The 61,013-nt window shown below is 55.8% G+C and overlaps 5 protein-coding genes across 8 annotated transcripts; 1 reads left to right on the plus strand and 4 right to left on the minus strand.

Annotated features, from left to right (window-relative positions):
* Window positions 1–3,158: 3,158 nt before the first annotated feature.
* PDXP (pyridoxal phosphatase) lies at window positions 3,159–5,752 on the minus strand. Its single transcript, XM_080609573.1, has 2 exons — window positions 5,134–5,752; window positions 3,159–4,907 (listed from the first exon to the last, which is right to left on the minus strand). Exons 1-2 carry the CDS (start codon window positions 5,717–5,719, stop codon window positions 4,582–4,584), a joined length of 912 nt encoding a protein of 303 aa, XP_080465699.1. The 5' UTR covers window positions 5,720–5,752; the 3' UTR covers window positions 3,159–4,581.
* A 645-nt stretch (window positions 5,753–6,397) lies between these two features.
* On the minus strand, window positions 6,398–15,410 carry SH3BP1 (SH3 domain binding protein 1; the record flags this gene model as incomplete). Its single annotated transcript, XM_080624730.1, has 18 exons — window positions 6,398–7,038; window positions 7,478–7,584; window positions 7,701–7,833; window positions 8,023–8,120; window positions 8,506–8,622; window positions 8,721–8,801; window positions 9,474–9,555; window positions 9,650–9,761; window positions 9,850–9,992; window positions 10,256–10,346; window positions 10,726–10,794; window positions 11,443–11,578; window positions 12,007–12,083; window positions 12,181–12,292; window positions 12,551–12,627; window positions 13,100–13,204; window positions 13,577–13,619; window positions 15,349–15,410. The coding sequence occupies 18 exons, from the start codon at window positions 15,408–15,410 to the stop codon at window positions 6,698–6,700; spliced, it is 1,986 nt and encodes a 661-aa protein (XP_080480856.1). The 3' UTR covers window positions 6,398–6,697.
* A 1,931-nt stretch (window positions 15,411–17,341) lies between these two features.
* Window positions 17,342–27,864, minus strand: GGA1 (golgi associated, gamma adaptin ear containing, ARF binding protein 1). 4 transcript variants are annotated; one of them, XM_080638890.1, is made up of 17 exons: window positions 27,666–27,864; window positions 27,113–27,197; window positions 26,752–26,827; window positions 26,071–26,169; window positions 24,693–24,816; window positions 24,115–24,215; window positions 23,129–23,209; window positions 22,586–22,723; window positions 22,370–22,451; window positions 21,903–22,010; window positions 21,479–21,646; window positions 20,678–20,742; window positions 20,358–20,536; window positions 19,965–20,248; window positions 19,585–19,754; window positions 19,239–19,349; window positions 17,342–19,068 (listed from the first exon to the last, which is right to left on the minus strand). In XM_080638890.1, exons 4-17 carry the CDS (start codon window positions 26,152–26,154, stop codon window positions 18,958–18,960), a joined length of 1,806 nt encoding a protein of 601 aa, XP_080495016.1. In that variant the 5' UTR covers window positions 26,155–26,169; window positions 26,752–26,827; window positions 27,113–27,197; window positions 27,666–27,864; the 3' UTR covers window positions 17,342–18,957. The 4 variants fall into 4 exon arrangements, with proteins under 4 accessions (XP_080495016.1, XP_080495015.1, XP_080495014.1 ...); XM_080638889.1 differs by having other exon boundaries at window positions 21,479–21,634; window positions 27,511–27,864; XM_080638888.1 differs by having other exon boundaries at window positions 27,511–27,864.
* Window positions 27,865–30,138: 2,274 nt separating this feature from the next.
* Window positions 30,139–45,006, plus strand: LGALS2 (galectin 2; the record flags this gene model as incomplete). The annotated part of the gene is made up of 6 exons (XM_080639639.1): window positions 30,139–30,278; window positions 30,378–30,459; window positions 31,338–31,382; window positions 42,470–42,552; window positions 42,834–42,993; window positions 44,860–45,006. The coding sequence occupies 6 exons, from the start codon at window positions 30,139–30,141 to the stop codon at window positions 45,004–45,006; spliced, it is 657 nt and encodes a 218-aa protein (XP_080495765.1).
* Window positions 45,007–47,894: 2,888 nt separating this feature from the next.
* CDC42EP1 (CDC42 effector protein 1) lies at window positions 47,895–50,264 on the minus strand (the record flags this gene model as incomplete). The annotated part of the gene is made up of 2 exons (XM_080634867.1): window positions 49,672–50,264; window positions 47,895–48,676 (listed from the first exon to the last, which is right to left on the minus strand). The coding sequence occupies exons 1-2, from the start codon at window positions 50,108–50,110 to the stop codon at window positions 47,895–47,897; spliced, it is 1,221 nt and encodes a 406-aa protein (XP_080490993.1). The 5' UTR covers window positions 50,111–50,264.
* Between the last annotated feature and the right edge of the window lie 10,749 nt (window positions 50,265–61,013).

Consider the following 61,013-nt stretch of genomic DNA (forward strand, 5'->3'; position numbering starts at 1 on the left):
AGGGAAGAAAGTGGAATGCTTGAGAAGGAACGCAGGAAGCACCTGTTAATATGCTGACCCAGGAACATAGCAGCATGATGAACGTTTCAGACTAAGGATGGCTGGAGTCTGGGAGGCAAGATGTACTTGCCTGTCCACCAGGCAGGGGAGCACAGGCATGCCGAGCCTCTCCCAGGCCTTGCCCATAGCCAGCAATGCTCGGCAGGTTGCTGCTTTACATCATCCAGCCAGCGGTTGCCACAGTAACTGCACTCACAGATGAAGGATGCGAGGCTCCTAGGGTAGTGGAATGACTGGCACCGGCTGGGTGTTGTCTCTATTGCACAGCAGGAAAGGAAGATGCGGTTTTCTGAACGTGAGAAAATAAACACCCTTCCCTATGCTACACCAAGCTGGGCTTCCCACCTGCATTCTGCTGCAGGTCCCCTCTTCCCAGCCCTGTGCTCCCTGGCAACTGCACTCGTTTCTTGAAACACTCAGCCCAAGAAGAGAAACTGCTTTAGACAACAAGAAATCAGCCTACCCAGGCAGGAAGCATCACTTCAGTTTCAACAGCCCCATCAGACCCATCCCAGAGGAAACCAAGGCCTGACCTCCATGAGGATCACAGACCCCTTAGTGTCAGTGGCTGAAGGGCTTGGATGGAAACTCGCTGTCCCTCAGGGATCCTTCTCATCTTGTTTTCTAATAAGATCTGCTCACACTCACCTTTATTACATGCAGGATCAATAGCAGAGGGAAGCCACACAAAACCAAACCCTGGCAGACCTGATGGATCCCTACAGTGCTGCTTTCATCCCCATGCAAAGCAAGAACAACCTCATAACTCAAAACAACACTTCTCTCCCCTCCCCTCTCCCCTCCCCTCCCCTCCCCTCCCCTCCCCTCCCCTCCCCTCCCCTCCCCTCCCCTCCCCTCCCCTCCCCTCCCCTCCCCTCCCCTCCCCTCCCCTCCCCTCCCCTCCCCTCCCCTCCCCTCCCCTCCCCTCCCCTCCCCTCCCCTCCCCTCCCCTCCCCTCCCCTCCCCTCCCCTCCCCTCTCCTCTCCTCTCCTCTCCTCTCCTCTCCTCTCCTCTCCTCTCCTCTCCTCTCCTCTCCTCTCCTCTCCTCTCCTCTCCTCTCCTCTCCTCTCCTCTCCTCTCCTCTCCTCTCCTCTCCTCTCCTCTCCTCTCCTCTCCTCTCCTCTCCTCTCCCCCCACTTCCATTGCTGGTGGGTGGAAGCATTTATAGGACACAGGTGCCTGGTGCCATCAGCTACATGACGAACCAAAGGAAGGCCAGGTGAAGCCTATTCCCCTTCTCTTCCAAGTACACCTTTGCTTCATAGCAAAGCCTTCAGGGAGAAGTTCACCGGATGAGAAGTCCCATGATAGTCCAACGCAGGGCGACAAAGATGATTAAGGGAGTGGAGCATCTCCCTTATGAGGAAAGGCTGAGGGAGCTGGGTCTCTTTAGTTTGGAAAAGAGGAGACTGAGGGGTGACCTCATCAATGTTTACAAATATATAAAGGGGGAGTGTCACGAGGATGGAGCCAGGCTCTTCTCGGTGACAACCAATGGTAGGACAAGGGTTAGTGGACTCAAACTGGAGCACAAGAGGTTCCACTTAAACTTGAGAAGAAACTTCTTCTCAGTGAGGGTGACAGAACACTGGAACAGGCTGCCCAGGGGGGTTGTGGAGTCTCCTTCTCTGGAGACATTCAAAACCCGCCTGGACACATTCCTGTGTAACTTTATCTAGGTATTCCTGCTCTGGCAGGGGGATTGGACTAGATGATCTTTTGAGGTCCCTTCCAATTCCTAATATTCTGTGATTCTGTGATAACAAGACAGATCAACACTGCCTCTGCTGAGTTCTGTTTTCAGCAGCAGCCACATGTAAAAGAAAACCTACTTGGCTGCCTCACCGTTTGGGATCCAAAGGATGAACTGCAAAATCTCTTCTGAACACGGGCTGTAACACTCAGATTAGCTTCTGGATTCCTTTCTGTTTCTGGTGTGCCAGCCTGGGAGACCACAGCCTCGAACCTCCTGTCTGCTGGCTGGGAGAGCTGGAAAGGATGGAGCATTCACGGTCAAGCACCTTAGGAAAAAGAGGGAATCTCCTGGGGATGCTCTTGCTGTGCACTGTCTCCTCTGTACACACTTGCTTAACCAACTCAGTCTATCCTGAGCCGTACTGAGCATTCCCATCTGTGGCCACAAGTCACAACAACAGCGCTCTGAGTTTGAGCCTGATATGAGATCTGAGAGCTCTGAAAAATAAATCAGGGTCTGGGTTCCTCTAGATCAGCAGCCAGAGTTAGCAGATACATTAGGTCTCAATCTTGCTCTGGATGATGATGCAAGTGTTGGTCAGACACTCTTTAAGACAGCACCAGTCCTCTGGTTGTCTGATTGAAGATGGGACAGACAGAAAGGAGAGAAAGTTGCACATGAAGGGACTGATTCAGATAAAGGGCAGTCTCCCAAGAGCTTTTTGGGTCAGCTTTTGTTTTAGAGGGCTGTTTCCTAAGTTACTGGGGAGTTTTGGGGGAAAGACTCTCAGTAGCTGGAATTTTCCTAGGGCCAGTAAGTAGCATCTAATTCTACCATGAGCTACCACAGCAGTAACGTACACTGAGATCAGTTCTTGAGCTGAAGAACTGATCTCTCAAGGAGATGTGATGCTTGATCACCATCAATAGCTGTTAAAGGGGTCTGACAGACAAAGCGAAGGATTTGGCTCCCATATGAGGAAGGGAGGCAAAATACATTCCCAAGCTGTTTTCTCCTTCCTGCCTGGGATCACAGCCAAACCCAGGGTGAGGACACAAAGGAGGGCAAGCTACAGCCCAGTAAGGGTCACCTGCAGGGGTACAGCAACACCCACATCTCCTTCTTTCAAAGCTTAGTGTACCTGAGAAGGGCCACAGCAAGACCTGATTTGTACAGTTCTCAGCCTTCTGCAAGCTACATGACAGAGGTGGCACCTAAACCCTGCTCTAGCAGAGCTGGACACCACTGTGCAGGGCCACATGGGGTCCTCCTAACTAGCAGTGGGCAGACTTGAGGCACAGCACAAGAACTCACCATTCCGCAGCAAGCAATCACCCATGCTGTGAATTGGGTGGCAAAGATCACCTCACTCGCTGCTCCAATTCGCCTGACCAGACCCCATGCCCTACCCCATAGCCCCACCAGCCACCTCCACCCTCCACTCCAGTTCCAGACCCCAGTAAGAGACAGCGGCAAACAGCAGCTTGAAGATGCTGTTCACAAGACAGGGTCCTCCTCTCTCTTGCCTACTCAGCAGCACCCCCTTGAGTGAGTCTTGCCACATCCTCATTTCCGAAGGCTCAAAGATACCTAAAGCTATTATCACCTTGATGAGACCACAAACGAATACAGGAGATTATTTCCAGCCCACGCTCACACTTTATTATATACAGAGACACGGTGAGTGTAAGAACATCAACATGGGACATGGACAGTAAGGGAGGCCCAAAGGCACTGCCCTCCTGTCCCCCTGGTGCAATCAGTCAGCATACTTTATACAAATAATACAATATTTGAACAATAAATAAGTTTAATAAATAAGACCAACAAATAAATTAAAAAAAAAAAAAAGGAAAAAGACAAAGCAGCAAGGAATGGATTTGAGGGCTGTGACACATCCACAGCAGTGATCTCACCTGCACACCAGCAGCTGCTGCACAGACCCCCAGCAGCCCTTTTCTCTCACTGTGCTACAGCAAAATCCAACTGAGGAGAGAAAACTGGGTACAGTCCAATATTTCTGTGCTGTTGTGGTCTAGGAGCCCTCTCTCCTTCACAAGCCCCTTCAGTAAAGGTGCTTGGAAACAAGGTACAACCGCAGCCCCGCTGTGCACAATCACAGCTTGTCTGTTTGGCACAAAAAAATCCTTCAACCAGTCTCTTCCCTCCCCATAGTCCCTCAGACAGACACTGGCACAGTTATTAACTGAGTTGGGGCAGGGGGATAATGGAGGAAACATCTCTAAGGAACAGGGGAGAGAAGAGATGAGGCAATGCTCCCTTTCACTCATGGGAAGCACAGATGCTCTCATTCATTGCTCCAGCACACTCCTTTCACATGCCCTGGCACTGACAGAGACCTGGTGGGTGACATCCCTGGGGAAGAAGGGCTAACTACAAGGACCTCAAGGATGCAGCTCAGAAGTTAGTTATGAGCAAAGGGACAGCAGTAAAAGGCCGCCACTGGTTACCTAAAAGAAAAACAGTAAGACACCCAGTCCCTAACCCCTGCATGGAGTGAGGCCACACAGACACACTGATGTGACCCCCATGTTGGGCTCAAGGCCTCCAGCTCTCTCCCAGAGACACTGGCAGTTGGCATATAAGGGAGAGAAAGACTCTGTTCATCATGGATAGCTCTCAGCAGAAAGAAGACAACTTGAACCCTGGTCCCTCCTGCCAACCCCCCCATTTTGCCCCCAGAGAAGGGCATTGGAATGTGAAGAAACCAGGAACTGAGGAAATAGGGCAGTGAGAGAGAAATGGGAACAGCTGGAGATCTGGGATGCAGAACCTGACCTGTCTGCCCTCACATGTACAGACTGCTACTCATCCAGACCTGGTATCAAGTCTGCAATGCTGTCCACATAGTAATTGGGCACCATATCCTTGGCAGCGGCGCTGTCACTGGCCATGTAGGCCTGCGCCTCTTCCAGGCGAGAGACACCCGTCAGGGTGAGGATGGTGGAGAGGCCGCAGTTCTTGCCAAAGAGGATATCCGTCTCCAGACGGTCTCCCACCATGAGGGTGCGGGACGGGTCGACGCCGAAACGCTCCACGATGCAATCAAACATGTACGTGTTCGGTTTCCCCACCACTAATGCCTTGCGGCCTGAAGCCGTTTCCACTGCGGCTGTGAGGCTGCCAGTCCCTGGAGAGAAGAGGGAGGAGAAAAAGACATAGCCACGGGCTAACCGGCTGCTGGATGCTCAGCACCCAGGGTCCCACCAGGGACAGGGATGCTGACAGGGATGGATGTGAGCATCCTGATGCTCAGAGAACCTCCTCGCCCGTGCCTGGGACGGTGAACCCCAACCCAGGCCAACCCCGCACCCCCCCCGGGGCAGCAAGGGAGGGAGAGGGGCCCGAGGGCTCACCGGGGGTGCGCTGCCCGTCGCTGAGCGGGTGCCAGGGGTCGGGGTCGGTGGCCACCAGGAGGCACTGCGGGTCGCGCAGGTAGCCGCAGGCCTGCGCCAGCTTGGCGAAGGTGAACTGGTCGTCGTAGCCTACCAGCACGGCCCGCACCGGCTCGGCGGGCGCCGCCTCGCCCTCTCCCGCCAGGCGCAGGCCGGCGTCGCGCACCTCGCCGCGCAACCCTTCTCCGCCCAGCACGAAGACGCGGCCGCCCGAGTCCCCGTTCCCCACGCCGCCGCCGCCGCCGAGGAGGCGCTGGCGGAGGAAGAGCGCGGAGCAGAGCGCGGAGCTGAAGACATGCTCGGCGCGGACGCCGCGGAAGCCGAGGCGGCTGAAGCGCCGCTCCAGCTCGGCCACGGAGCGGCGGCTGTTGTTGCTGACGAAGAGGGCGGCCTTGCCGCTGCGCCGCAGCCGCTCCAGCAGCTCGGGGGCGCCGGGCACGGCGCGCTCGCCCGCCCACAGCACGCCATCGCAGTCGAAGAGCAGCCCCTGCGCCGGGCCCAGCACCTCCCGCAGCCCCGCGCCGCTCAGCCGCCGGCAGCTCGCCATAGCGCCGCCGCACCGCCAACCGCCCGCCGGCCCGCCGGCCGCTCGCAGCCTCCCGCCCCGCCCCGCGGGCCCGCCAATCACCGCCCCCCGGCCGCCGCCGACACCAATGGCAGGCGGGGAGCGCGCTTAGCGGCAGCCGCGCTGCCCTGTCGCTCTCGAGGGGAAGCGGCGAGGCCGAAGTGACAGCCACGAAGCCCTATCAACTGCCGAGGGAGGCGGTGGGGAGGCGGGACAAAGCCTGAGCGCGCTTGCCGATTGGTTAAAGCCACACGCCTCAGCCACCTCCTCCCGGGAGGGCCTCGGGGCGGCAGCGCACCCTCTGCTGTTCGGCAGTGCCGGGGGGCGGTGGAGCCGCCATTTCCGGTTGGCTGTGTGTCTCCTCCGGTTGAGGGATCCGGCCGCCGACCCGCTCGGGACCGAGCCGCCTCTCTCCGCCTTGGCGTCCCTGCAGAACTCCCCTTCCCTCCTCCCGTCTGCAGCCTGCGGGTGCACAGCCTCCAGCACCTCACACTGCTGAGCCCGGCTCATACCTGCCTGTGACTTGTGACGCCAGATCCCTAAATAACCTGGTTGCAAAATATACATATATATTTATATATATCTCTCTCTGTCTGTGTGTCCCTGAGGCAACGCATTTTACAGCACAATGGGGCAGAAGGGGCTGAGTGCTGTGTACCTGCAGAAGAACCTGCCCACGCCAACCCCAGAACTGCCTCCCCGCCATCCATCTCCTGCCCTCCCAGGTCCCCATGGAGACCTGGGCGGGACCCTGGGTCCCTCAGCAATGGCTGGGCCCAGCAGGGACATGGTGGTGCGGGGAAGGAGGCTGTGGAGATGAGAGAGTAAGGGGAGGGAGGTGATAGGCAAGATGGAGAAGCTGTAGAGGCATGCCATCCGTCAGGCCACCCCGGTGTTTCCACAGTGCCTGCTGGGTCCCAGGGGGGGAGCTGCACCCCATCTCCCCATCCTGCTCACTGCTCAGTTCTGCATGGGCGATGTGGCCAGGGAGCTCCTAGCCTCAGGCAGCGGCTGCCCCTCATCCACGGTTCCCGGCGCACAGTCCATGGTGATCACTGCATCGGCCTCGCTGGCCGCAGGCCTGGGGGACGGCGATGGGGCATCGTGGCTGTGGCGGCGTGCTGGCTGTGGTGGGAGTGGCGGTGGGACGGAGGGGGCTCGGCTGGGTGCCCCGGCCATCCGTCGCGGCAGGGCTTTGGGGCTGCCTGCGTGCTTGGGGCCTGCCAGGGCAGGGGCTGTGCTGCGGGGCTGGGCCACAGGTGGTGGAGCCATCATGGGGCGGACTGGAGCCGGGCGCTTGCCTGGAAAGAAAGCTGAGGTGGGATGGGGTCTTCTCTGCTGGGGTCTCTTCCCGGGGCAGAGGGGGCTGTAGTGTCAGATGTTGGTTACAGAGGAGCTGTGGGAGAAACTGCCCCTTGCCCAGCTCCCATACTGGAGACCCAACAGCTTTTGAGGGCTTTTTCCATCCTCTTTTCTTCACAAGAGGCTATGAGCTTTGATCCGTCTTACATGGGTCACTGGAGGACTTACCATGCCCATCCCACAGTCCCACCTTGTCTGGGGCTGGAGCACACAATGAGGGGCTGGATCCTGACCATGCTGCCCCAACCAGATGCCTTAACTCTCCTTTGGTGGTAGGGACATTCCCAGCACCCTCTCATGCAGGATGAAGGCAAAGCAGAGGAGGTAGCATTGCAGGGTGTCATTTCCCAAGCACTGTGCCATCAAGGGCACCCTAACCTTTGCACGCAGTGTCGTCAGTCAGCGTTGGCGCTGGTGGCCCTGCAGCTTCAGGAGATGGACTGGTCACTGCTGGGGCTGACCTGGGCTCAGGATCCCTCGAGGTGCTGTGCAGAGAATGGGGCAAGTCAGGCTTTGGCTGGGCATGGTGGGCCTGGTATGGGGTGGGATGAGGGAGGACGTGGGGAGAGCTGGGACAACCCCCACCTCCCACCAGACTTACACCTCTCCATCTGGGAGAGTGGGGGTGCTGGCTGGAGGGACATCAAGGGTCAGCTCTTCCACTGGTGTGGTGGCCTTGCTAAGTCTGCTGTTTGCAGGTGGCATGAACATACCCGAGACGTTGAAATCTACCTCTGGGTGGACAGAAAAGAGGAGATGCCATGAGGAGGGGCTTGCTGCCCAGAGCTTCCCCTGATGACCCCATGGCAGGGGACTGGTGCAGCCCCCCTGCTTCCCTCCCCCTGGGGAAGGAGAAATGTCCCCTTCTCTTCCTCCTCCCTTCACCCTGGGCTGTCACCCCCCAGGTGAGGCCCTGGCCCTACCTCCAGGGAAGAGGGTATCTGCGTTCTGGATGAGGGCTTCAACCACGCTGACCACCTGGATAGAGGAGACTGAGGCCAAGTCCAGTTGCATTGGGTCTCTGAGAGACAGAGGTGGGGGGAGGCATCAGAAAAAGGATCTTGGGCCATTAACGCTTCTGGTGTTCATTCCTGAGGGGGGTGGTAGGGAAGTAGGGGGGCCTTGTTTCCTGTCCTGGAATCCCTGGAATAGGTGTTGAAGGCCATCCATGTCATAGGTTCTCCAGGTCTCAGCCACTCCCTGTGCTACTTTGTGGTGTAGAGGACACGTGCTTGGTGAAGGGACATGCCAGTCAGGGACCATGGGGACAAGGGACAGGACTTGAGGATGGGGGTGCTTTAGACCAGCCTGAAGGCTGCTGGATCAGCCTTTCCCATGGTGTTTGCTCTCAAGGCACCCCAGCTGGAGCCGGGGCACTGCCTCCCACCCTCCAAGCAAGGTCTTACCCTGTGCTCTGCTGTGACCACAGCAGGTTGGGGCCCAGCACGATGGCGATATTGCTGGGGGTCATTTTGTTCACCTCCTGGTGTTCAGCCAGCTTGGCTAAGAACTTGATCAGATACCTGTGGGTAAAAGGAGGTCAGGCGGGTGGTATGTATGGGTTTGGGGAAGGAAGAGCTGCCCCAGTGGTTGCTGAAGGAGCCCTGTCCCCGCAAAACACCTCAGGTTGTTGTAGCTCTCATGGGGCAGGCGACTGCAGGTGTCCCGCAGGCTCTGTATGCGGCTCTCATCGTCCTTTAAGCTGCAAGAGAGGAGTGGAGAGCTCAGCTTGCTCCATATGGCAAAGAGGGACAGTGTGCAAGCGAAGACGGTCAGTGTCAGCCACCCTGTGCGAGCTGTGGCCCTGGGGACGGGGATGCCCTCCTGCTGCCTTTACTGGGCAGCTAAGCAGGCATTCAGAGAGAACAAAATCACACCCCAAAGGCTCAGAGGGTTTCATATGATACAAACATAGCTTGTGGGTGGGCCCAGGGGCGAGCATCCTATTTCACCATGACTATGGGGCTCATTGGCATGGAGCTGATCCCTTCAGAAAGACACTCTTCCCTTTTCCCTGGCTTTTTGCTGTGCTTCCTTCACCACCTCTTTCATCTCAAAAGCAAGAGGCCAAACTGGGCACTGGCCATGGGGCTCACACTGTTGAGGTCAAGTAGGTCTTCACACAATATACTGTTTCTACAATATGAAAGGTTGCAGCCTTTCTCCTCCCGCTGACTTGTTTTTTATTGCTGTTCCCCAGGATTTTGGGCTATGTGGATTTCTGCTGAGCATGGGACAGACCAGGTGCTGTGTCTCTTCCTACACGGCAGAGAAGGCTGAGCAGCCCTGCTCTGAGTGCTGAGAGGGATGGAGAGGGGTGAGTTGGGTTTATTTGAGCCCTGACAGGCTTTTCTGCCCCAAATCCTGCACCTACCTGGCCACTTGGAGCCACTCGTCATAGAGCTCGAAGGTCATTAAAGGCTGGGGCAGCTCCCGCAGGTAGGACTTCAGTACACCTGAGAGAGGAGGGGGAGCAAGGGGGGTGATGGTGCTGGGGGACAGCAGGGGCTGCCCAGTCATGTCCTCCAGTGCTGCATCGCTGGCACTCACCGGCCACGGCGTGGGGGTCTGAGTAAAACTCTTCCAGCGCATTGGAGCCACTGGCCAGGCTGCTCTTCAGCTTCCTCAGCACTGAGGCACCAGCTGCCAGCCGGAAGAGTCCCTGGAGATGGGGTGAAGAGGGAAGGGATGTGAGGGGGCTGCATTCAGGGAGGGAGGGAGGGCGGTGGGAGGTCAGGAGTGCTGCCTACCTCCTCCCTCATGCCAGAGGCCAGCAGCATCATGACACAGGCTTCGATGGGCAGTGCGATCTCCCGGCCCAAGCTTTTGAGGTGTGTCTCTAGGGGCACACCATAGTACCCCACCACTGGGGTGTCTGCAGTGAAGGAGGGCTCTGGAAGAGAGAGTTGAATGTCAGGAGGGATGGTGGCCTCTGGGGCCATCTGGCATCCAGCCACAGTGACATCTCGCTCTGATTGAGAGTGGAGGCAGAGGCAGCATCCCCATGGTGTGGTTCCCAACCCACCAACCCGATGTAGGAGGCAGCAGCAGGCACAGGGAGGGAAAACCTGCCTTTCCCAGCCTCACAAGCCACATTTGCGTCCCCCTGGGCTCTGCTGGTGTCCTCCCTGGGCTGCATGGAGAGCCAGTGGGTACCTGTCTGGCTGTGGCTTTCCTTCAGCTCTGCCAGAGCCGAGTCCAGAGATCCGAGGGACTGCCGGTGGTACTGAGCTTGGATTTCCAGCAGCTGCCAGACATGGGACAGGCAAACAGTGTTTTTTTTGGCATCAGCCCCTCTCAGAGAGACCCCCCACCAGGAATTGTGCCCACATGCAGACAGGGCAAAGGAGGAGCTTCAAGGGGACCCCCCTTGTGGTCACGGGACCATGTCTGTAGTGATGGGTAGAGGGCAAATTGGAGAGGGAGGGTCATCAGGACAAGCAGCTGGTGCTAGTGGTGGCATTAACCTGCAGTGCATGGAGCAAGGATAGCTTTAGGCATTTGCTGGTGCCTGGGGCTGTCCCTTGCCCTAAGTGGAGGACTTAGTGTGGATGAGGACAAGGCATAGCTCAGACATACTCCAAGAGACATTCACATGCTGAGGAGGAGTGTGAAAGAGGACTTACTTTGATGAAGTAGCTGGCGTAGCTGTCCTCTTTGGTGGAGAAGTGGTAGAGGTCAGCCATGTACTCATCCTGGGAAGGGAGACAGAGAGAAGAGCAATCTTCCACCCGCTCCCTGGCACCTGAGGAAGAGGGGACACCTTCACAAAACCCTCTCGTCCAGGCTGTGAGCTGTCCACACGGGGTTTCCGGGTGCAGTGGGGAGGCAGGCTGGGACCATGGGGGCATTTCTCCTTGCCTTCATTGCTTGCATTTGGATAGTGGCAGTGACCTCTCCTACAATGAGGGTACTCACACAAGTGTCTCAGGACAAGAGGTCCCTGCACCTCCAGCTCCAATGAGCCCACGGCTCTGCCAGACAAGGCACTGGGCTTTTCAGAGAAACATGGAGAAAGTTGATGTGGAAGTCCCCGGCCACCCAGCACAGATCCCAGCTCAGCTGGTTCCTAGGCCAAGGGGACCCCATAAGCTCCCTGCTGTAGCCCCTGGAGCCTCCTCTCTGCAGAAGCTTGTGCTTTGAACCCTTAACTCCAGTTATTCCCTAGGATTGGGGCATCCCCCTGTTTCTGCTCCTTGAGGGACTGGTTTGCTTGTGGAGGGCAGGACATACTGGCTGGCTGCATCCATCTCAGCATAGGGTCACTTTGGATGGAATCAGTGAAGGGAAACAAGTCTGCAGCCGTGGAGGTGCCCTGTGAGGGAGAGCAAGTGACATCTCACCTTGCACTGCTCCACCTTCCTCTTCACCTCCTCTTCCTCCTCCTTCAAGATCTCCAGTTTGTTGGCAGCAGAAGATGCCCCTGGGCCAGCACCAGTGCCAGCACTGTTACTGGAGCTCTTGGCAGCTTGGTTCAGCCTTTGGAGTGGGAGAGAAGAGTCACACCTACAGCCTCAGTGCCAGGGACATGGGGTGGGATAGGTGTGCAGAAGGGGTATGGGGATCATGAGGAGGACAGCAAGTCCAGGTACTGCCCTGCAGTGCTTTCCCTAGGCCAGTACCTCTCATTTCCCTCACCCAGAAGATGGTGCTGCACAAAAGGGTGAGACCTGGTTAAGTTGGGGGGCATTCAGCAAGGCTGACTGAAACACCCAGGGCCTGCAGGACCCTTCCCAAGCCCCATTCCTGAGGTGAGCCATCATGACTCATGATGTGGAAATGACCGATGGCTGTGCTGCTCTTCCAGAGAAACCCAGCATGGCACTTGGAAATTTGCTTCCCAGAGCGTTGTCTCCCATCCTGGGTGCCTGGATGCCCTAGCCCCCTGGCCACAGTGTGCCCCATACCGGCTCTTGATTGTGTTCCAGTCAGAAATCAGCTTCTGGAGGGTCTTCTTGCGCTTCAGGATGATGGGAAGCTCCTCCTGGGGAGAGAGGGCACAGAGTGAGTGGGGAAGGCTTGGGGATGTGGGAAGGGGTGATGGGATGGGAGAACAGAGTCAGGAGGGCATCCAGGCCTACCTCACTGAGCTTGCTGAGTGGCTGCAGCACATCACGCTCCAGGGTGATCTCAAACTCGGCCAGGATTTTGGCCAGCGAGCTCTCTATGCAGCAGCCCATCTCCAGGGCTTTCCTGCGTAGGAAAGACTGCGAGCTGGAGCCATGCCACTCTCTGATCCAACACCCCCCTCCATACCAGTACTCCTGTGGGACCCTGAGCCAGCCCCTGGCTGAAGGTGCTGTCTGTCCCCTCTCCCACTCCAGCGCCAGTATTTTCTCTGAGGACAGGGTTTGACAGCTCAGTTTGGCCATGGGAGCCCCTGAGTCAAAACAATGGCACTGACAGCATGTTTTGGGGTCACCCCTGGTAGTTTCTCCCATTGGCACTTACCCAAGGCTGGACTCTGTGTCCAGTTCCTTGAAGCTCTCAGCCATCGCCATGGACAGAGCCATCAAGGGCAGCTTCTTCTGCACAGAGACAGGGTTTTGGGAAAGGGATGGTGAGCTGGCACGTGGCAGCTCTCTCCCCATGAAGCATGCCACCATGGCATGACAGCAAGTGGCTGAACCCTTCACTGGATCCCCACATCTTCCCTTGGCCCACCCATCCCCACCAACTCTGGGGCCTGAGGAAGGGCCCTTTGGATGCTCCTTCATCCAAAGCCAGGATTTAGTTGGCTGAACAATGCATCAAAGCTCTATAGTTGCTTAGAAAACCTCCAGCTTTCTCTCAAATAGACCCATGTAGAAGACTGTGACACTGATGGAGGCCCTCACCAAGCACAGCCCACTCTGCCATGGCTTCAAATGCAGGAAGCAGTTTAATCGCCAAGAATAATTAAGCCAAGCTGGCACTTGTCAGATTGCCAAGAAGAGTGGAGCTCACAGAATCATGGGGGGGCTAAGGAAAGTGCGGGCTGAGGTGGAGGATGCTACTCACCACTCGCTTGTCCATCTCGGAGCCGCACTGCCCCTGCAGGCAGGCTTGGAGCCTCTTGGACACGCTGTGAGCTGCTCGCTTGGCTGGCTCAATCCTCTGCTCGATCTGAGGGCAGAAAGGTGGGAATGGGGAGGCTCTTTTACCAACCGTGGGCTGGGCTTCCCAAGGCCATCTCTTCCCCAACACCCAGCTCTGGTGTGAGTGGCCCACACAGCATCCTGCTGCAGCGCAGATCATCCCTGGTCCAGCAAAAAGGGAGTACGGCTCCTGGTCAGGATTCATCCCTCTGTGAGCGGCTGGGGAAGCCCTTTCCCGTAGCAGGAGCCTGCTGTGGTCCTGGAGCTGCCCTCTGGCACATGGGCAGATCCCAGCCCCACTACTTGGATGTGCTGGCAGGACAAACCGCAGGCAGGAGTGGGGCAGGTCCCACACCCAAGCACAAGCAGGCACACGCCTGCCGGCCCTGCCGCACCTCACCTGCAGCAGATCTGCTGGCAGCAGCTCCGTCGCTTCTTGGGCTCTGCCGAGGAAGCAGAAAGAGCCATCAGCAGATGGGGTGACCTTCACCAGCCACTCTTTGGGAGCAGGAGACACTGGCTATGGCCTGGACCATTGTACACAAGGCTATGCGTGGAATGAACCCAGGGGGATGCAGCCGGAACAGGATGCAGGCAACCTTGCTGGCTAGTGGACACCCATCCGACACAGCTTCTAGGTCAGAGCACCATAGTCAAAATGTCCAGATGGAGACAGCGGTAGTGGGGCCATGGCAGGGGTGAGATGTTTGATGGTAAAGTCTTCTACCCCTGACCACTCCTCTGAAGCCAAATCCAGGGCAGTGCTCTGGAGCCTGCACACATATTTGCAGGCCATGGTAGCCACCGGCTGTGGGTCCACCAGTGCCGGAACAAGTCTATCTTCATGACCAAGCTGTGGCCTGAGACCAACAGAAGCCCCTCCAGTAATGCCTACATGAAACCAGCTTTCTGCTTGGTTTTGCAGCAGGTATTGGGGAGTGAAATTTATGGTTCGCAGCAAATTCTGCTCAAAACCAGATTCAAATTCCACCAGCTGCCATCACTGCCAAACCTCCTTGTAGAGGAAACCTCACTTCACAGCCTGCTGCCATTGCCGTGCCCCAGGAAGCCCGTTTGCTTTCCCTCTGCTGCTGCTTTTTCCCCAGTTCATGTTTCTCTCTTTTTACCGCCCGATGGGGGATGAGGCTGTGGAGCTGCAGGAAACGGGGGTGGCTTGGTTAAAGGCAAGCAAAATCACGTGAGACCGCAGCCTGCAAAGGAGAGGCTCTGTGGCGGGTGAAGAACTTGCTTTAGGACAGGACAGGCTGCTTGAGACCTCCTGCCTGCCTGGCACTACCGAAAAGGAGGTGCATCTAACATGGAGATGAGACATCTTGAGCGAGGAGGGATGGGAAAGGGGATCGCGGTCCCCTATGGGAAATGCAAGAAGAGCAAGAGGCCACCAGGATGTAGAAGCTGCTTCCCTGTGGCTGGTCTGCTGGGCTGGCTGAAGGACCAGTGCAGTGGTGCAGGGGACATGGTTGGTCCCGCTCAGCCTCCCGGTGCTGGGGAACCTGTGGAGGTGGCTGTAGGAAAGGAGCAGTGAGGGGGCTGGGAAGGGAGGGCCCAGCCCTGTAATTTCAGTTCTGGGTTTTGCAAGGGGAGAGCTTTGGAAAGGCAAATTGAAAAATAAGGAAGAGGCAGAGGCAGGATGGGGCCAGAGGGATTCATGTGAAGTTGTAAGATCCCCGGCCCTCTCCTCAAAGGGCAGGCCAGGAAGCCCATGCTGCCGGGCTTGCTAGAACTATGCAGAGCATCTAGTGCCTGTGGGGATTCAGCAGGGAAGGCAGGGCCCAGTTCCTAACACCCTCCTGGTCACTACGCAGCCAAGGGCATTTGGCTAGAAGGTCCTTCCCTGTTGCCCTCACATCCTGAGGAAGCCAAGCTTGGGAAAGGCCTGTTTCCAGGTGGATATAGCACCTGTAAGTAGCTGGTCTTGGGGATCACATCACTGCTGTGCTGAGCAGCATCAGTGCAGCCTTCCCATTGCCCCACAGGCACCAGGAAGCCACAGCTCCTCAGCTTATGCTGAAGATGCTCTAAACCCATGGTCATTCCCTCTTCCCCTTTTCCCTGGTCATGAAAGGTCAGTCCAGCCACAGTGCAAGCCCTCCAGGACCCGCATCCCACTCCCTCCCAGCCCTCCACTGCAGGTAGCACAGAAGTCCTTACCGGCCGGTGATGTTGGGATGGGACAGCTGCTGCCGCATCCAATTGAACTGCTTTTTCATCATCTTGAGCGCTGGGAGGGGACCACAAGAGCCGCTCCACTTGGCTGTACCCACTCAGCACCCTTCGGCAATGCTTGGCATCAGACGCTGGTGGCCCCTCAGCTCCCCAGAGCTGTTCTCCCCTTGCTTTTCCCTGAGGACCTCTCCTTCCCCTGTTCCCCCTGTTTCTGTTTGTCCGGCTGGCACCCTCCCTCGTCCCTCCCCGGGGGTGCCCTGCCTGCTTTCTCTTCCCCTCCCTTGGACTCCCTTCTCTGGCTCCCTCTCTTCTTCTGAGCTTCCTTCCTCTCTGTCTGCCCCTGCTCTGCAGAGCAGGTAAGAGCAGCTCAGGGCTCCTGCTCTACTCTGTGTTCCTGTCACCACCCCGCAAGTATAAATAACTTCAGCCCAGCCTTAAAGGGGAAATATTATTACAGCAAACACATAACAAGGCAGGACAAGCACATGCGCTGCCAAGCCTGAGCAAGGGCCCACGCTCTGTTTCTTGCTCTGTCTCAACTCGGCTGCTGTTTTTCCCCCTCTTGCCTTGCCCACCACTAGCCCATGTCCATGCCAGCTAGCTGTGCAGTGCATACGGAGTGCCTGATGTACATCCTGCCCTACCTGGTCACCCAGCCTCTGCTCCATGCTCACGGGTACAGCTCCACTCTCTTCCCTCTGCCACGTATCCCTTTTGTCATGACAAATGCAGGAGGTCGAGCAGCAAAGCCACCCCTGCAGCCCCTTCTGTGCCCCCCAGCCTGCTTCCCATCACCAATGCTCTCTAGAACAACCACAAAGCCACTGCCCTGTGCCCTGGGGAGGCCCCTTTCTCCCTGTTCTCCCACCGCTGGCAGAGCTCCTCGGGGCTGAGCACAGCGCAGCAGCACCCGCACGCAGTCACACAGGAACCACAAACTCCCCGTTCCCAGGCTCGGGTGCTGCCCGCTCGCTGCAGAGCTGCTCCGGAACTCAGCTGCTCCGTGTTTGTGTAGAAGCACCCCCGTTCACACCAGCACCACCTCCTTTGCTCCTGGCTCTGGGAGATGTAAACCTTGCCTTGTTCCTGGCTACCTGCAGCTGGGACTTTCCTCCATCTGCGGTTTGCTCTCGGCTGGCTTAACGGTGGCAAAGGAACGAGCACGAGCACAGGCAGGAAGTGGTCAGCTTGTGGCCAGAGACAAGCGGCAAAGGAAGAAGAGGCGGAAGGGCCACTCCACCTGTGCCCTCAAGCCTGAAGGGATACAGTTAGGGGGGGTACTGGGCTCTGCTCTGCAGTGGGGGAGCAAAGGCTCCGGTGAGGGCATAGCAAAGCAGTGCTGGCAGCTGGGATGGAGCAAGGGAGCACACCTTTCCCTGCCTGAAACACCAGGTTGCTCTAAACCTGTGGCTCAAGCACGTCTGGTACCCCAGCCATGAGCCCTGGGGGTGCTCCCAACAGGCAGTGTAGTTACTGAAGGGCTTCAGGTCTAAGGGGTTCAAAGCTTCTCTTGCTAAGATGCCAAAAAGCCCCCTCAAGACCCTTGTCAGAGCAGATATCCATCTTTGCCCCCCCCCCCCGCACTAAAACTGCCCTGGGCAATAGGAGGAAGTGCTGCTACAGGCAGTGGTGAAGTTGCTCACTCCTGTGCCCCACAGGACTGTTTGCTCAAGCCCTGTTCCTCATGGGATGCAGGGCACTGACCCCTGTCCACTAACTCTCCCTAGGGAGAGAAGGAAGCAGGCAGCACCCAGCTTGCAGCCTCTCAAACAGGAATTGAGAGCAGCTGGGGGACTTCCACCAACCTCTCCCCCTGGTCATGGGAGTGGGGAAACCATGGTGGCAAGGCCGCAGGTGACTGGGGGATGACTTTAGAGGATTACAGGGGCAGGATGAGCTGGAAATGACGCCTTGCGCAGTGGAAGTCAGAGAAGGCGAGGGGAAAAGGCATTCCTTCAGTCAAAAGGCAGGGACAGGATCAGGAAAGAACTATTTATTTCCCATAAATACAGCAGACTGTTCGCGCCGGGCGTTTTGTTTTCAATCTGTTTGTTTGTTTTCTTCCATTTACAGAATTCTGCACTGAAAATATATACATGTCTGTTCAACCAAACAAGATCTGCAAAGAAAAACCCCATACAAAACCCTGAAAAGAGACCAGAAAGGGAAGTAAGACACAGCAGAACCCCAGCATAAAGACCTTGCTTGCCTCTCTCCTCTACCACTTGCTGCACCCAGCCCCAACACCTCACCTTCGCTGCCTCTCAAGCCATGAGCGCGAGGCACCCCACTCACCTCCATCTTGCCCAGGCCTCCTTCTACCTCTGGCAAGCCTATTGCAGGGCGCAGCTTGTTCCTACTTTTCAAGATCAGGCCCTCTTAAAACAAGTTTAGGGATGGGAAGTGGCTCCTGCGGTCACAAGTCCCATGGGGATGTGCCACCCGCCAGTCCCCTCCGTGCCTGCAGATCCCCGCTCTAGTGTCACAGTGATCAGGCGGCTGCGGTGGGCCCCCTCCCCGCGCAGGGAGCCAGGCAAAGGTGCGCAAGGCACAGCTGAACCCCCCCCAGAGCAGAGCTTAGTGGTGGCCCCTGGTGATGGGCAGCCCTCCAGCCTCTCCATGACTCCCAGTCCATCACCCACCCCAATGCGAGAAGACAGAGAAAGCCCCCCTGCCTCACCAAGCCCTCCAGCCCAGCCAGGAGGGAGGAAGACTGTGCTGCTTCCTCTCTCTGTCTGGCAGGAGGCTGCAGGGAGACTCACCCCCACTTCTCCCAGCACACCCCCCTTGGGGGTGGCATGCAGGACAAAGTCCCCAAAGCTCGCTGTGGCAGATAAAGCACGTGGCGAGGGTGTTGTCTTCCTCGCTATGGGGGTTCAGTGCCTAGGTGAAGAGGATGGCAAGGCACAGAACAAGCCCTGCCCAGCCCCTGGGGTCCCACCTCCCACTAACAGTTCCATAATCAGCTCGAAGGACGGAGATAAGGGGAGATGACTCCTCCTGACCCCCTCAAAGCAAGGGCAGCTGCCTGCTTGGAGAATGCTGGAGAAACATGTAGTCTCCATCCAGCCTCGCACCGCAGCGGCTCCAGTGGGATCCCATCAGACAGGGAACCACCAGGGCACAGTTCCAAAGAGGGGGCAAGGGAGACAAGCACCACAGAGCACGAAGCAGCTGAAGGGCTGGGAAGCGCAGAGGGGACAGACAAGGAAAAGGATCTTCCTTTGCTAGGCCTTGCCCCAGGCTGAGGCTGTTAAAGCTCCCCTTCCTTGTTCCCCACTGCCCCTAGAGGGGGAAAGCAGGATTAGAAGAGAAGCTGGACAGACTGGGGAGGGAGTGTCGCCTTCGGAAGAGCAGGGAAGGCAACTGCTCACACACACGAGGCTCTCCACTCCACGTCTTGTGTGGTGAACATCTCCCGGTGTCTCTGCTCTCCTTCTCCAGGCACGCTCCCTCTGGCCCTCGCCCGGCCATCTGGAGAATAGAGCGTGAGCAGCAGCCCCCCACCCGCCCTCCCCATCTCCTCGGGCTACTCCAGCCCCTGAGGGCTGGCTTCCCAAGGACTCTTCGGTGTAGTGCCTGCAACGTGCAGCCCTAGAGGTTTCCCCAGGACTCGGGTGGGGGGAACTGGTCTACATCCCCCATTTCATTGTAGGTTTGCTCTCCCATAGTGAAGGTCAGCTTGTACCGTAGCCTCACTTTCTCCTGTAGATGAGGGAGAAAGAATAAAGTCAGAAGAGGGTGAAAGAAAGGCATGAGGCACAAACTCCATGGGTCTCTTGGAAGCTGAGGAGAGCAAACAGAGATAGGGTAGGCAGGTTTTGCCCAGGAAGCAAGAGGAGCCCCTGCTCATGCCCCAGCAACAGTGCTGTTACCTTCTGTGGGTTAGCAAGCAGCAGGACTTGTGTGATGGCACTGGGGTGGACAATGGGGTTGAATGCCGGCAGCTCCGTGCCTGAGGGAGGCTGCAGCTTTACCTTCATCACCTATGGAGAGAGAAGAGCAGCCCACATTCCCAAAAGGGACATGGCAGCCAGAGGCCCTGCTCCAGTATTTGGGGAGCCTCTACAGTCTAGTCAAAGAGCTGGTTCCTGCTAATCTGAAGGCAACACAACTCATTCTCAGCCCCGCAGAGCTCCCTCCACCCAGCCTGCCCTTCCTGCAGAAGTAGAATTGCACTTTGGCCAGGTCTGGGGACCTCAGCCCCATCAGTTGCCTTACCTTGGGGACAGCAGACTGAAAGACAATGTTGCGGATGGGCTGTGGGGCCGTGCTAAGCATGGAAATCACCACCACAAGCACATCGGGCCTCTCAGGCAGAGCATCCTTAGCAAAGTGGAAGAGGACACGGAAGCCGTGCTGATCATAAACCGTCACAGGGAGGATGCTGCCTGTGGGAAAGGCAGGGACAGGCAGCAGTCAGCACGAGGGAATTGGTCCTGCAGCAACCTTTGCCCGTCACCCAAACTCCATACAAGTGACAGAGACACTACTCCTCCTCCACAAAATCCAACCAGCAAGAAGTTTCCTCATACTCTTCCCTTCCCCGTGCATATGGTTTGTTCCCCCCAAGCTTGCTCCCCTCTTCCTCCCTGGCTCACTGGGTTTGATTGACTCCAGAGGCACAGTGATGTTGGCCAGCGAGATCTCCTGGGGCAGCGTGGTGGCAGGAGGCCGTGGTGGGGCTGCAGAACTTCCTGCTGGTGTGATAGCAGCTTTTGGGAGTGCAGCAGGGGCAGGCGGCTCCGAGGCCAGGGGCAGCGTGGGGTTAGGGGAAACACTCTGGAGCATGGGCAGAGTGCTGGGATTGTGGGCTGTGGTGCCAGAGCTGCTCCTGTTCTGGAGATCCCTCAGGGTGAGCCGGGGGGGTGGCTGCTGCTTCTCCCTGTAGGAAGAGAGAGAGCAAGGAGTGGAACATGGCACTGAAGTGGCACCTTCAGCACCCCAGAAATGGACACGATGGGGAGATGAGAGATCGCACTATCCCTGCTTACCATCGCACTTGCTGAGACTCTGGAGGCAAAGACTGTTGCAGCAGAGTCTTGCCCAGGAGGTCCAGGTCATCCAGGCCACTGGTGGAAGGAGAAGGTTTGGGGGAGGATGCGCCAGCATCTGCTTTGACTGGTGGTGCTGCTGCGATAGGGGTGATGTTGAGTTCACTGCTATCTGATGACTGCAAAAAGAGTGCACAGGAGACCCCCCAGGCAGGGTTGCACATCAGCACTAACCATCAGATGTGGGACATTTCCCTACCTACTCCCTCTGTTGCTTTCACCACCACCCCCGCCTTCTGCCTTGGCTCCCAGCATGTTACCTGGAAGCTGTTCCAGCCACTGTTGTCACCAGCCTGGGCAGGATGAGGCGCTGGGTCATTCAGGCCTGCCGGGGATAAAAGCAAACATGATGCTTAGCTATCAAGCGGGTAAGAGCATTATATGTGGCCTGAGTAAGACACAGAAGCAGCAGGGCAGAACACCAATCTGGTCTCCATCTCTGGCTCCTATCCTTGCATGGGGGAGAGTCAGGAGGGTGGCAGTGTTTTTTCTGCCCAGAGATCCTCAGTTACAATCCAGTTCTCACTTCAGTTGGCAGAGAAATGAATACTACTGTGCTGACAAGCCCAACTGACCACACTGTCTACTCCATGCTGTGCTACTCAAAGCACCTATCTTAGGAAACACATACTTGGTTGGGAAAAGAAGGACTCTAGAGCCTCCTAGGACTGGCACTTCACAAGAATTCCATGTGAGTAATTCTGGAAGTCCCATGCATCTGCTGTCAGCTTGTGACTTCAGCTGCAAGGAGTAAACATGAGGAGCTGGGGGGGATCCACCCTTGTGATCCCATCTGGGGATGGCCATTGCATCACTCTTGATTTACCTGCCAGGTCAGTTCTCCCAGAGCAAACCAGAGGGCACATCCCTGCAGGCTCTGACTAGCCAGGAAAAGACCATCGGACTGAAGTTCCGAATCATAGCAGGGTCTTTCCCTCCTTCTCCTTCATACTAAGGACACTTCTTGGGTCTTCCATTATTATTCATGTTTCTGCCACAAGGAGAACCATCCATGCAGACTGTCAAGGAGAGAATAAAGAAATTTTCTCCAGATTTCTCACCTAAAGACATGAGTTCATCATCCAGCAAGGAGACAGAGCCACCTTGGTCAGGCACAGGGACTGCTGAGCCACCTGACAGGGTGGGCAAGGCTGGGTAGGAAGGGCCTGTTGCTGGGAGATCCAGGCCTGACAGATCCAGCAGAGCTGAGGTGCTGCCTGCAAAGAAGGCTGAGAGACAGAAACCTTCTCCAGTGTGCTACCCTTCCTCACCCCTGGGAAAGGAAACTCTCCTTCTGCTTTCCCTTTCAATTCCCTCTCTTCGTGCATCAGTCATCTCTACAAGCCATTTCCTCATCTCACCAGCCCCACTCAGACCTGCAGGTTTCACCTTTCCACTTCTCTCAATCGTCTCTAACACTGCAGGAAACCATCAGTAGGGTTCCTCTGCTTGACCTTCTTGTCCCCATTCCCCAAGTCTCCTCACCTCGAATGGGACCGGCCACTGTCTCCCCATTGATCTCTTCTCCCCGTACAAGCTGCTTATAGAGATTGATCACCTGTGTCAGATTGTCATTGGCTTGCAGGATCTCCGCTGAAATTGAATAGGTGGGAAGTTTGAAAGTTGTGATGAAACAAGAGTGCCTTTTATACTCCAGCTCTGTCTATTCCTTCAAAGCAAGGCCTGAGAAACTGATAGAGCCCACTGCAGATAGCATTTTCACAGCTGCTCCTGCACAGGGTATACTGACACAGCAGGACAAGATACAGTGAAGTGGAGGAAGCCTGTAACACTGCCGATTGCTGCCACGTGCTCATGATTAGTGCCAAGCCACAGACTAACTAACCTACAGCAAGCAACACCCCAAACAGACTGGCAGCTGCCAAGCACAGGCTCCCTGAAATAAGATGGAGGGAGAAGGGGACAGAACAAGAAAGGCCAGATATGCTTACCCAGAGCTTCATCATTGTCTTCTGTGTCACTGGCGAGCCGGAAAAGCATGGGCCTCATGCGCTCGCAGCGCTGATACAGCTCCTGAGGGAAGAGGACAAAGGGATTCTGAGACAAGAAGCAGGATGCTCAGCTGGGGGTGCAAAACAGGCAGGAGGAACTTCAGGGGATAAGGGTCACCTCAGCCCAGGGAGAATGCTGGAATGGCCTTTCCTCACCTTCATTAGGTCCTCATTGCTTTCTGTTGTCTCCCCCTTGCTGTAGTTTGTCACCATCTCTGTCAGTAGTTTCACATTGTTGTTCACCTCCTCAATGGCATTCACCCTCTTGGAGATCTTCTCCATGCGCTTCTGGTCCTAGAGGGAAGCACATGGGGAAGAATGTCCTTGCTCTTGTCTGCAACTTGGAATGGAAGAAGGCTGGCCTGGCAAACACACCAACTCCCTGGGCTAAGGCACAGCAACACTGCCCTCAAAACAGCTCCCACTCCAGATCATCTCTGGGCCAGCACTTGCCAAACATGGAATTACCACAGATCTAGGGCTGCAGTGGGGTTGGGCCACAGAAAGTGCCCAGAGCCATTCCTCCAAGTAGCCAAAGGATGGCAAAAAATCACACAAGGACTCTTTAGCAGCTGCTGTTGCTGCAAAATTTGAGGCAGAAGCTCTGTACATCTCACAAGGACAGAGCTACTGCTCCCTTGGTGTCAATCATTGCCATGCAGACCATGACTCCCCAGCTCCCGTCTTCCCCAGCCGCACCTCCTGAACCATCTCCTTGATGAGCTTGTTGGCAGCTCGGAGATCCTCAGGATGGGAACTCTTCAGGAGACGAGCCAGGACCTGTAAATACAGAAGGTACCTCTGAGCCCAAGCTGAGAAGTGGCAGCCAGGGGCACTTCTGAAACACTAAAGCCAGTTACCTCTGTCCTAAACCTGTATCTGACAGAGGGAGCTGACACTGCCAGCCCTTTGCAAGCCCAGCCACAAGAGCTTGTGGGCTGTCAGAGACCAGGGAAAGAAGTAGTACAACTGCACTTCCTTTTCGCATTGTGGCTGTGGTCTTTCCCTGAAGATCTCCTGCATTTAAAACCTGCTCCTGGCTCCTGACTACCCATGATGCACCATGGAGACCCTGGAGCACAGCAGCACTAGTACTGAGGAAGAGAGAAAGCCTGCACATGTGCCCTGCAGCAAACTGGCATCACACCTCTGCTGCAGAACTACACTCAGAGGAGGTCAATACTTGCTTAAATGTATCAGCACTGATAGTGCAGAGGCTTGTCTGAGTGGTGACATAATTCTGATGGAAACATGATGTAGAATGGGTCCAGGAGGGGCTAAGTAGTTGGGCAATTAGAAGACTGCAATGCTGGGGTTGGGGAAGAGATAACAGCAACAGCATCTAGGGCTAGGATTTAAACCTCGTGACCAGATAGCTCAGAAGCCTGGAGAGAACACAGCAGCAAACATCCCAGAACTTGCTTGGCTAATGTCAGTGCTTCACCCTTTGCACCATCCTGCAGCTAAGTGCTCCAAAGGTCAAACTGAGCCACGTGCCCCACCTCTGGCTGTTTCCTTTGTCATGATTTTGGAGTGGGCCCTCAGCATTCCTGTGATGTGTCTTCTGAAGGACAGCATGTGGAGGAGGGGCCTTGACTCTTTCTGGATCTCCACCTCAGTGGACAGGAGATGCTGGGGCAAGGAAGATGTTGCCTGCTCACATTCTCCTTGTACAGAGCCCTTACCTTGGATTTCTCTTCATCATCAAAGATGATGTTCTTGGGCCGAGGGGGAGGAGGTGGAAAAGGAGCATCATCAGGCAGCTTTGGGTCACATTTCACAATCCCTGCAGTAGACACCAATGGAGGGAGGTCAGGAGGATTCACCCACTGGGGAATGGCACTGCCACTTAGGGCTTTTCTTCCCTAACAGCCCACTAAACCCAGCTGGGACTCAGGGTGTGTAGGTTTGCTCCTATTACCCATGATCCCAGGCTGTGTTTTCATGGAAGAACTGCCCTCCACTCCCCAAAAATATCCTCTTAGAAAAACCCAGCATCAACTGCAAAAGCAATCACAGCCCTTCAGCCCCTGACCTTCTCAGTGCCCCATTCCCTATAAAAGCAAGCAGATGTCCCCTCTGACCCATCAAACAACAAAGACCACCAGCAACTCCCTCTGCCAAGCTAGGAGCCTCAAGGCACCTGCCTCTGGTGCTGAGCCAGACTGAGGGATGTGCTGGGTGTAGGCACAGGAAAGGGAGAATGGTTTAGATTCTGCCCAAACCATCCTTCCACCTTCCTCTTCCAGACTCTGCCTCTCACCTTGTTTCTTGAGCATCTGGTAGGCTTCTGAGATCTTCACCTCGTGAGGCAGCCCCAATGTCCAGCTGTACATCAGCTCCAGGATCTTTGACTTCACTTTTTCTGATGTCCGGCTGCCAAGATACTAGAGAAAGAGAGAAGACGTGGCTTGAAGCTGATCTGAGCCGTTGCAAGCCTGGTCTGTTCCTCTCCTCCCCTCCCCCAAAAGTGAGCCCGTTCCCAACTGCACAAAGACGAGGAAAGAGGAAGCAAGCAGGAAGGCTCACAAGACCCTTGCAACATGCCCTATGCTGTGCTTGGTTTCCACCACAGGAAACACAAGAGGTGGGAGCCCCTCAGTGACATGCAGGGACAAGTGGGAAGACTCAGGCAAGTCTCTGTCATCTTGTGAAAGAAAGGATACAGCTAACAGAGGCTGCTCAGCAAGGAAGTCCTTCGGCAATGAGGGGACAGCAGGGCTGGGAGGGGAAGGACTGTGGGTAACGGTCCCTGGAGGAGGGCCCAGTCTCACTCTCCAGCACAACTGTGTGGCACCTTTTAGAGCCTGGTGAGCCCCAGATGACCAGCACCCGGCTGCGAGATGTCCAAGCATTACAGCTCTCCCCTTGCCATCTGTCACAATTCTCCCATGGGTCTCCTGGAGGCACTGGTGCCACAAACACTGCATATGTCACCCGGGGCCAGTGGCTTAAGGTAGAGAACATTCTCTAGGGTGCCTAACAAGAGGACTTTAGGATACTGCTGTCACTGTCCCTGGCTATTCATCATCACAAGCTGTGACTGGCAGATGAAGGTTTTCCTTAGTCATATTTAGTCAGTGTTCCCGTAACTCTGTATTTGCTGGTCTTAACTGTCTTGACTGAATAGGAGAGCATGCACAGCTTGTTCTGCTGCAGGAACAGCAGCATCAGCACCTATCTGACTTGAGCCTTCAGATGGACTCGCCAGAGCATCACTGACCAGGCCTGGACTTGCCCTCTGGCAGAGTCTCAACCAGACTGGGACACCCCAGAGACATGGTCACGATGTCAAAGCTGGGGGACGTTCCTGAGCACAAACAGTCCAAAAGAGATGCAGGGAAGGTGACTACAGGCACGCACATAAACCCAGTAGTCTCACAAGCACTGGTTACATCATGTCTAGCTGGCCTGCATCTAGCTTCCTGCATCAAGAATCAGCCTGGAGCAGAAGGCTGAAAGCTCACCTTCCCATTAGAAAATTCACCAGGAACAAGGACTAAACTTCCTACTAGCAGTGTATTGTCTCCCCCTCATCCCAGCGGGTGTCTGACTTTTCTGCTCAGACACTGCTTCTTCCCACAGCCCTCCTGCCGCCAGGCTCCAGTCCCCTTCATACAGCGCAATGCTCTAAGACCCACCTTGGGTGACACCACTTTGATGAGCTCATTGAGGAAGCGGAATTTGCCCACCTCATCATGGAAACGTTTGCCACAGCTCTTCATGCAGGACTCCAGCACCTGGGGAGAGGGGCCAGGTGAGCCCCAGGATGGGGTCAGCAGCAGCTTCAGAAGCCAGATCCCCGCTGGGGCTGTGGCTATCCTCACAGCAGAGGACATCCCCTTTCCCTCCCAGGTGGCCAGGCACTCTCCCAAAGGGAAGCAAGAAGAGTTTCCTCCTTGGGGTCAGTGTTTGCAGAGGTGGCTCAATAACCCATGGAAGGCTCTGTTAGAGAGCTCACAAACACTGGTGGGGTTTCACACTGTGGGTCCATAAAACAATTAAGCGTCAGATAAACATTTAGGTTGGAAAAGATCATAGAGTCCAACCATTAATACTGCCAAATCCACCACAAGAAAAAAACCAATAAGCTTTCTATCAACTTCAACAGGCTGTCTGATCATTCCTAGGAACAAGACCTTTCCTACCAGTCATCCCTCCAGTCTTGTAGAACCATCTTCTCCCTTCTCCCGCCCATGGGCCCAGGCGCTACAGGGTTTTCTCAGAGGTAATTCGAAGCTTCTTGTGTCCCTCCAGCCAAATTGGAGCAACCTCACATGCTAGCCCTCCTTCCAGTTCTACCAGCCCACAGATGCCCTTACCGTGAGGGCCTGGATAGCTTCCCATTCCTGTGGAGACTGGATCTTGTGGGCAAGAAGTCTGGTAGCAAGTGGAGGACTGGAAGGAGTGAAGGGAAAAAAAGACTAGCTGGTTATTGATGGAAAGTCTGGCGCCTGTGTGTCTATCTGAGAATCCAGGGTTGAAAAGCATGTTGCAAGTTTAAGGCACCAAGACACCTCAAAACCCTGTGGGAACCGTCTGTCAGAGGACCAGGACCCACCCCCACTTTGAGGGGCTTTGTGCCTATTCAGCTCTCAGAACAGCCACACTGAATTTTACCAGGTGGAATCACAACCCAGGCCTGTGACCCAGAGCACATTGTGGAAAGGACACAGCACTTACCCCTCTAGGTCCTTATTGAGTTGCTCACAGAAAGCATTGATACCATCCCAGTCCAGGTCCTTGTTCAGGGGGTTTGTCGCTTTGTCTAAGGGTGGGAGAAGGGGACAGTGAACAAGATCTCCCCATGGGGAAGTGAGGGTCAATAGTGCTCCCGCTCCCTCAACGACACCTCAAAATCTGCGGCCTCAACACCCCTATCTGCTCCAGGCCGTCCCCTCTACACACCACCAGGCCCGCCCTGACACACCGCTAGGTACGACCCCACCGTGAGCGCCGCTCTTCCCCTCACACCCCGGTGCCCCCGCTTCGCCATCCACCGCTCCCGCCGGGGCCCAAGGCCGGCCGGGCCGCGCCGGGTCAAGGAGAGGGAGGGGAGGTCTGCTCGCAGCCGCACTCACTGATGCGCGCCTCCAGCGTCTCGGGCTCCATGTTGGAGGGCCCCGGCCACCCTCCCGCCGCCTCCTCAGCGGGGCCCGTGCGCCCGCCCGCCGCGGCGCCGCGGGGCCATCGGGAGCGCACCCAACCCTGTACAGCGGCGCTGCCGCGGCCTCACCATAGAGCGCCGGAAGTGGGGCAGGGCGCCCCCTGACGCAGCGCACCCGCCCCTCCCGGATCCACCATAGAGTTCACCGGAACGGCGCGAGGCGGGGGGGAAGTGGAAGGCTTTCGGGAAGAGGACACAACCAGTGGGAAGCGGAGCTGGCCGGAAACAGCCCCGCAACCCTGGCCGGAAAAGCCCTGCTACGGGCGGGTGAAGCCGCTTCCGGCACGGAGCCCAGACGCTTCCGCCCGACGGCGGAGGAAGCCGTGTGTCCTTTAAAAGGACACGAGCGCGGCGGCCCCGGCGCATGCGTGATGTGAGCCCGCGCGGACCTGAAGGGAAGGGTGTGCACCCTCGCTGTGTGTCATTGGGGCTCCGCGAGAAGGTTTTTTGGGGGGAGCGGATGTTATAAGAGGTATTATAGGTGCTAGGGCTGTGCCAGGGACCCCTGGCAATAAGTAAGGGTTCCAGGAATATAAGCTTCGATTATCCTTATTGAGGGTAGTGAGGCCCTGGCACAGGCTATCCAAGGAAGCTGTGGCTGCCCCATCCCTGGCAGTGTTCAAGGCCAGGTTGGATGGGGCTTGGAGCAACCTGGCCTAGTGGAAGGTGTCCCTGCCCGTGGCAGGGGGTTGGAACTGGATGAGCTTTAAGGTCCCTCCCAACCCAAACCAGTCTGTGGTTCTTTTTCTCTTGAGGCTCTGGTAACCCAGGCCAGCCCTATGTGCGATGCTTAATACCTCTTGTTTTGTCCGTGCTCCTGTGGTCTTGGAAGGAACAGAGTGTCTGAGCGCCTTCTCCCTGTGATGGGTTATTGCTTTTGTTGTTTGCTTTTCTTCTTTCTCAATAACACTGATGAAAGGTGCCAATTCAAAGACGTTTGGGGAGCACAGCCCTCCTGTTTGCAGAGTCCTCGGTGCATCGCTGCTCCAGAGTTTGCCCTGCTGGAGCCTCTGCGATGAGAGCGCGATACAGCCTATTCAGCTTTAAAGCATCTAATCCGGAAGATAGACGTCTGATTCAGAGCGGTCCTGTGTAGAGTTACTCATTTACAGTGCTAATCCCCCAGATGGCAGCCGAGGGAGCTGCCCTGAGGTCACGCCTAATGTCTTTTCCTTATGGATAGCCATTGTTTGGAGGCGGAATTTTTGGCTATTAAGAAGTACTTTCTGGCGCTTGACTGTAGTTCTTTTTTTAGCTGTTACTAACTTGCATCACAAAGCGCTTTTTAAGCGCCTTCCATAGAAAATGGTCACATCCTTCCCTCTGCTGTGCTCAGGCACGTTTTACATGGGTTATTTTATGAGTCAGCCTTGCCTGTCACTACTACCTCTTTGATTTTCCTGAGAATCCTTAAGTCACCTTTAGGAGACCGAGGCCTAGATACTGCTCTTCTAGGTCATGTATGATGTGTGCAGCAGGCATGCATCTCCTCTGCAGCCCACAAAGCAGTGCCTCTGAAGGAGTGTTTTTGCAGTCTGGTGTTTCACAGCCCCCTTTTGCCCAGGTTTCGGTCTGTCTGAGTCTCGAGGTTGTTTGTTTGCCTCTCTTTGGCAACACCCAGTGGTTAGCAAGGCTGAGGGGAATGGAAGGCTGCACCTCTTTTCAGCTGGTTGCAAACAATGGCAAGTGAACTCATGCCTAATGGTTCTGTCAGCAGTGGCCTTTCAAACCTTGCTTTTGTTTCTGATAGATTCAGGAGTCTCTGCTTTAGTTACATCCGCTTTCCATATAGCGAGGACCTTAAGTGCAGTGAAAAGAGACCCAAGTCTGAATTTTGCTCCCTGTAAGAGTGGCTGGGTGACATGTGAGGAAAAACCTGTTTCCTCTGGGGCCCCCAACACAAGAGCGATATGGACCTCCTCCAGCCGTCCAGAGGAGGCCACGGAGATGCTCCGAGGGCTGGAGCAGCTCTGCTCTGGAGACAGGCTGAGAGAGCTGGGCTTGTCCAGCCTGGACAAGAGAAGGCTTCAGGGAGACCTTAGAGCAGCTTCCAGTGCCTAAAGGGGCCAACAAGAAATATGGAGAGAGACTTTTTACAGAGGGAGGTAGGGATAGGACCAAGGGGGAATGGATTTAAACTGAAAGAGAGTAGATTTAGATTAGGTATTAGGTAGAAATTCTTCCCTGTGAGGGTGGTGAGGCCCTGGCACAGGTTGCTCAGGGAAGCTGTGGCTGCCCCATCCCTGACAGTGTTCAAGGCCAGGTTGGATGGGGCTTGAAGCAACCTGATCTAGTGGAAGGTGTCTCTGTCCGTGGCAGGGGGTTGGAACTGGATGAGCTTTAAGGTCCCTTCCAACCCAATGCAGTCTGGGATTCCTGCCCCTCGATTTATTTTTTACTGACAGCTGGAATCCCAACTTAGGTTTCGATGGAGTGAGACACTGTGTTGTAATTAACACCACGCCGAACGAAAGTACTGCAGCTATAATTAGCTCTTAGCCAGTTGCAGAGGAAAGTGATGACAGAGGCATGGGTAGTTGACATGCTGGTGGAAGGGCAGCTGGTGCTGGATCCCAAGTCGGGCAGGTCCTGCAGCAGGCTGTCCCGCAGAGGGCAGCAGCAGGCAGGAGAGCTCCTGTCTGACCGACATGGGCTCAGCGGCTGCAGCCTTGATTTGTCGAGGTGAACCGTAGAAAAGGCACGGTGCCGCTCGGTCGGGAAGGGCAGGCGGCCTTGCAGGAGCGGCTGGGTGGCCTGGGACAGGGGTGTTCCGCCCACCAGATCGTCTTCAGGCAGCCAGAACGGCGCAGTCGCCCTCGCCCTGTCCCCGGGTTTGTTTGGTTTCTCTGTCTTGTGTGTTTATGTGAACCCTGCGATGTTTTTCAGATGTGCTTCTGTGCAGCAGTGAGAGCTTTGGTGCGCTTCCTGCCGGGTTGTCAGCTTTGGCCTGTGACGTGAGGTTCCCTTTCCCGTGTCGCGTTCCTCTTGCCTTGGCAAGGCATTTTGCCCCGGAGACCTTTCACTTTCCTGAAGCTCGGTACTGCAGTCTTCTGTGCCCTTTTCTTGTCTCCCTGCTCTGGCTGACTGCAGTAGCCAGTTCCTGGGGTTTTGGTTCAGTTTTACCTTTGCTGCTTTCAGCAAACAGGGCTGGCGGCACCTCTCTGACATCACCTCGGACCATGCACCCCTTACGCAATCCCCTGGATTTGCAGCCCTGCTATTCCCTTCTTTGGCTAATCTCCTTCCTTTTGCAATACTTCTAAGCACCTTTCCCAGCGGAGGGTTGCAATTAGAGAGGCAAGTATAGGGTTGCATACTTCTCTAGAGGGAGAGAGCAGGTTTAAGTTCCTTTAATCTAATAGGAAATGTCTCCTTCCCTTTCATATGCAGCACTTTCTTGTGGTATGCATTCATCCACCAGGATTGCTCCATTCCATTTCTTTCAGCGTTTCCCTTTTTGCTGTAGGAAGACCTGTCCCTGGTGATCAAAGGCATCCTAAACTAGAGGGGCAGAATGAGGAAACAGGATGCTGAATAAGGGATCAGAAAACTTGCTGGCTACATCTCTGCAATTAAGCATGTCTCAGAGCAAGACTTGAGGAAATGCACAAGCTCTTCTCGCTGCCTCAGTTTCCCTGGTTGTTAGCGTGGGGATAATTGCACTTGATTCCTTTAGGGAATTCCCTGACCTCTGTGTACTAAATTTCCTTTCCATGTTGGTTCTGTCATTAGAGCAACTAGCTCAACGAGACAAGCAATCAAGAGGGGCAAATACCAGAGTTAGAGGTGAGATGTGCTTCTTCCTCATGTTCAGGCCCCACTTCCAGACTGGGCACTGTCTTGATCCCTTGACTGAGCACGCAGCAGTGCCCTCCTGACTCGTGCAGAGTAGCAGTCCCGTGTAATCCCTGAGGAAGGCTCAGATGGGTTTGCTGTTGCTGATAGCTTCTTCCCATGAGAGTCCAGGACATGCTCTGAAAACATGGGAATGCTGTTGCTGCTGAGGAACAGTATTGGCAGCAGGCAAAGATGGAAGCAAACTGACAGGACGGAAGCCCTAGTCATAGCCATGGCTTGGGGGCTGATAGGTTATGTATCTGGGTGAGCCAAAACCAGAACAGGGAGAGGAAGACCGGCCAGAGCTGCTTCAGTTTATGGGGCTGAAGTGAGCATCGGAGGCCCAGAGCCCGCAAGGGGGAGCCTGGATGAAGTCATTCACTGCACTGCTGCTGAGATCAGCTCCAGACGGGAAACGATCCGCTACTGATACAGTGCACTCGGGATTCAGGTGTCGAGAGGGACACTTTGAACGCGAACAGATTCACCCGTTCTCGCTGTGTTATCACTAGCGGATGGAAAGATTAGAAAGCACAAGTATTGGGGGGTGAAAAATGGTTTAAGACGCTGGATTTTGCCCAGTTACAGTTTAGCTCTAAAGAACAGCAGGAGGGAGGAGAAAAATCCTCTTGCAAAAGCATTTTTCATGGGTATCCAAGCATGATCTGAGCAGAGATTGGCGACGCAAGACCAGGCATCCTGGACCAAATCCCTGAGCCTGGATGATGAATAAATGCCTGCATTGCGGCGACAATGAAGTGTGACGTTTGCCAGGGATGTTGAGGGGAGCTCAGGCGCAGCCGTGTGCAGCCTCTCTTTTACAGCACGGCACAGGGAGGAGGCATTCCCGCTGCGGGATGCCCCGGCAGAGGTTGCACGTCCTCTCTGCTGTGCAACTGGCTCACATTTGGCAGCTGGGGAGCTTCACGAGATGGGTTTTGGCCTGGGCTTGAAAATCCCCCATTGCCAGCGATCCTGCTTTGGCTGCAGCTGCCTCAGGTTCCCTATAGGAAACTTCAGTGCTGGCTTAAGCCTAGGCTGTGGAATGGCAGGAGGAGGCAGTCTGGCAGCATTCCCCTCCAGCCTGGCTGCTCAAGCATATGCTTGGCAGCACAATGAGCTTCAGCCCCAGTGAGGAGCAGCAGAGCGGAGTGAACCCAGTGCTGGGGCATGGCAGACGTGGGGTTAGGAACAGAAAGAAAACTGTGACCGAGAAGGAGCTGGAGGAGGGAGACACAGAGTCTGTGTGTGCAGATTTGCTGAGGGTGGACCTGGCCTTTCGTAGGCGACTTTCTGGTCCCTCTGGCTTCATCTGTCTTGGTAAATGCAACAGGAGCAGGGCCAGGCCTGCTGCTGTGGAATGATGTCTCGTCCTGTGTGGTTGTTAGCACCTTCCCTGGCACGGGTTAGAGCTGTTCTAGCTAGCAGTGCTGCAGCACCAGGCACAGCTGGGGGTCAGGGAGCGCTGGGGACTGTTCCCAGCAGAGCTTTGGTGTCACTAAGCGTTTAACCCTGTAGAATCACAGAATGGTTTGGATTGGAAGGGACCATCTGGTCCTAACAGGGATCCTAAGGGATCTGGTCCTAAGGGATCATATGGTTCTAACGCTTCCTGCTGTGGACAGGGACACTTCCCACTAGACCAGGTTGCACAAGGCCCTGTCCAACCTGGCCTTGATGAACTCTGCAATAGATGGGAGCAGTGCCTTGGTCTTTGCTTCTGGGGCCGAGACCGAAACAGCTACACCCTGTAAGGCCAGGTCCCTCTGAAGGCAGCCTGTTGAAGTGCAGTCCCCTGCAGCCTGCATATTTACCCCTTAATTTTCCACTTTTTCCTCTCTCCAAAGATGCGGAAATGTCACTCAACAGGTTGTAAGTGAGCGTGTCGGGTGGGAGTGTGTGCGCCAGACTGAAACTGGGAAACACTGTCTGCCAGCCATGGCTGAAACAGGGTTGTGACTCAGTGTTCTACGTGCCATGCTATGTGTCACTGACCACGTCTGACCTCCTGCCTGGTGGAGTGAGAGAGATGCTATGAGGAAATGTTGCCCAAGCACATGAGGTCGTGGGGGTGTGGGGGCCAGCTCCTGGATGCAGGGAATCAGACTGGACTGGGTGCACAGGCATGCTGAATTTGTTCCTCTGGCTCTTCTGCCTTGGGCAGGCAGAACAAGGAGCCCACCATATTGCCCTCAGAGCATTCGATTCTGCAGCCTGTGTCCTGTTTCCCCCACCACCCCAAACTACATCAGGCTTGGGAACTCACTTGGGGAGCAGAACGGGAGCAGAGCTCGTGTATCCCCATTTAATGTGCTGCTGAGACGAGTCCTCCAGCCAGGAGGAGGCTCAGGTCCACACCTTTGGGGGTATCCAAGCAGCCTCTGCCTGGAGGGCCTGCACACTGTTGTTCCCCTCAGCCCAGCGTGTGTTTTGAAGGCAGTGTCCACTTTCTAGGTCTTGCTGCAACCACGTTGCACCTTGCACGTTGCCTCTGCTGGAAGCATATCCTCTTTCTGCCATCCCTCATTTGCAGAAGGAGATGCTTCCAGCAGAGGCTGCTTCTCTTTTCACCTCCTTCGTTGCAGAGGGTAGCTTTGCGTCTTGAGCAGCTCACCTCCCCTTAGCTGCACTCCGGCTGAATTTCAGGAGGAGAGTGCATGCTGGGAGCTGATGGGGCTAAAAGCACAGTCACAACTGGCCAGAGTGGGCTATGAGACCTCTTCCCTCCAGCTTCCTCTAGCTGCTGTGCTGCTCCTGCAGCAGCCAGCCACTCGTTGGTGTCCAGCTGGCGCTAAGCATTCTTCAGCTCATCCTGAGCTGGGTCCCTGGGGAGCTGCTTCTGTGCTGGAGCTGTTCAGGAAGGATTCCCACCCCCTTCCTAATGAGGCTGAGTGAGTAATAGAGATGTTCCTGAGGGACGGTGTTGTAAGGAGTGCTACGTGCATGTTCAGGACCAGAGAGCAGGTCTCCACTAGCATTTCCCTGCTGTTGTGCAGCAGACGTTGATGCGTGTCCCATCTTGACACAAGAGATAAGCTATCTGCTTGCAGATGGGAACTCGCCTGGCAGTTGCAGCCACCCGGTCGCATTGTTCTTATCAGGTCTCCTGGCTTGGCAAGTCAGTCTGTCATAGAGAATGGACACGTGTTTGGGGCTGTTCAGCCTGGGATACAAGATTCGTCTGGTGTGAGTCGTGTTCAAAGCATTTAGTTTGTAGTACCCTTTTCCCCTCTCAGGAGCAAGCATTCTCCATCCAGGGATCTGACTGCAGTTAAAGCTGGATGTCTGCTTCATTGATGGGGGACTTCCAGAAGGAGGACTATGGAGAAACCTGGGGCAGCCAGAGAGACGCAGCCAGGTTCTGGCCTCGGTGTGTTGCTGGTGGTGGGGAAAAGGGGCAGCAGGAAGAGGCACAAACTGGAGGGAAGGGAAATAGCCAGAGAGAGAACAAACAGCCTAGCATGACTGCTGGGAATGCAAAATAAACATCCACTGTGGTTGAGTGAGGGCTTATGTACTACTCCATATGTGGCATGGGTCAGAAACAGGAGTAGAGGCTCACAGGAGCTGTCCAGAGGAAGGACAGGATGCCCATAGGGGACTGGTCAGCAAAAGAAGATGTCCTCAAATACATGGTGTGTCCCTTAATGTCCAGTATAGTGCTGGGAAGGGAGATGAGGTGTCCCAGCAACACAAAGCAGCTCCTTGCAGTACCTTGTGGAGATGAAGCATCTCTGGGCAGTTGCATGACCCAGCAGGCTCAGGTGCTGGCTTCAAAAGCTCCTTCACGTGGTGCCAACTCTACACAAGGCTGTGGCTGTAGCTCCTCCCTGGGAAGCAGGGAAAAAGTAATTCAGCACTCATGCTGGTGAGAGTTGGGACCTACTCTGCTTGTCCTTGGAGCTCCTGTGGCAGATCAGGCTCCTTTCCCTGTGGCTTATTCTGAAGGTCCATGGGTTCATATATTTTTGGTGCCCTTCCCCCTGGAAAGGGGGAGGAGAGGAACAGGGAGAGTCAGTTGCGTGGGCCTGGTCTTTTCTTAGGTCTCCTTCAGATGCCTGCAGTTTCCTCTTTAGATGCCCATTTCCAGCACTGAGTCAGTCATTTTGGGATTTGGATTCCCTTTTTTTTGGCAGCTCTTCTTTCCCATCTCCATCTGGTTTGGTTTTTACTGTTTCATTTTGCAGGGCCATCAAAGGGAGTTTGTTCAAGCTGATTTCGGAGCAACAGATAGTTTTGACTTTACAACCCCTTCCTCTGCAGACCTCAGCCATAGTCTTAGATCCAGGGTGGGTCACCCCTGTGGACCCTCTCAAAGCTGATGTGTGGTAAAGTGGGTGCTGCTTGCCAACGGGGATGAGGGATACTTGGCTTTAGTGACGTGAGCATGGGAGAACAGACCCTTTTGATTTTCGCTCCCCTTCTTTCCAGCCCATGAGCTGTTAATTCTTGTGGCTTTTCAAAACTTGCTATTTCTCCCTTAGCATTTCTTTCTCTTTTTTATTTCCAGTGGATGAGCCACCCTTGGCATCGCGCCTCGTGCGTGTGACTCAGATGGATTCTGCTCGTCTGAAGGATTCCTGCAAGTCCTCAGAGTTGTCCAACCCGCCTGGGCTCAGGCTGGAGCCTGTGAGAAACACACTCGGAGTGGGTTGTGCAGTGCCAGCACTGTTCTCTCTGTGAGGGATGGACCTCTGTGTGCAGGGACGTGGCAGTCACTCTTGCTGCGTGCCCTGTGGGATGGAATCGGGATGGCTGCTCTGAGCTCAATGGAGGGAGGTCCCTATGGAGCTTTTGTGCATGGTGCAATGCCGTGTTTCTTTTTAGCTTATCCGGGTTCCAGCCAGCTGGCCTCACGCTGTCTTTGTTGTGGGAAATGGTCCCCTTGAAGTCAGGGGAATTGGGCTTGGGGCATCTCGGAAGTTCCCTGGCTTCCACTGTTGTCAGTTCAATTGAATGCCTCAGACTTAATTGCACCCACCCAAGGGCTAATGTTTTTCAGAGGCACTGAATGCCTCAGTATCTCCTACTGATAGGAGGTGGTATGGTGAGAGATCAGCATCTCTGATACTCTAGCTGCATTAGCCAGGGGAGCACAGCTTCCTTTTAACTTCTTGCACAGGTTTGGAAAGCTAGATTTATTTCATTATTTATAATTAATTTTTTAATCTGGCCATGGAAGCTTTAAGATGAAAATCAAACAGGAAGAATTGTTTTGGATGTGAACTTGGGTGTCTGTGCCTCAATTTCCCCAATTGTGTGCAAGATGAGGGGGCTGCCATCTTCCTTAATGGTAAGATAAAGCTGTTGGAGACAATAATCTTCTGATGCAAGTGCAACATAAAACCTCATGAAACTGATCCTTTGTGGAGGGCTCTTTGGAAGATCCTTTTCCTATTAAGCTAATAATAGCTCACCCAGCAAGCCTGGGTAAAGCTGGGAGATTACAAAAGTTTAGGAGGAAGGGAAGACATGAGCCTTCTATGCATCTTCTCCTTGTCAGTAGGGAGGCTTTCAACACAAGTGCGTTTTTATCTCCAGGCCTGTTTTCGAAAGCCTTTCCCACAACCCACATTCTTGGCATGCCCCCACAAGGGAAAGAATCAGAGAAATGAAGGCTGGAAATGGAACTGGGTGGCATGCAATCACTCGTCTGACCTCCCTTCCCTATCCTCTTCTGGTTCAGTTTGATCTCCTGCCCCTCTGGCAAGATGGGCACCTGTAAGATGTGGCTTGGGTTAATGAAATGGCCCTTGATGCCTCCATGCGCCAGCTTCCTTGCACAGGAACCACCCTTCTCTCTTCCCCATGCACAACTTGTACCACTGTTGCCACAGACTTCTAGAGCTGCCCAAGAGAGATCTCCTCTGCAAAGGTATAAGGACATAACTTGGCCATGGGGATGGAAACCATCCACCAGAGCGTGTTTGAGCTCCCCATGGAGATAGGAGATGTCAATCACTGTGGCACCACTGCCCTTCTCATGGGGCAGGGAGAAGAAGTGAGTCTGAGGCTACACTCATCCCACTGCTTGATGCAGGTTCCCTCCTTCACTCCTGCCCCTAGTTCTGAAAGAATGTGTTGGGTTTCTTTCCCACAGTTTAGCTGTTCAGCTGGCATTATCCTTCCTACTTATTCCCCACATCCTAAGAAAGAAAAATGGCACCCTAAAGCTTATGGGGAGTAACGCTGGTGTCAAGCCTACTGGATGCTGGTGGCCTCTAATCCCTTGCCTCCAGGTTCAGAGCATGGATGCTGCTTCCATGCTTCTCAGAGGGGATCTGGATGATGCACTGTCAGAGAGCTGGGGCATGAGGGGTAGCAGGAGGTTTACCTCCAGTCCTTTGTTCCTTCCCATTTTAGTTGGTCTGAATGCAGAGACCAGTGCCTTCCGCAGGGGAGCCATTCCACCCTGCTTAACCTAAGGCAGGAAATTAGTGCTCACAGGCCCTAGTGTCCTTGTGCTCATCATTGCCTTGGCTTCTCCTGTATCTCCTGGACAATCCTCTCCTGTACACACCCTCGAGATCTACAGACCTGCTTATCCAGTCGCGGGCTTACCTCAGTGCTTGGCTGAGGTAAGTACATTCTGTTCTCTCAGTCCTCCTCCGTTAGGAAGCTGGCTGACTTTCAGAGCTTGGGGATCGGCTGGGTGAAAGTTGCAGCACTACCTGCTGACAGGCAAACCAACACCTCTCCTCCACAGAGGAAACCAGTCCTTTCCAACCTCTCTGGGAATTTCTGGGACTGTTAGGTGGAGGACTGATCACCTCCATCAGGATGTGGTAGAAACCTCTTCTCGGTTGTGCCCTGAGCCATGCCCCTGAAAATCCAGGATTCAGCTTCTTGAAATGCACCCCACAGCCCTCTAAGGCTGGGATCATTCCCCCCTAGGCTTCATGTAAGGGGGAAACCAAGGCAGAAACGTGGCTTAATCGCAACTGCCGGGAGGAACCTCAGCCAGGGCCCAGATAAGGCCAGAGAACACGGTTTAAATCAGGTCACTGTTCAATATTTATTGTGTAGAGTTTTTCTCTTTTCTTTTCTCCCGCACTGAAATCCTTCCCCAGAGGCTATTCAAGGAAATAAATAGCCAGTGGAAAGGGACAATAGCTTGCTGTGGAGTACAAATTATATGAAGCAGTAGGAAATAATAGCAGAGTGAGCAGCTGCTGCCCCAAGAAAGAATGCGTGGTTGGGCTCTCCCGCTCCCTTTGCCTTGAGTGAATGCTTATGCCTGGTTTGCAGCACAGGCTCCCTGGTGCCTTGAGTGCAAAAGGGGACTTGTGCCTTTTCCCCTCTGCTGCGTCCTCCTCTGGTCCTGCTTCTTTGGTGTCTAATTGGTGCCGAGCTGAAACCTCAGCCTTCTGTGAGGGTGTTAAAGGGATCTTTCACTGCTTCTTGAAGAGCTTGGTTTCATATTTGGAAACCTTCATCATAGCACTGTTGTGAGGGATGGTGTGGACCATTTTGATGTGGATGCTGCAGAAGGTCCCAAGAAACCTCACAGCTGGGGTGGTTGGGCTACCTTGGCTAGGAAGTGGGGAAGCCTGTGGTTTTCCTCAGGGCTTCATACCTGTCTGGCTTATCTCATGCCCAAGTAAGGAAACAAAATAAATACTGCTGCCAGCGGTGATGCTGTTGAGGATCTTGGCAGCCTGCTGTGGAGGGTGGCATTCAGTCTGTGTGGGTGCCCTGCAGTAGAAGTGGCAGCTCTAGGCTATGGTCCATGAGGTGCTGCTATCTGGAGGCACCCCATGGGTGTTCCTGGTGGCCTTGAAATCTCGCCCAGATGAGCAGAAAGGCTGGGAAGGACTTTTAACTCTAAAACCTACCTTATGGGGCTTCTGCAAATGGAGCTGCTGCATTTCATGGGATGAAAGCACTCTGCAGAGGACCTGCCCTTCTGGCTGAAAGCTGATGTGGTTGTATTGGTCTCTTCCCTCCTTAAAATATGATTTTTCTGGGTTTTTTTCCGTGCAAAATTGCAGGCCTGCCTACTCTCTGTTGGAAGCTCGCCTTGCCTTTGGCTTGGGCATGGCCCCCACCCTTGCACCAGTGACTGCTTCTTGAGTCTGTGCTGTCCAAGGCATGCTCTGAGAATGCAGCAAAGCTTCCTTCACTGCCAGCAGTGTGAAGGTGGGTGTCCCATACCAGTAGAGGCCAGCTGCCCCCTGGCCAGGATGAACATCTGTATACCTGGAGAGGTGCTTCCAGACAGGTACCCTTTTATAAGATCATTTATCCTGGGGACGAAGTGCTCCTGGATCCCTTGCACCAGTGGCTGCCAGCTTCCACAACCATTGCTTGTATTTTCCTCACTGCACAGACTCTCCACCTCCTTTACAGATGCCCTTTAGCCGGATTTCCTCTTTCTTTGGGATTTATGTTCACATCATATCACCATTTCCCCAGGCTTTCTGCTTTGCAGTGTCTGCAGGGAAGTACCAACCTGCCCCCTTCACTCTCCTTTCATCATCCCAGTTGCCACCTCCAATTGCACTGGAGAATTTCGGCTCTTCTGCGGTCCCTAATGTCTCAGCCCCTTCCTATATGGAGAGCATGCACCCCTACATGAGGGAGGCCATCTGCACAGGCCTGGTGTCTGACCATGCAGCGGCTCAGCTCTGCAGATGAAGGAAGTCGCCAGTGCTGGCAGAGGTGCTGTCTGGTTTCCCACTATTGTTCCCAGTGGCAAATAAAAGGGGGGTGAACGCCCCTGCTGAGCATTGTAAGAGGGGGGTTAGTGTTATCTGGATAAAATCTCACGGCCCCTCTCTGAGCAGCTCGTGCCTCTTTCCTGCCTGTCTCCATCTCTGCATAGTCTCACATCCGTGGTACTTGCAGCTCTGCACATAACTCTGCTCAGGCAGTTCTCCCTATCCTCACACACATGCTGGGCAGCCTCATGCTCTGCCAGTGAGACGGATGGATAAATCCGTGTGAGAGTGATGTTTCTGACTGGTCTGTTTGGGAAGTCTCCTCTGCATTGCTAGCCTGGGACCTGGGTCTTGTCTGTGTTACAACATTCCTGTGTCACCTTGGCCAGCCATGTAGGAGCAAGTTTAAAGTCTGTCTTGGGATGTAATCTCTTGAGTCACGGAAGTGTTTGTTTCTCCCTGATGGCTTAAAGTGAGTTCAGATAACTAACCTTGATGATGGCTATGTGAACAGTGTCTTTGTACTGCCCTTGTCCCTGCAAAGGGGAATGTGAGTTGCTGGAAAGAGCCAGTGGGATACTCTGATATTTTGAGAGGCAGCTCTGGGCTCTGTATTTTCCCTGGGATGGCTGCAGGGGAGCAGGGTGACATGAAACTGTGTGCACATGGAACGCAGCAGCATGCTGGGAAACAGACCCAATGCCAGAACCCACCATCCCCAACGCTGCCTCCATGCTCAGCACAGGGAGGTTTCACCAGCAGCTTCAGTGACCTCAACAGCAAACAGATGTCCCCAGTCTGTGGGCTTTATGACCCCCAACTAACAGGAAGCACCTCCGGGGAAGGAGTGCTTATCAGCACTTACCTGTGCTCTCTTCAGGAGGTTTTAGGGAAGGGCAGAAGCTGTCTCCCAGCTGGCTGTGCAGCAGCAGCATGACTGCACTCAACTGCTCTCTGCAGGGCTTGAGAGGAGGATGAGGGGCTGCTGGTCTTCTGGGTCTTGGCCACCTCCTCCCTCTCCCTTTCCCACTGACTTCTGGAGTCCAGCAAAACACCACCCATTTGTTCAGGCAAACCTGGGTCGCTGTGTATTGACAGCTGTTACCTGGGAAGCAGACTGCAGGGGTGATGCTCCCCTGTGAGGACAACCTTCCCATGTCTCAGGCCTGGGGAGGATGCTGCTATTGAACCTGATGTGCATGGCTCCTCACGCCAAAAGAATTGGGTCTCAGTGGAGCTTGGATGGGAGGTTGAAAAGAGCTCCCACATATTGCCAGTGCAATCCACACAGCTGGGGCTGAGTCTGGAGCCACGAGAAGGGAAAGAGCTGGGGTGCCAGTGTCACTCCAGCAAAGGACTGTCCATAACTCATGTCATCTAGAGGGGATGTATTGGCTGCCCTCTCCTCCAAGCGGATTGGAGCACTGTGGGAGGGATGGTTGAACAGTTTTGGTATGCTGGTGTTGGTTTTGGGGCTGCCCCCTGCCACAAAAGGAAGGATCTGGGATGCTGCTTTTGGCTGAGCAGTGAATAGCAGTGAATATGGTGTTTAAACCTCCATGGCCAACTGGAAAGAAGCTTGTCCTATGCATTGGCCGGACTAAGATCCCTAAGGTCTGTCTGTGGTGATCCCTCCACTGGGAGAGTCCCTCCACTCCCACGAAGAGGCTGGGAATTGGTTTAATCTCCTGAAATCCCTAACAACAGGAAGTGTACATAGGGAAGCTATTTCTTTGGATCAAAGTCTAGTGGCTTAATAGTAATTGGTGGGGCCTTGCAGAGGCAGGAGTGCTGTTAATGTGTAAGCCACAAGGAAGTCTAGGGATGGTCTAAGGTCCTCAGTGTGAAGCATTTCTGAGCTAAACTGCTGGTGGCTCCCTAACTGGTTACTCTGCTCTCTGAGGAAGATGTCTGTAAGGGTTGCTGCTCCTATCCTGTGTCACTCAGGGTCCCCAGCTCAGCAGGGATGAGCGAGGGATCAGCAAGCCACAGCCACCTCTGCTCTCACCACTTGCATGTTATTTCTTGGGCAGCAGGTGATGCTGCCCACCAAACGCTGGGTTGTGCCCCTCTGCTTCAACCCTCTTTGTACCTCTGTGTTCATGCTCTCCTTCTGCTGAAGACAAGCCTGTTTTCATCTCCTCTCTCTCTGATGTCTTTCCTTCCTTGCTGGCTTCACTCAGCCCACTCTTTCATGACTAAAGCCCATGCAAGTCCTCCACATGGAGGGTTTTTGGCCATGAGAGGAACACCAGCTAAGAGCAGTAGATGTTCTTCTGGCTGGGACACCTTCTCCTAGCAGCATCCTCTCACTTGCAGTGGCAGGGGAGGAATAGCTGCAGGAGCCCTGCAGACAACTGTTTGTCTCTACCTTAGGAAAAATTCGAAATCTTCAACCTGGGTTTGAAGACTGGGCACAGCCTGAAGATCAAGGGCAAGATATTCGATGATACTGATAAGTAAGTACAAAGAAACCACCTCGACTTGTGAGGACTGAAGGTGGGCTGTAGAGGGAGGTGGTTTTCCAAGGTTGCCAGGTACAAGAAGCTCAGTGTTAGGGGAGCACCTAAGCCACCACTGTTCAAACTCCTCCAGTTCCTGAGCAGAATGAACAAAACAGGAGGCATTAGGCACCTGCAATACTGATGGAGGAATTGAGTGCAGAGCCACGTGTTGGATCTCGGCTCTTCCAAGACCCTGTCCTGCCTGCGCGGCTGACCTTCCTTCTGTTCTCCCACAGCTTCAGCATCAATCTCGGGGGCAGTTCCTCGGATCTGGCATTTCACTTCAATCCCCGGTTCAATGAGTCTGTCATCGTCTGCAACTCCAAGTGCTCCAATGCCTGGGAGGCAGAGCATCGTGATGACCACCTCTGTTTCTCCAGGGGCTCCGCTATCAAGGTGAGGGACCTATGTTGGCATGGGGTTGTGGGGGGAAGCCCCTGGTTAGTAGATTCCCTCACCCTGGAGCTCCCAGTCGCACTCGATGTCTCCTGCTCCCTCCCAACAGCCCTCCATTCTCTGGGATTTTGGTCCTAATTGTCATTTCCACTCCTTTAAAACCCTAATGCTTCCTTTGACAACTTCATGCGAGCCCTGTGCGTCTCAGGCTTTGCAAGTGCTTCCTGGCCCCTGTACTTGCTCAGCAGGTGAGTGCACCAGGGGCGCTTATGAAGTTGTGAAGGGGGTCTCCAGGAAGCAGGATCTTGCTGCTCTCTGCTTTATTTCTCTCCCTGATTCTATCCTGTGCAAACTCGGGCACCAGAGTTTGGAGCAATGTCCAAAAATCTCTCCCTCAGCTCTTTTACTCCTGCATCCACGCTACCAATCTGTGCTCTCTCCTCCTGCTGGGATGCTGTCCTAGTTGCTGTCTCACCCCATCTGATGTCTCCAGACACGAACAATGCTGCGTTTAGGAGCAGTCGTATTCCTATTGCTGTGCAGAGGAAGCTTGTTTCCTCAGTCATGGCTGGCTCTTGGGGAAGGAGTGTCAAGGTAACAGTTTTGGGGAACAATCCCTCTAGAATCATAAGATCAGCTAGGTTGGAAAAGACCTTTAATATCATCAACCTTTACCCCAGGACTGCCAAGTCCAGCATTAAACCATGTCACTGAGGGCCTCATCTATGTGGTTTATGAACACTTCCAGGGACAGTGACTCCTTCCCTGGGCAGCCCAGCCTGTTTCAATGCCTGAGCACCCTTCTGGTAAAGAGATTGTTCCTATTGTTCCGATTGTTCTAGGAAATCCAGTCTAAACCTCCCCTGGTGCAGCTTGAGGCCATTTCCTCTTGTCATATCACTTGTTACTTGGGAGAAGACACCAACACCCACCTCACTCCATCCTCCTTTCAGGCAGTTGTAGAGAGTGATAAGGTCCCCCCTGAGCCTTCTCATCTCCAGACTAAACCCCCCCAGTTCTCTCAGCCATTCCCCATCACACTTGTGCTCCAGACCCTTCACCAGCTTTGCTGCTGTTCTCTGGACCCACTCCAACACCTCAATGTCTTGTAGTGAGGGGCCCAGAACTGAACACAGTATTTGAGGTGCAGCCTCACCAGTGCTGAATAAAGGGGGATGATCACTGCCCTGGCCCTCCTGCCACACTATTGCTGGTACAGGCCAGGATGCTGTTGGCCTTCTTGGCCGCTTGGGCACAAGCTGCCTCGCTGTTCAGCTCCGTGAATCAGCACTCCCAGGCCCTTTTCCATTGCAGCTTTCCAGCCACTCTTCCCCAAGCCTGGAGCATTGCATAGGGTTGTTGTGGCCCAAGTGCAGGACCTGGCACTTTGCCTTTTTGAACCTCATACCACTGGCCACAGCCATTGGCCTCCTCAATTTGCAATGATCAGTGATTTGTTCTCATCCCATCTGCTTGTGTGTTTATCAGTGAAGCTCCTTTTTCCAGGCCCGGTGAGCTTCTGAGGGCATTGGGGTTTTAGGTTTATTCTGCCCTGTTCAGAGCAGATCTGAGCCATATGGTGTATAAAGATGCACTTGAGTTCAACTGCTCTGAGCTTACAGTCTTGAGTAGCTGAAACAGCCTCAGGATAGATTCTGTCCCCAGGTCATAGTCTAGATGACAGCTCAGATCCTTGATGTTAAATGCTCATTACCTACATCCTCCTCAGCTCAAGCCCCCACACCTTGTTTAAGGCTATGGGAACCAGGTCTAACCCTGTAACAGTGAGGCCTATTGCCTGCATGCTCAGCTGCTAATCTCCCCCTTGTCCCCAACTGCTGCCCTTCCTCCCCTTCCTTCTCCCAGATCGTTATTGAAATGCTGGAAGACAAATTCCAAGTGAAACTACCAGATGGGCATCAAGTGGAGTTCCCCAACCGGCACTCCTACAGCAAGATCAGCTACATGAGTGTCAAGGGAGGCTTCAGGGTCACCTCCTTCAAGCTGGACTGATGGATGCAGCTTCCTGGCTCTAATAAAAACCCAAGCAGTGGGAGACTGGTTGCTCCAGCGCTTTGGCTTCTGTGACATCCCTGGCTCTGTGTGAGAAACCAATATAGCCCAAGTTTTTTCCTTGTTGGATGGAAACAGCTCCCAGATAATGCCAGGTATTTTTCCAGGTCAGACCAGGATGTGGGGTTGAAGGGATAGTAGGTAGGGCAAAGCAGTTTATAGGTGGTGTTCAGGAAGAGGAAAACTCTATGTTATTGCTCAGGGAATGGTTGTGCAATCTCTTCACAATGCACCATTTCTTCATGCACCTGAGTTTGTGGGAGGGAGGGAGGGAGGGAGGGAGGAAGAGGAAGAAAAGTGAGAGATATGGCATTCCACATGGCATTTGGTGCCACAAAAGCGCCCAGGTAAATGTTAGGTTTGGGAACCTCAGGGCATGGGTTTAACAGGTTCCTCTGGGCAGGAGAAAGAGGTGCTTTGCCCTCCCCCAGGAGCGGTACCATGTGAAGCAGTGGCACGGTGAAGGCAGCGCAGGTGTGCCCCTGAACTAGCATTCCTGCTATTGATAAGGAATTGTCTCCTCCAACTTTCCCCCTTATCTCACGTCACTTATCTGCTGCCACATTCCAGCCAGGTTACCCATTACTGTGATATTTCCCCATGGAACCCTATCCAGAGAAAGTGAGGCAGGGGAAGGCAGCGAGGAGCCGAGGACAGGATTTGGGCTGGGTTACGCGGCTCAGCACCTCCCAGTCTGTGTCCCTTGCACTGGACTACAGGCAATTATTGTTGGTTACCAGATGCTGGTGCTCTAATTAGTGAAGTGTCTCACCAGCCTTAAATGATACCAGTGTGTGACAGGAAACACTGGGACACTTTAGGCAGGATGGGAGGGCAGCAGAGTAGAAAAGCATCTTACAGATAGCCCAGTCCAAGACTATGTGACAGTGCCCCTGCCCTCCCTCTCCACTTCTTGCTGCCCAGCCCGTGGGACTTGCTGCTGCCTGAGTGCATCAGGATGTCTGACAGGCTGGAACTGCTGTAGCCAAGCCAGCTTTGGGAAGGGTACTAATCTGCTTCAGGCTGCAAATGAACTGTTGCAGGGCTGGAGAGGAAGCTTTGCAGCCTCCTGCATGCCGTGTGGGGCTGGGTGGATAGGAAGTTGCTTTGTGTGTTAGCCATGGTGGGTGGCAAAGTACCAGGCTAGTAAGCCAGGTATCCCACAGGTGCTGGCAAATCCTGTTGAAAGCAGAGAGGATGGGATTTTGTGGCCAGGACACCATCAGACTTAGCAAGGAATATAAGGTCGCTGCAGCTGAGGGGAGGCACCAGAGGAGAAGTTAGTATCAAAAGTGTTTTAATAAGGACAATAATAAGTGCATGGGATACAGAGTGGAGGCAGAAAGGATATTCCACAGATACGAGCCTTTGGTCTGCAGCTTGTATTATGGTCTGGGAAGCAGAGAGTGGGGGGAACTCATCCTCAGAGCCACAGGGTGCAGGGCTTTCATCAGCAGTATCATCAGCAGTGATACAGCTGATGCTGCTGGGTGCCATGGCCAGAGCTGGAGACTCCTTGAAGCTGCTGCCTGCCCTAGCTTGCCCGTAGCCTTGGTGGCCAGACTGCAAATAGCACTTCCACATAGAACACACGTGCACACCAGAGCTCTGTGTTCTGCCCTGCAGAGCTCCCTGCCAGGAGCGGTGGGTGAGCCTTGCGCCATGGCCCAGCATCTATCCCCTCCTGTCCCTGAGAACAAGGGGTGTCCTGTGAGGGTCCCTCCAGTGACCTCAGCCCCCGAGAATCTCGGCTCCATGCCACGGCACAAAGGCGCTTCTGTGCGGGCCAGTTTGCACTGGGGCAGCGTGGGGGGCAGCTCGTTCCAGGGTGGCCACGTTGCTTGGCAAGTGGCATTAGCCAGTATCCGTCCTCTATGCATACCCCTGGGAAGGGGCACCCTGGAAAGAGGGATGTATGTGTAGGGAATGGGGAATAGGAGGTGAGGATGGCACAGACCGAGCTGCTGCAGAGTGGGAGTCTCCTTGTTCTGAGATGAGGGGAATGGAATGGGTTTTTAGGGCCTGAAGAATGTGGTGACCTGACAACCTGGCCTCTGCCTCCAGCCAGACAAGAAGTTTCTCGCCTCTCTGCTGCAGGGCGGTGGAGGTCAGAAAAGGAGCTGTCCTAAGTGATGCTCAGCAGCAGGAGGCAAGTGGAAGGACCCTTTTGGTTATCTGTATGAGTGCTCTCACCTCCTGAACACTGAGCTCACAGCTTTATTGGTGGGAGGGGAGGGAAAAAGAGAAAGCTCAGCTCTGTGGGATTAGCCTTGAGCTGCCAGCTGACCTCCCCTGGTAGATAGAGGTGCTACATAGAAGGTCTTGCACCAGCTGGAGCTGGGAAGACCCCTGTCCCCTATGTGCCAGAGCTATTGGTGGGACTATCTCTGCAAGGGCACTGGTGCCAGTGCAGAGGGAGAGGGCAGTTGGAGGCTTTGGTGGGAAAATGGAGCACATCCCCAGGCATGCTGGCAGAGAGGGATGTGAGAGAGGGTGCTAGGGGGAACTGGATGGGATAAGAAGGGGCTTGGGGTTTCTTTGGCACATTGAAATGTCCCTTTGGTGTCTAACGGCAGTCTAAGGGCCATAGTGCCTGGTGCTGCGATGCACAGCCCCCATCAGCCCCCTGCAGCAGCCAGGCCCAGCTCCAGGGAGCCTCCCAGGAGATGGGCTCTCCTCCTGCCCCCCTCCAGCCTCCCCACTGTCCCCAGCTTGGCAAGGAGGTTGCCTGCTGGATCTGCTGGTGATGCTGGTGCCTGCAGGTGGGGGACAGGGAGGAGGGCAAAGACCCCAGGACCAGTGCTTCTGATGGGGGCCGTGGTGGCAGTTCACACCTTGACTTCATCGTCCTCCTCCTCATCGGCGTACTCGAAGGAGTTGCTGCGCCTCCCCTGGGCACCAGCGTACCCCTCCTGCAGGCTGGAGAATGTGGCCTCTTCCTCCTCCTCATCTCCTTGGTTCCAGGTGGTCTCGGGGGATCGGCTCTCCCCTGTCACTTGTGACCGCCACAGGCTGCTGCTGGGGCTCTCCCATAGGGTCTGCGTCCGGGCCTGCCGGGGACCCTCACCTTTCTCCGAGCTCCGCGGGGTGCTGGTCCCACCATAGTGACGTGCCAGGACCTGTGTTGCCCTGTCAAACTCTCCCGCCTCGATGGTGCAGTCGTTCCAATGGCCCTGCCACGGGGTCCCTCTGGGTGATGTTCCCAGCCCCGAGGCCCAGGCAGGGTCCTCTCCGGTGCCCTCAATGGCGTGTGCCTCTCCATTGGCACAGACCGACAGTCCTGGCAGTGAGCTGGCCCGCGAGAGGCTGCTCTGCCCAGAGCGGTCCCAGAAGCTGGACATCACCTTGTCCTCTCCCAGTGCCGGAGGGGCACCATCCCTGGTCCCCTCACCGCACGGGAGACCTGTGCCATTCTCCCCCACTTGGCTCCCATTGGTTTCGGAGAAGCTCATGACCTGGAGGAGCTCGCTCATAAGCGAGGGCCCCAGGTCCAGACGGAAGGAGAGCAGGGAGTCGGAGCGCGTCAGCTCTGTTTCCCCGGGGAAGGAGCTCTCTTGGGCCTTTTCCAAGCGAGGGACGCGAGGGATGGTGCAAAACCCGGACTCCAGCCCTGCAATGCAGAAAGGATGGCTGGTGAGTCAGGGGATGGCGAGGTGGGAGGAAGCTTGCCTTACATCTGCGGGGGACAAGGGACACTGACACCGAAATGGCACGCTCCCATCGTTGGCGCTGGCCTCTAAAGGACAAGCTGGAGTCTGTGTGGAGATCTCCAAAGCCCCGAGTTACAGCAGAGGGTCTCCAGGTGGGCTCTGTGCCTGGGAGGATGCTGGTGGGGGCTGAGCCAGGCAGGTAGGACCAGGAGATGGCAGCATTGCCTCAGCTTGCCTTTCCCTCGAAGCCCAGCCATCTCCCCCTGCTGCTGCAGGACCCCCAAATCCCACCCCTGGAGATCCTCCGCTCCAGACCTGCCGCCCTGGGGAAAAGCTGAGCCATAGCCCAGTGCTGTGAGGCCAGAGAAGAGCTACCCCCTGTCCCATCCTGTCCTTCCCAAAGGTCCATCCTGGATCCCAACCAGCACGGAGGGATGTGGCACAATGGGGAAGGAGGGGATGGAGCCCCTTGAGGAGCACATGGAGATGGGGGAGGTTGGACAGCTAGGGACAGGGATAGAGCATCTGTGTGTGGAGGTAGGGAAGGCTGTGCCATAGGTCCCCATGACCTCGCAACCTTGGTATGGGCATTGCCCCACTGCGCCAACATCCTCTTGGGGAGGCTGCTCATAGGGAAGGTGTAGGGCTGGGGGGAGACGGAGGGCACCCCCTTACAGCGACTCTACATGGACTGCCGGCTGTGTGAGAGGAGGAGAAACCATCCATATCCCAATCTGGGGGAGACCCGCCAAGGGCAGGAACAAAGACTGCAATTGAAAGCAAGGGTAGGTTATCTCCTCGCATGGATTTACCAGGGATGGGGACTCCTAAATGTCCTGTCTCTGCTGAGAGGCTGAAGTCCCTCAGTGGGGAAACCAAGGCATGGAGTGATGGAGAAGGGCTGCAGAGGACACACTGTGCCTGGGCACCAGCCTCTGCCCCACGCTTCACTCACCGTAGGTCTGGTGCGTCTTGGAGAAGCTGTTGGAGGTGCTTTTGAAGGAGAACTTGCTGGTCAAGCCCCGGCTGCTGCTGCCGCCATCGTACGTGCCCTCATTGAGCTGTGGCAGTGAGATGGCATTCTTGATGATGGGCGAGATGGCCGGGGGTGCCGGCGATGCCTGGCTCCCGCTGCCGCGGCTCCTCAGCGGTGTCCGGCGGACGTGCCGCAGCGTCCGCGCGAAGAAGTTGTTGGCTTTGGCGGTGTCGGCTCCACCGTGGTTGCTGAGGAAGGAGGTGTCCCCGAAGACGTCCCCGCCGCGCCCCACGTGCATGGTGTGCCGAAAGTCCCCCAGCGGTGGGCTGATCATGTCCGGCGTCAGCTCCGACTTCAGCCGCCGCTTCCCGTGGGAGCCTGACACCCAGCTGAGCACCGGCAGCTTCCCCAAGCTCATGATGAACCCCTCGCCTCCTTGCCCTTGTCTTTGAAAAACACCTCCAAAAACGGCCCTCGCTGGGCTTCCAGCACGGAGGTGCCCTGTCACATCCCTGGGCTCCCCATTGCTCCTGGTGGGATGGCTCACGTCACCTTGGCTTTCCGCAGGTGGGAAAGGCGCCTGTCCCCTGCTTCCCTGCTCTATGTCGTGCTCATGAAGCCACCACCCGCAGCGGGTGGCAGGCAGAGGTGTCCCCAGGGGGTGTCTGGGGTCACCCCAGGTGCTGCGGAGGCTGCTGGAGGCTGTGTCTGGCTGCAGGCTTAGGGGTTAATCCACCGCGCTGCTGCTGTCGGGTAAGGGGAGCAGGTCACAGACGGGGCAGCGGGTGGCCGGAGCTGGGGTGGGCAGGCGCCTCAGTGTCGGTGGCCACCTAGGCAAGACAAGAGGAAAGAATGGTGAAGAGCTTGGAGGGGATCTTCCCAACCACATCAGCTGCACACCAGGACTGCCTTCTCCGACCTCTCTTGCTGTGCCTCAGTTTCCCCACCCTGCAAAGCAGCTTTGCCGGACCCATGCTGCGACACAGGCTGAGGATTTCCCTCCCAGGCAGCACCTCCTCGCAGGGCCCAGGCTCTCGGGGTAAGAAACCTCTCCCTTCATTTTTGCTATTCAGATGAGCCCCTGGGCAGAGGGTGAGGCCTGGGGACCGCGTGCTTCTCGGGGAGGAGGGGTGGCGGGGAGGGAGATGCACTATTTGTATATTGGTTTGTTTGTTGAACTCTGGCTGGGCCCTCAGGTGCTGGAGCACGTTGGAGCAGCAGGGGGGAGGGAGGGCAGCTGCTCTGCAGGCAGGGGAAACTGAGGCAGGGTAAGGGAGGTGATTGAACTGAGGTTGGGAGGGAAGGTGGGGTGGGTCCCTGCGCTCAGGTTGGGCCAAGAAGTACTGGGAAGTAGCAGCCAGGCAGATGATGGCAGAGAGATGATGTCCGCAGTCAGCAGGGCGGACACTCAGATCACCAGATCCCCCGTTGTTGTGTGTGGCAAGAGGAACAGGGGAAGATGGGGAAAGGAGAGGATTCGGGACCTGGGACACCTCAGAGCATCAGTGGTCCGGATGCCCTCCTCGGGAAAAGGCCCTCCCTGTGCTCAGTCCCCACTTAGGGGCCTGGAGAACAGGACAGGGCTGGGTCCTTTCAGCAGGACCAGCCGTGGAGGGCAGCATGGCAAGAGGCGATGCAGGAGCCTTGCATCATTCCATCCCTGCGTGGGTATCCCCATCCCTGCCTTGCTTCGCCTGCCTCCCCTGCCTGTCCCCGTGTCACCTCGGAGCACTCAGGCGATGCCAGGGTGGCAGAGCCTCTGGCAAGGGGGAGCCCTGGGCATGAAGCTGCTTTCCTGGCTGGCTGCACGTGTTTTCGCCTTGCCCTGGCCCTGTTTGCTCACCCGCGGCCCCTCTTATCTGCCAGGGGTTAACGCCTGGGGAAGGGAAAACAAACCTCCCCTGGCAGCTCCAGCACCATTGGCTGCCTCCTGGGGTGGCAGTGGCCAGTGGCAGTGGGGACAGTGGCAGGTTGGCCCCAGCTCCTTGGCTCACGCAGCTCCTGCTCACGGAGATCAGGCAGTGCTGCGTCGCGGCTGGGACAGGCCAGGCACATGGCAGGCTTGGGGTGGGAGGATGACCCAGGAGCAATTTCCTCCCCCGGCAGAAGCCCACCCATAGCCGCTGGGTCAGGAGTGCAAGGAAACCACCGGGGTGGTCCCTGCAGCACGAAGGGCATCTCAGCACCCGAGGGAGAGAGATGCAACCCTGTTTTTGACCTGTCATTTTGGATCCCCCATAAGTATGGCCCTAGGGGAGGGTATTAGGCAAGTTATAGCCCTTGAGTTTCCCTTTCCCTCTGCACATTGAAGCCCCTGAGAAACCCAGAGTGGGCTCAGGGTTACTCTACAGGATGTACTCCCCAAGCCCACCCCAGGTACCCTGCGCAGGAGACCTGCCCTGCATGGAACTGGGGCTAGAATCCTGGGGAGGTGAGGGATAGCTGGATGCAGGAGGAGAGCATCCCTTTGCTCCCTGCCTGGAGAACTGCTGAGTGGGGAGCTGGAAAGAGGAGAGTTTCTCCTTCCTTGTCCCTTTGGCCACCACAGGGATGCAAGCCAGCAGCTCTGGCTCTCCCTGCCTGCTGGCAGCAGCAGGTACTGGGAGAGGAGGGACGGAGCTGGTGCCCAACCCTACCTGGATGGCAGGTTTCTCCAGGCTTTTCCTCCCTCCAGTCTCCCCCTTTCTCCTCCTTCCCTCTGCCCACTGTGTATCTCCCTGCCTGCTGTGCCCCTGTGAGCCCTCCCCTGGGTCTAAGCAGACTCGTGATTCTATGGGCAAAGGGCAACCCATGTGCTCTCCTTCCCTCCACTGTGCAAGGGACCCCATTGCCTGGCCACCCGTCTGTCCGGACACCGCTTCCAGCTAATCCTGACCTCCCCTTCCCCGGCATCCTCTCCCTGGATCCCAGCTCACCTCCTCCAGGAAGCCCCCTGCCCTCAAAGACCAACCGCTGGCATATCCTCCTCCTCCTCTCAGCCTGGCCTCCCCCGGTTTCCCCACGAGTTCAGCTGGTTACCACTGGTTTTCCACTAGCCAGGAATGGCCAGAGCTGTTCTGCTTGCTGGGAAGAGCGGAAACCAGGAAGGGGGGGAGGAAATAATCCAGATGTCTAGTTGGCTGGAGCTGCTGAAAGCAGCCTCTTCCCTCCTCCTCCTCCTTTCCTTACCCCCCCCACCCCCCCAAAAGGGGACATACTCCAAAAGAGGGCGAGGAGAAGTTTGGGGTGGTCTCAATAGGGGGAAGAGGGAGTGGAAATGGCTGTAGGCGGCCAGGAAGGCTTTCCCAGCCTTCCTGAGTGCTGACAAACCACCCTTTCCCTGCAGGGAGGGAGGCAGCAGCTCCCCCGTTGGGTCACTGCTCTGGGATGGGGAAAGCCAGCAGGGACAGGCTTTTGGGGAAGGGGAAAAAGAGCTCAGTTAGCCAGGCTGGGCCTCTTCCAGCTCCCCTGGAGCAGCGCCGGGCAGTAGGCAGTCAAGCCTGAGTCCGACTCCTGTGCTGCCAGCTGCTATATATATACATATAGTTATATCTCTCTGTGTAACAAGAGTGTTTTTCCAAGCAGACACACTGGGACACAGAGCCGGCTTTCCAGAGGCGGGCACTTTCCAGCCATCCTCTCCCTGCCCCCCTGTCCCAAAGTGCTCCCTTTCTTCCCCCAAGCCCCCAAAATTGAGGCGCAAACAGCCTGCAGGGCTCTGAGGGGTATCCGGAGCAAGGAGTGGGAAGGGAAGTGTCCCCCATGATGGGACCCCACTTCACCTCCTTTCTCTCCTTGTCCCTCCCCACCTCCTGTCTCCCCTCTCCTCACTCCCGCTTTCCTTCCTCCCGATTTCCTGTTGCATTCCTGCCTTCTCCCTTTCTTTTCTGCCATCCTTCCCATCCCCATCGCTTTGCCACCCCTCCCGCTTTGCCCTTCTCCCACCACCCTCTCCACCCTTATCCTTCTGCCCCTGACACCCCTCTCCCACCCTTCAGCTCTACAAACCGAGGAATCAAAACTTCCAGGATTTACCTCTTCCAAACCGGGGTTATTATTTTTCCTCTCTGTCCTCCGGACGAAAAGTTGGGAGTCACTTCCCGCTGGCCCCTCACTTGCTCCGAGGGCTACTGCTGCCGCATCCCGGAGCGGAGGGGGGCACAAAGGGGAGGCATGCCCCCCTCCCTTTTCCCACGGCTGTCCCCCCAAGGCTTGGCTCTCCCAGGCTGACGCCCCAATGCCACCGGAGAGAGGGAGCGAAGCTGTCGGGGAGGGGACGTGGGAAGGAGGAGGGCGGGCTGCAGCACCGCTGAGCCAATCCTCGCCTCGGCAGGAGACCAGAGAAAATGAGATTTATTCCAGCTATCCAGGACTGAAAACTTCAGGAACTCCTCTTCGCCAACCCCCCCCCCCCCTCCCCTCCTCCCCACTTCCCCACGGCCATTTCCCGTCCTCCGGCATCCCGGCCTTCTGATGCACTCGCTTCAATGGATCTGGGGGAAGGGGGGAGCCCAAACTGCTGGCTATAACCTGGTTAAGGGAGCCTGGCCAGGCAGCAAAGGAAAGGAGTTTGCCCCCTGTGTGTGGGTATCTCATAGGGTCAGCCCATCCCATGTTGGATGGGAAGTCCTAGTGCCTGTGGTGTAATGCTGGCAGCCAGGAATGGGATATGGGTTCAAACTTCACCAGGGGAAGTTCAGGTTAGATATAAGGAAGAAGTTCTTTACTGTGAGGGTGGTGAGGCACTGGAACAGGCTGCCCAAAGAAGTGGTAAATGCTCCATCCCTGGCAGTGTTCAAGGCCAGGTTGGACAGAGCCTTGGGTGACATGGTTTAGGGTGAGGTGTTCCTGCCCGTGGCAGGGGGTTGGAACTGGATGATCTCAAGGTCCTTTCCAACCCTTTCTATGATTCTATGGGGGTGGGTGGTCATGCCAGGACCTGTGGGTAGCATTGGGTTGAGCTTTAGCAGGATAACAGGCTCCCTGAATGCTGCGTGGGCCATTTGGGCATTCATAACAGGCTCAGGACAAGCGTCATTCCATTGGCAGTGTGTCAGACCGGGGTAAGGGGGTAGCAGTGGGTAAGTTCAAGGAGATGCTCTTTGGTGGCACCAGGGGAGGTTCTGCCCACACATGGGACACCACATCCCTCTGGCACCGTGCTTTGTTGCTTTGTTCCTTGGTGGTTACAGGGCAGAAGACCCTATCAGTGCTAATGAGGGGCAGCCTGCTGGTGGGCACGGCATCACCAGTGCCATTGATGACCCTCATGGCCTCGGTGGCTCTGCTAGGGAGCACTTGGCCAGGCACAAGCACCCATTCAGGGCCCTGTGGAGGAGAAGGGAGGTGTCTGTGCTGGCAAAGGCGAGACAAGACTTGTTGGGGTTAAGCAGGGCCTGGCTGAAGGGATGACAAGATGTCTGCAGAGATGTCAAAATGGAGCCCGGCTTCTCGCTAGGCTTAAGCGGCTTGTGCTGGGATGCCCAGGCAGGAGAACCTTGTTGCTCAGAGGTTTGCTAAGCGGCAGTGGGGTTTTGGCACCATTTTTGGCCTCAGGCTTCTCCTCTGTGAAATGGGATAGTTGTCCAGACCTTCTGTGGAGGTCTTCTTCATTATGAATGAGGAGCAGAGGGACTGTGCATTTTGGTGGTCCTTCTAAGTTGGTCTGTGTCTTGGAGGGAGGTGGAAGCTCAGGTCTGAATGGGGTAAGCTGTACCAGCAGCAGGAAAAGGACAAGAAATCATGACCTGCATCCTCCCTGCTTGCCAGAGGTATGGTAAGCATCTCTTCCCCCATGTCCTGCTCAGAGGAAGCCAATGGGGGTGTTGGGAGAGTCAGGAAAAGACCCTTTCTTTGGGTTTCCTCCTGCTGCATGGCCTGCCAGGGCATCTCCCCCCCTGCCAGACCGAGGGGCTCCCCCTCAGTCCCCTCACCCCCATTGCTCTGCCCTGCGGCGGGGAGCGGAGCCCGGGTGACGGCAGCCGCCTCCGCCGGGGAATGCAGAACAAATCTCTTCCAGATGGGACAGGGGCCACGTTCCGCTCCTTGCGGAGCTGGCCCAGCGCTGCCTCCTCCTCCTCACCCCTGCTCCAAGCACCTCTGCACTCCAGGACAGGATGGACCCTGCTTCCAGGAAGGCGGCTGGAAATCCCCCCTGTTCAGCATGCCTCTGTCTTGCGGCCATGCCAGCTGGGCTGTGACTTCTGTCCTTCTGGAGCTGGCCCTGAAGCGCTTTGGGGACCTCCAGGGTATGTGCGAGCTCCAATAGCTGGTACCCATCCTGGCCTCTGGCTGCCCAGGTACGAGCAGAGGTGGTACAGCTCCTTGCACCCTCCCAATACCCCCTTCTTTCATATACAGCTGCCTGGAGAGTGAATCCATACAACCCCGTGTGTGTCCTCCCCTCCCAGCCTGTTTATGCACCTCTGCTGATGAATGAGAGGTGGCTGTGGGGCTGGATGATGCTGTAGAGCCACTGCACCACCCGTGGCTGCCCTGGGCAGGAGGTAATGCCTGGACCCCTCCCAGCCTCATTTACCTTCAGTCACTCGAACCTTTCATCCCATCTGCAAGCCTTTGCCCCAGGCAGCAGTACCAGTCTCACCATCACAGACAGACCGGCCATTGGGCTTATCATGGGATCAGACAAGTGGCCCCGCAGCTTTCCCAGCTCCAGGATTTGCTTTGATTCCCACAACATCAAAGACTGGGCTGCACAAATTGCATCCCCTCTTCTCATCCCTCTGGCGTGGGGCTCATCCCTCCGGCACGGGGCCGAGGTCTTATAGGTGGCTGAGTACAATGGGGATGGAGAGATGGATGGAGGGATGCTGGGTGGGTCTGAGGTCTCTGCCCCACACTTCCAGGTGCTCAGTCCTTCCTCCCACCTCACTCTGCAGCCCTGCTGCTCACAGACCCTATGCCCAAAGGAGGCTTATGCAGGAAAACCCTCTGGAGAATAAAAACCCCCTTTTTCCCTTTCACTGGTGCCCAGGGAAAGCAGAGGGAAGGTGATGGGGCATCCCAGCTTGTGGACAGGGCGCTCACCTCTGGGTTTCTATTCCCTGCCATTTCTGTTCCCTGCCTTCCCGCCTGCCCTCCCGGAGCCCCATCCCTGGAAATTTCCTGGGGAAGGAGGGCAGGCAGGGGGCTCAGTGGGAAGGGGGTGCCTTACTCTGCGCACAAGAAGCAGATATCCTGTTGCTGCCCAGGGTCTCCGGCTCATATTTCCTCATTAACTGGGAGCGCTGCTTGTTTGCGGGTGACTTCCAGATGTTTCCATTCTCCTCACAGTGGCTGTGAGGGCACATACCACATGGGTATGGGAATTACTGCCAGCCACGGGGTGGGCGACAAACCCCTGCCATGATGGGGAGGGGGATCCATAGGGCTCCCTGCCTCACTCCGCATCCTGGTGTGGCCTCATCCGGCTCCTCATCAACCTGGTGCTGCAGGTCCCTCCTCCCAGCCCATGGCCCTTGGCACTGCCCTAGGGATGAGCTGAAGGCAGAGCCGGTTTTAGGGTGAGCAAGCCTGGGGCGAGGGATAGGTGTGAGACACCCATCGGTGTCTTGCTGAGAGCATCCCTGGCCTGATGCCATAGTGGCTTTGTGGGACTGGATCCCTCATGCCCCATAGTTTGCTCACTGCCGTGATTTCTGCTCTGGCAGCACCCCTGGGGATGTGCATTCCCCACACTGTGCCCGTAGCCCTTGTGATAATCAGGGAGAGGGATCAGACCGGTGCAGTTCCCAGTATCCTTGTGCTGCACCAGAGTGGGTTGTGGTGAGCACCACCAGGCAGGCGACAGCATCAGGTTAGATGCACTCATGTTAGAAGGGGGTGGATCAGCCTCTGTAAAAGCCTATTTCCAATTCCCCTCTATTCCTCCAGCTCGCTTCCCCTGGAGCAGCGGGAGGCTGAAGGAATGGGATTGACCACGTCCTGCTTGTGGGGAGAGGGGGGGGTTTTCCCCCGGGAGCTGGGCTGGGAGCTCAAAGCCTCCAGGCTTGCCAAAGCCCAGGAGGAGGTACGGATGAGTTCCCAGGCTTGCTGGCAGGCTGCTCCTGCCCTATGCCCATCTTCTCCTATCCTGAATGTTTTCATCCTCCTTCCTCCTCCCACCTTCCCCAGCTTCCTCCTGTTTGTTGTCTGGGGATGTGGAGTGCCATAGGGGTGTTGGGGGGTGTTGAGGGAGGAAGGACGGAGGGGCAGATCCTGGGACAGACCCTGCTCTGTGCTTTCTCCCTCCAACTTTCCCCCAGGCACAGACGAAAGGGAAGGGGGGTTTGGGACATGGCTGAGAGGGGAGGGAGGATGTTGCATAAACCAGAAGCAATCCAGGAACAGCTGCCTGTGGCCTGGAAACACCTCTGTGATTCCAGGCACTGGGAAAGGAGATGTAAATATATACGTATATATGCATATATTAATGTGTGCATATTGCATCTCCTCAGAACCACCCCCTCAAACGCCACTTGATTCTCCGGTTCGTTTTCATTGATGTTAAGGAGATGCAGAGGGGACTGCAGGGGCTCAGGTATCCATTTGCTATTGGAGAAGCCACTCTGTGTGCTGGGGGACGTTTGGGGGTCTATTTGCCCTCCCCCAGATATGTTCCTTTGGCAGGATAAGGAGGGGGAGCACATCTGTGGGAGTCTAAAGCCTATGTGTGCTGGAGGGAGCTGGGATGGATGCTGCTGGGGTGAGGAGTGGTGAGGGATGCATAGGGGATAGGGGTGAGAAGCAGGAAACTGTGGGGGCTCTGGGAGGAAAGAGCCTTTTGGAGATTCATTGCGTGAGGAGGTGGGGAAGGTGCTCTGGGGAAAGGAGGAGCCGGGGGGTTTCAAGAGAAGGTCCCCATGGTTGGCACGGCACGGGAGAGGGGACTGTTGAGGGATGCGGGGTGCACCCATGGTGCAGACAGGGAGTGGGATGCAAGGATGAGGAAGGGTGCAACGAGTGGAGAGAGGATGTGGGTATATAGGGAGCAAGGGATGGGGATGAAGAGAGAGGTCATCCATGGCAGGAGAGAGTCCATGCACGAGGAACCTGTCCTGGCCCAAGGGAAGAGGTGAAAGCCAGGGGAGCGGTTGGACCCAAGGCCTGGATGACTCTTTTTATATCATAATGATTTTGCCTGTCCATCCAGGCTGTGTATTTTGGGCCCACGGAAGGAAGGGGGTGGGGATGCAGAGGAAGCTAAAAATAGGGGTGTCCCTGCCCATTCCCCCAAGGCGGGCATCCGTCTGCCTGCTGCCTGCGGGGTTGCTGCGGGATCTGGAGGAGGGGAGCAGGCCCAGCCTCCTCCCCAACTGCGTCTGGCTCTGCTTTTGTTTGTCTCGCAGCCCTATGGGGACAGGAAGAGGCCGCAGGGCTGGGGAACAATGGCTCATTCTCTGGGAGCCCGCGCCTGCCGAGCAGCGATAGGGGATGCGGGACAGTGGCCAGGAGGCGAGCACGGCCGCCCTGCGCCGCCGCCATGGGAGCTCGCCCCCCGGGAGATGATGGGGTGCACTGGTGGGATGCAGGGGGACCTTCCCCAGCCCATCCCTCTAACCCACATCCCAGTGAGGAGGAGCTGCCGGGCATGGGCATGCTTGATGGAGGAGATGAGGGAGGCAACGCCAGCAACCCAAAGAGCGGTGGGAGCATGTCTCTAACTGGCACTGGGGAAACCTGTTGTTTGGCAGCTCTCCTTGAGCCTGTGAAACCTGCAGGCAGGGTGGCTGGAGCTGGCACTTCCTGATGGGAATGTCCCCAGCTGGGGCTGGCAGGTATTTATCTAGGAGCTGTAGCGTGCCTCTGTCCCAGCCATCACTGTGCTCACCACGGCAGTGCCAGTAGTGCCAGCACTCCATGCTGGTGCACCATGCCGTCTGGGAGATGGCCGAGCGGCATGGATGGGTGCGCTCGTGATAAACGCCTTTATCCCACCTCTGTCTTCTCCAGACCCTCCTTTTGTGGCAGTGTCTCTCCCAGATGTTAGATCTGACAGGCGGGTGCTGGAAGCGCCTCGGGGAGAGTCTCTCCCCACACCTCTCCAGACGTGGTAGGGGTGAGCGGAGGTGATGTTAGCACCTGAGGTAGGGGAGAGGTTAGGAGGTGTTTTGCAGGGGCTGAGCAAGGAGGGGGCAGAAGAACCTCCCCATCTCCAGCCCCCTTTTTTCAAGGTCTTGGATGCTTGGGGCTGAACGCTTGCCAGGGCTCCTCTTGTTTACTCAGCCGGGGAGCTGACACATCCAAGGTCTCTGCTGACTCCACTTTCCCACATGCTGCTGGCGGGCGCATTCCAGGGCAGAGTGGAGATCGGAGCAGAGGCATGCCAGAGGTTCTCATCCGGGATGCCATCCTGCCTCCCCCTTCTGCCCAGGCGTCCGGCACCTCCAAAGAGTGGGCATCACATCTGGCCAGCGTCTTGGGCTTCACATCTGGGCAGCATCCTGGGCTTTTACAAGCCAGGGCTGGCATGGAGCCCAAGCGTGGACCGGGAGCCCAGGGGTGGAGATCTGCCTCTCAAGCTGAATGCCTTCAGCAAAGCTCAGTTCTTCCCCTTGCTCCCCTCCAGACATCTCAGTCCTGCTCCTTGTGCTGACCCATGGCAGATGTGCGGAGGGGCAGGGGATGCCTGCTTTAGCTTAGTCCTCCCTGTGGGAAAGGGGTAACATGAGGAAGCAGCCCCAGCTTTTTCATGTTAGGATGTGCATGTATTCCTGCGGCTGGGCTTCACTCGCTGAGGGTTAACAGCGCTGTGCCGGGTGAGCTGGAGGAAAAGCTGCACCCTTCTCTGCAGCCATGGGCTCTGGTCCCTCTTGCTGTGGCCGCCTTTGGTTTTAGGAAGGAAGGCCACAGAAAATAAGCGCCAGGAGATAAAGAAGGGTTTGGAGAGCAGGCAGCAGGGCTGGGGCGGGCACGTGGCCCTCGCCTTCTCATTTCAGCCCAAGGCTCCCTATCCCAGTGATGCTCCCATGGCATCTTTGCCTCCTCCGACCTCGTGCTGCTGGCAGAGGACCACCGCAGCCTCTCCTCCCCGTGCCGGGCTGTCCCGCAGAGGCCCCTTTACGCCCAGCCCCAGCGTCTGGAAGAAGGGGCCTCGTCTCCCTCCTCGGCTGCCACAGGAAATGCGGAGCCTGGAGGTCAGGGGCCAGGCAGCAGCTCCTCCCGTGGGGGCCAAGCAGCCCAGCGCTGGGGCTTGCATCACTGCGGCAAGGAGGGGAGGGAGGCAGAGCCGAGGAAGGGAGCAGGAGAGGGCCAGGCTTTTCCTGTTTATGTGACTACCAGACCCCCACGAAAGGGAAAGGACTTGGAGAGCTCGCTGCTCTTGGGCAGGCTCCAGCTCGCAT

The sequence above is a fragment of the Psittacula echo genome (genome assembly GCF_963264785.1).
Source record: "Psittacula echo genome assembly, chromosome: 1".
NCBI classification, from domain to species: Eukaryota; Metazoa; Chordata; class Aves; order Psittaciformes; family Psittacidae; genus Psittacula; species Psittacula echo.

Excerpts from the sequence above, each read along its gene's own strand:
- PDXP (XM_080609573.1), bottom strand. The coding sequence starts at position 5,719 with ATGGCGAGCTGCCGGCGGCTGAGCGGCGCGGGGCTGCGGGAGGTGCTG. Across the intron at positions 4,908-5,133 it reads CGACGGGCAGCGCACCCCCG|GGACTGGCAGCCTCACAGCC; the intron begins GTGAGCCCTCGG and ends TCTTCTCTCCAG.
- GGA1 (XM_080638888.1), bottom strand. The coding sequence starts at position 27,541 with ATGGAGCCCGAGACGCTGGAGGCGCGCATCA. Across the intron at positions 24,216-24,692 it reads CCAGATGCTCAAGAAACAAG|GGATTGTGAAATGTGACCCA; the intron begins GTGAGAGGCAGA and ends TGTCTACTGCAG. Across the intron at positions 21,647-21,902 it reads AGTGGCCGGTCCCATTCGAG|CCTTCTTTGCAGGCAGCACC; the intron begins GTGAGGAGACTT and ends TCTGTCTCTCAG.